The 72,089-nt window shown below is 33.6% G+C and overlaps 6 protein-coding genes across 7 annotated transcripts in view; 3 read left to right on the top strand and 3 right to left on the bottom strand.

Moving 5' to 3' along the window:
- Window positions 1–8,435, bottom strand: part of LOC101891900 (galactosylgalactosylxylosylprotein 3-beta-glucuronosyltransferase P) — a 139,085-nt gene extending 130,650 nt beyond the window's left edge. For both annotated transcript variants that reach the window (XM_059129480.1, XM_059129481.1), the window contains exon 1: window positions 8,220–8,435. The gene's annotated coding sequence lies outside the window, so the exon portion shown is untranslated. The remainder of the gene's footprint in view (window positions 1–8,219) is intronic.
- Window positions 8,436–13,952: 5,517 nt separating this feature from the next.
- On the bottom strand, window positions 13,953–47,371 carry LOC101889267 (procollagen-lysine,2-oxoglutarate 5-dioxygenase). Its single transcript, XM_059129424.1, has 10 exons — window positions 46,934–47,371; window positions 41,506–41,591; window positions 33,950–34,089; window positions 31,024–31,555; window positions 30,709–30,962; window positions 29,260–29,361; window positions 29,068–29,193; window positions 18,189–18,315; window positions 14,735–15,169; window positions 13,953–14,665 (listed from the first exon to the last, which is right to left on the bottom strand). Exons 1-10 carry the CDS (start codon window positions 47,067–47,069, stop codon window positions 14,381–14,383), a joined length of 2,223 nt encoding a protein of 740 aa, XP_058985407.1. The 5' UTR covers window positions 47,070–47,371; the 3' UTR covers window positions 13,953–14,380.
- On the top strand, window positions 18,774–21,444 carry LOC101898522 (immunoglobulin domain-containing protein oig-4). Its single transcript, XM_059129425.1, has 6 exons — window positions 18,774–19,133; window positions 19,216–19,322; window positions 19,426–19,507; window positions 19,609–19,676; window positions 21,107–21,182; window positions 21,252–21,444. Exons 1-6 carry the CDS (start codon window positions 19,049–19,051, stop codon window positions 21,332–21,334), a joined length of 501 nt encoding a protein of 166 aa, XP_058985408.1. The 5' UTR covers window positions 18,774–19,048; the 3' UTR covers window positions 21,335–21,444.
- Window positions 25,741–26,942, top strand: LOC131805796 (immunoglobulin domain-containing protein oig-4). The gene is made up of 3 exons (XM_059129427.1): window positions 25,741–26,149; window positions 26,209–26,358; window positions 26,422–26,942. The coding sequence occupies exons 1-3, from the start codon at window positions 25,976–25,978 to the stop codon at window positions 26,578–26,580; spliced, it is 483 nt and encodes a 160-aa protein (XP_058985410.1). The 5' UTR covers window positions 25,741–25,975; the 3' UTR covers window positions 26,581–26,942.
- A 6,423-nt stretch (window positions 47,372–53,794) lies between the features above and the next one.
- Window positions 53,795–58,923, bottom strand: LOC101896848 (ubiquitin-protein ligase E3A). The gene is made up of 8 exons (XM_059129423.1): window positions 58,556–58,923; window positions 57,096–58,489; window positions 55,961–56,202; window positions 55,559–55,898; window positions 55,278–55,492; window positions 55,030–55,211; window positions 54,477–54,969; window positions 53,795–54,415 (listed from the first exon to the last, which is right to left on the bottom strand). The coding sequence occupies exons 1-8, from the start codon at window positions 58,687–58,689 to the stop codon at window positions 54,077–54,079; spliced, it is 3,339 nt and encodes a 1,112-aa protein (XP_058985406.1). The 5' UTR covers window positions 58,690–58,923; the 3' UTR covers window positions 53,795–54,076.
- A 2,135-nt stretch (window positions 58,924–61,058) lies between these two features.
- LOC101894233 (protein FAM91A1) lies at window positions 61,059–64,958 on the top strand. Its single transcript, XM_005190169.4, has 2 exons — window positions 61,059–63,097; window positions 63,164–64,958. The coding sequence occupies exons 1-2, from the start codon at window positions 61,279–61,281 to the stop codon at window positions 64,270–64,272; spliced, it is 2,928 nt and encodes a 975-aa protein (XP_005190226.2). The 5' UTR covers window positions 61,059–61,278; the 3' UTR covers window positions 64,273–64,958.
- Window positions 64,959–72,089: the final 7,131 nt, after the last annotated feature.

Raw genomic sequence — 72,089 nt, 5'->3', positions numbered from 1 at the left:
TCGTGTTATGAATTTTACCTCTTTGACAGCCTCAACTCTACCATTTCCATTTGCAGTAACAGAAATAAAAAAAAATAAATTATAATAAAAAAACACCTTTCTGCCTGCACCAAAAAGCATTTTTATGCTCCACTAAAATTCTATGTGAAAAGCGAAAAAAAAATTTGGCAAAATTCGCAAAAAAAGTATGCCTTTTATATATAAAAAATAAACACAAAACATTGAATTGTTGTTTACAAACATATGGGTGTGCACAAACACACGCATTCACATTCACACACCAGCTAAATTCCCCACCCAACACCCAACCACCACACGCGAGCAACATTAAATGCCTTACCTCCCATTGCCACCCAACGAAACTCAACTCCCTCCCACCACACACACACACATTTGTTGATATGCATAACAGAGTATTTTTGGGAGAAATTAACGTAAAGAGAAAGCCCAAACACCATTTGGGAGGGAAAAAGAGAAAGAGTGAAAGCCAAGGAAAGAGTATGATGGCTGGCCAATGCAAGAGTGTTGATAGTAATCATGTTATGCTTATTTCCTCCAAAAATAATAACGGCCATATTCACTCTCTCTCTCGCTCTCCCCCTCTATATTGCTCTTCCTTCTTGCATATGGTGCAGTGTTGCCGTTTAAAATTTTTATTTCAGCCCAAATTTTTTCTAAAAACCGCCCAAAATTGACCATATCCGCCCAAACTGTAAAAAGTTGAATAAATTATATGTAGTTTGTATTCAAGTAAATTTTATTGAACATTTTACATTATACATAAAAAAGGTACTCAGGTTTTATTACATTCAATGTATTAAATACCTCAGAGAAAATAAAAATTTTATGTTATTTTATTTCAAGTTTTTTTATATATATATTATATATATATTTGAACACGTAACATAGTACAAGAATTCGATGTATTAAATACATTAAAGTCATTATTATTATTCAGGTTTTTATACCTACAACACTATGTGTTGGGGGTATTATAACTTTGATTGGGCCAAAAATTATGTAACACCACGAAATATTGGTTTCCCACATAGGAAAGTATATATGGATCTTCCTATCTCGCCGAGCTGAGTCGATCTAGCTATCTAGCAGTTACTCTACAGGTCACAATTATAGACCAATCGAAGCGAAATTAAGCATGGGGCTAGATTTTGGACTGGACAGAAGCCTTCCAATTTTGATGGTCATCGGGTAATGTTTAGTGGTTTAGTAGACCATAGCATTTGCGATAAATAAAAGTCAAATTTTCCATTAATCCGCGAATATTTTTACTGCCGGTGAAATCACAAATACATGAACAGGTCAATTCTGACCGTTACGTAGATGCCGATAGTAAAAATATCGGATATATATAGAGAAATATATACAATGTATGTATACAAAGGAAGGGGATGTCAGCTGGAATGCTTATATCTTCAGAATGGCTGGAGCGATTTTGACAAATTTTGTCAATTTAGAATGCCCTTGTGGCATTAAAGTATAAATACTAAAAAATCGCATAAAAAGATACCAATAATGATGTTCATATAGATTTTGTAGTATTTTGTGACATTTTTTTTTATTTTTTCATATTTTTTATCGCATGCGATTTTTTTAAATTAATTTATAATATTGAAGTATTTGTTTTGTAATATTTTTCACTTTACAACACAGGTTAGGGTTATTATTTATATACAGATTGCAATTATCGTTCGATCCTCACGAAATTTTTAACAAAGGTAGGGTTTGGCTCAGAAGGGCTTAGCCTATTGTTTTCAAAGATGTCCACAATATATTTAGGGGTTGAAATTAACCAGCAACTCAAAATGTTCCTGATTTTGCAGCCGTTATAAAGGTCCTAAATATAAACCTAAGGACACGAAATCTCGCATGAAGTTAGAGCTTAGGACAGCGGGTAGAATGGACCACTACTTTTGTGTAAAAAAATACCAACATTACTTACAGGCGATATCCGAAATACACAATAGGCGAACTTCTGGCTTTTTATGCTGATTTGATGATGACCATTGGAATATATTTAGCCGTAAAATGGACCACAAAAACGAACAGCACGACGGAGTGCATAAATATTGGGAAAATGTCCCTGGTCAAAATGCTAAGGGTAATATCTAGGCAGTGCTCCGTGACATAATTTCAAAAGCGAAATCTTCCAAAATGGATTTGGACATGAGGGGGCTTCTAACATATTGTAGTGTTGTAGGGTATCACATATATATTATTAAAAAACTTAACAAAAATCTATAAAATAAATAACGATTCATCTCAATAAAAAAAATATAAAATTCAGTTAGTAATAAAAAAAATTAAATTACGTAAAAATAAACAATTAAAAATAAATTTGTACCCAATATGGAAAAAATCCGCCCAAATTCCGCCCAAACCACAAAATTTATCTTTTTCCGCCCAAATTTGGACGGAAACGCCCAAAACGGCAACACTGATATGGTGAGCCAACAAATGCTCTTACTCTTTATTTTCATCAAGATTCCTGCCGAAAAAGTAGAGTTTAATGGTTTTTTTTTATTTTCTCTTCCCTTTGAAATAACTAAACGGTTATATCGTCTGTAGTAACAACAACTTGTCGGAACAAAATAAAAACAATAACAACAAAGCAGATATATGAGTTTGGTGATTACTCTCACTCCTTGGTAACATTTGGGGGTTTGTTATTTTCTGTTTAGCCGATATGTGTGTGTACGGGTCGTGAGGTGTTGCCCCCACTGTTACCACAGTAATGACGATGATGATGGTGATAAGGAAGCCAAGTTATTTGGAGGGTTACTGATTGTCTGCCTGGCGGGCTCAAGCCGTCTAACAAGGGTGTCTAAATAACAACAGCAGGCACATTTGTAGCCAGACCAAAATATTGTTTAATTACTGTTTTTGTTGTTGTTATTTTGTTGCTGCGGCCAAAATAAAAAAAGACAAACAAGCAAACACAGCAGGTGTTGGTTTGGGGTGTTAAGTGGATGGGAGGTGGGAAAGAGGTGTGTGTACGTTACTACAGTTAGAGGGAGTTTGAAATATTATTTTGGAAGAGGGAGAAAGAGAGAGAAGAGAAATTGATGCTCAATGCATGTTGGTATCAAAAATGATGGGAAAACCCAAATAAAAGATGGATTTTTGAGGAATGTGTTTCAAGAGCCAAACAAAATATTTTCTAAAATTTGAAAAAAAAATATTTTCAGAAATTTAAAAAAAATATTTAAAATTTTTTTAAGAGGGAATTTGAAATATTATTTTGTAAAAGGGAGAGAGATAGAAAAGAGAAATTGATGCTCGATGCAGGTGAGTGATAGGAAAAAACCAAATAAAAGATGGATTTTTGAGGAATGTTTTTCAAGAGCCAAATGAAATATTTTCAGAAATTAAAAAAAAAAAACAATATTTAAAATTGTTTAAGAGGGAATTTGAAATATTATTTTTGAAGAAGGAGGGAGAGAGAGAAGAGAAATTGATGGTCAATGCATCAAAATGATGGGAAAACCAAAAAAATTGGATTTTTCAGGAATGTGAAATATTTTCAGAAATTTAAAAAAATATATATATTTAAAATTTTTTAGGAGGGAATTTGAAATATTATTTTGGAAAAGGGAGAGAGATAAAAAAGAGAAATTGATGCTCAATGCTGGTTGGTTGCAAAAATTATGGGGAAACGCCAAAAAAATTGGATTTTTGAGAAATGTGTTTCAAGAGCCAAATGAAATATTTTCAGAAATTTAAAAAAAAAATATTTAAAATTTTTTAAGAGGGAATTTGAAATATTATTTTGGAAGAGGGATGGAGAGAGAGAAAAGAGAAATTGTTGCTCGATGCTGGTTGGTTGCAAAAGTTATAGTGAAAAGCCAAAAAAATAGATTTTGAGGAATGTTTTTCAAAAGCCAAATTACAAGTTCTCAGAAATGAAAAAAAAATTAAAATTTTTCACGAGGGAGTTTGAAATATTGTTTTGGAGGAGGGAGAGAGATAGAGAAGAGAAATTGATGCTCAATGCAGGTTGGTTTCAAAAATGATAGGAAAAACCCAAATAAAAGATGGATTTTTGAGGAGTGTATTTCAGGAGCCAAATGAAATATATTCAGAGATTTAAAAAAAATATTTAAAATTTTTTTAAAGGGAATTTGAAATATTATTTTGGAAAAGGGAGAGAGATAGAAAAGAGAAATTGATGCTCGATGCAGGTAAGTTTCAAAATGAGGGGGAAACGCCAAAAAAATTGGATTTTTGAGGAATGTTTTTCAAAAGCCAAGTGAAATATTTTCAGAAATTAAAAAAAAAAATATTTAAAATTTTTTAAGAGGGAATTTCAAATATTATTTTGGAAATGGGAGACAGATAGAAAAGAGAAATTGATGGAGATTATTTAAAAAAATGATGGAAGATCCTACGAAAAGATGGATATTTGAGGAATGTTTTTCAAGAGCCAAATGAAATATTTTCAGAAATTAAAAAAAAATATTTAAATTTTTTAAGAGGGAATTTGAAATATTGTTTTGGAAAAGGTAGAGAGATAGAAAAGAGAAATTGATGCTCAATGCTTGTTGGTTGCAAAAATTATGGGGAAACGCCAAAAAATTGGATTTTTGAGGAATATTTTTCAAAAGCCAAATGGAATATTTTCAGAAATTAAAAAAAAAATTTAAATTTTCACGAGGGAATATTGTTTTGGAGGAGGGAGAGCGATAGAGAAGAGAAATTGATGCAGGTGGTTTAAAAAAATGATGGGAGATCCTACAAAAAGATGGAAATTTGAGGAATTTTCTTCAAGAGCCAAATAAAATATTTTCAGAAATTTGAAAAAAAAAATATTAAAAAAATGAAAAATATTTAAAATATTTAAAACATTTTAGAAAAAATCAAGTCTTAAGCCAATTTCATTTTCACATTTGCTCTCTGGCAAAGATATACCAAGTTTGCAAGGAATCACTGACTAGTTTCGCAAGCTATGAGAGATATAAGTACTGAAAATAGTGACCCTTTGTGGGGGAGGTACCAGAAGCTGTGGATCGATATCGACCATTTTCACAACAGATCTTGTGCTAGTGACAATATTGGAATATGTGAAGTTTGGAATGATTTGGGTGTTTATTTCGTATTTTATGAGCGTTTTTATTAAAACCAAATTCTAACCCCTTTGTGGGGGAGGTACCGGAAGGAGTGGACGGATATGTTCCATCTTCACACCATAATTTGTGTTAATAACAATATTGGAATCTGCAAAGTTTGAAAAGAATCGGAAGCTTATTTCGCATTATACGAGCGTTTTGGTTATTCAAAATTTTAACCCCTTTTGTGGGGGAGGTACCAGAAGGAGTTATCCGATATTTACCATCTTTACACCAGATCTTGTATTGATAGAGATATTGGAATGTGCCGAATTTGAAAAGAATCGGATGCTTATTTCGCATTTTATGATCGTTTTAATTATTCAAAATTTCAAACCCTTTGTGGGGGAGGTACCAGAAGGAGTGGACGATTATATCCCATCTTCACAATAGATCTTGTATTAGTGGAAATATAGGAATGTGTGAAGTTTAGAATGAATCGAATACTTATTTCGCATTTTATGATCGTTTTAATTATTTAAAATTTCAACCCCTTTGTGGGGGAAGTACCAGAAGGGGTGGACCGATATCTACCAATTTCAAAACAGATCTTGTATTAATAGAAATATTAAGATGTATGAAATTTGAAAGAAATCTGATGCTTATTTTGAGTTTTATGAGCTTTTTGGTTATTCAAAATGTTTACCCCTTTGTGGGGGAGGTACCAGAAGGGATAATCAGATATATTCCATATTCATACCTAATCTTGTGCTTATAGAAATATTAGAATGTACCGAATTTGAAAGGAATAGGATGCTCATTTCGCATTTAATGGTCGGTTTAATTATTCAAAATTTCAACCCCTTTGTGGGGAAAGTACCAGAAGGGGTGGACCGATATCTACCAATTTCACAACAGATCTTGTATTAATAGAAATATTAAGAAGTATGAAATTTGAAAGAAATCGGATGCTTATTTTTCGTTTTATGAGCTTTTTGGTTATTCAAAATTTTGACCACTTTGTGGGGGAGGTACCAGAAGGGATAGATCGATGGATATCATCTTCACATAAAATCGTGTGTTAATAGAGATATTGGGATATGCGAAGTTTGAAAAGAATCGGATGCTTATTTCGCATTTTATTATAGTTTTAATTATTCAAAATGTTGATCCCTTTGTGGGGGAGGTACCAGAAGGGAAGGTCAGATATATTTCATATTCATACCTAATCTTGTGTTGATAGAAATATTAGAATGTGCCGAGTTTGAAAGGAATCGGATGCTCATTTTGTATTTTATGAGCTTCATGATTATTGTATGAGAGGTACCAAAAGTGTGAGAGGTACCAAAAGGAGTGGTCCGTTCTATCCGTTCTTCATGCCAGATCTTGTCTTGCTAGAAATATTGAGATGTGCAAAATTTGAAGACAAACGGACTCATGTTTCATATTTTATAAGAGATATAATTATTAAAAAAATTAACCCTTTGTGGGGAAGATGCTTGAAGTAGTGAACCGATGTCGTCCATTTTTGCACCTCTCCTACAACTAATAAAAATATTAGAATTTCCAAAGTTTACAGAAAATTGTTTGATCATTTCTCGTTCAATAAGGTTAATTTTTTCTTTGAACATTTTGACCTTTTGTGAGGGAGGTACTCGAAGCAGTGGGCCGATATTGCCCATCTGTGAATTCTGTCTAAGTTGGATAAAAATAATGCGATGTACCAAGTTTGGACCAAATCGAATACTCCATTCGTTACTTATCGTCAATCTAGCTCAACTCCAAATGTCCTGAATTGGAATTTGGTCCTAACAGACCTAGGAATATAAATTGTTATTTCAGTGATTTTTTCGTTTTTTTTTTTCTTTCTAAAAATACTACTTAAAATAAAAATAAAATAGCCTCTCAAAATTCATTTTTTATGTCTATGATTTTTTATGAAATAATTTTTTTATAAAAATAATTTAAAAAAAAAAATCCTAAAATTTCACTGATTATTTGGAGAAATTTAAAATGTTTTGTTTTCTCATCCAAAAATTTTATCATGACTTCTCAAAACCATTCAAACTTCCCTTATCAGCATAGCCTCATTCTGGCAAAAAAAACACTCTCGCCGATACTCTCTGTCGTCTCTCTAACATGACAATAATAAAAATCCAATTGAAAATGTTATTAACGTTTTTTCTGGTTTTCCCCATAAAAAAGGAGTCCGAAAATCCATTTTTGCGGCAATGAAGAGACAGACAATTAAAGGAACACATGTGACGAGGCCAATGCATGTGTTTACATATATTTATGTGTGTGTTGTTAAAAAGGAGAAGCAGAGAGTCTCAGTTGTTTGAGACTTTGAAAGGAAATAAAACAGCAATACCTTAAGGGCAGCAGCAACAGTAAACTACACTCACACCCTGGCACACCAAAAGTTTTGGCAATAACAAACAACAAGAACAATGAATGAAATATACACTTGAAGATGTCTCACAGTTAGTTGGGGGGCGCTCATACACACATCCCTAAGAGAGAGTAAAGAAAGCAAAAAGAAAAAATCATTACTCTTCCTGGTTGTAGTTAGTGCCAGATAAAGATGTGCCGTTATTTTGTTTAGTTCTCCTTTTTCTTATTATTTTCTTATTTTCCCATTACAGTCCTTGTTTTGTTTGATGTGAAGAAATCTCATGGTCTCTCCCCAACTCTGTGTCTCTCTCCCACTCACTGACCGGGGTAATCTCTTTACGGTATTTTTTTTTTTTTTGTTTTTGCATAACACACAGAGTAAGCTTGCATTAGAAAAAAAACAATGAGTTTAAAGGAAGAAGAAAGAAAAATTCCAATTGGAATTTTTATGACAGACATGCTCTGGAGGTTGATTTTGTTTAAAAGAACGGGATTGTTTTTGGAAGAATAACAAATAATTGATTTGGAAAAATAAAAAAAAATTATATTATTTAAATATTTCTCTATGGTGTTAATCTCTTTAGGGTATTTCCCAAAGTTGCATTAGAAAACGTTGATTTCCGAGGATAGAAAAAATAAAATTTAAATTGAAATTTGAGTGACAGACTTCCTGTTTCAAAGACAAATTTTAAATGTTTTTTTTTAACAACAAAATATGTATTTTTAATAAAAGAAAATGCCATTTTGGGAGGGAGGCCTTACTTCTTTGTTGACATTTTATTTCTCTCCGACTGGATAAGCCTAGAATTTGTTTATCAGCATTTTGCTTTTGTTTTTCTTTTGTGGTACTTGATTTTTTGTACACTTTTCTTTTGCACACACGCACGCACTCACAATATTTTATGAATTATTTTTATCAATAAAAATTTTTAATTTTTAATTTTTTTTTTTAATTTTCAAAACTCAGCTTTGAAAAGGCATTATTTAGTTAATTTCTATTTTTTCTTAAAAAATTATTTATTTTTTCCTTTTAAATTCTTTCACTCTTTTTTTTTTGGTTCCCCAATCCGTCAGTCCGTGGTTTATATCTTTGCGCTACAAAAGTCGAAACTGAACTTTAGAATGGTAAACTCATTGCTTTTTATACTCCCTCAACTGCCGCCTGGCTTGCTGACGGGTTGTCAGGCGAAATTCTAGGTTTTGCAAAACTAGCTAGCGCACCGAAAACGACGACACCGAAAACGAAAGCAACTTGACTCGCGGCTCACACGACGACCGATGATGACTGACTGCGGGATTTGTTTGGGCAGCAGTTTGGTGCTATAAGAACTGAGGGCGCTCTCTCGCAGAGGAACCACACACAACAACAAATAAAAACAAAGGAAAAGAGGGCCTGCCAGCCAGCCAGCATATCCAATACAGCAACAATGTTTAAATGATAAAGAAAAACACACGATTGCACTTTCATTTGGTTACCCAGAAATGGGTAGAACCACAACAACAACAAAAACAAAACCTCCTGCTGTGACACCACCACCACAAAATATTGTAAATTTTGTGGTTTTTTCTTTTTTAATTTTAATTTGTTTTTTATCTAATTTTATTTCCTGGTTCGGTTTCACACACAACACATGACAAACTTGGTACAACAGCAGACATCCTTTTGACAGGCAACACAACAGAGAAACCAAGAGAGTTTATATGCCAATGAAAGATAGAGGAGAGAGAGAGAGAGAGAAAGAGCGACAGAAAAGTCATTTGAAAACAAAACCCCCACAAGACATGTTATCTATCACCTGTTTTTCCATCACATGCTACTTGGCGGCTCTTTCTCTCTCTCTCAAACGTTCTCTCCCACTCACATACACACAATAAACAACTAATCAGCTGGGTTTTGTTGTCAATATTTGGCTGAGAATAACAGCAATATTTGGGTATAATGTAGCTGTTAAAAGGGAAGCAATGGAAATGGAACACAGTATTTAAATAGGCAAACAAAATGGCACAAAAATATTGAGGACAAATAAAAATTGGATTTTTTAAAAATTGAAATTTTTTTGGAAATATTTCCTATAAAACGAGAGAATGTGAGTTATTTAAATTTTATTTTTTAAGAAACTTTTTTATAATTCATTTTTTAGACTTTGTTTTTCATTTTTTTTTTTCGTTTCCAAAAATAGAACATTCAAATGTGGATTTTCAGAGTATTTGAAATTCTAAGAATTATTCAAAAACTAGCTTTTTTTAAATAATTTTGTTTTTATAAGAAAGTGGAATATGTATTCAGAATATATATTTTCATTTGTTTTTTTTTACAGTTGTATAACAGTTTAAAAAAAACTGTTATACTGTCAAATTGTACACCAAATTTTAGTGTATACCTATATAAAGGACAATTGAGCATATATAATGGGTTTTTAGACGAGTATAACAGTTTGACATAACTGTTATACAGCTCCAATAACTGTTTACATTTCAAAAAATTAATAGTATGCAAGTTAGAAGATTATATATTTTTTAGTTTTTTTGTTGTTGTATAACAGTTTATGAAAACTGTTATACTGTGAAATTTCACTCCATATCACATTTTATACCCATACAAATGATAACTAAACAATTATAATGCCTTTAGGGACGAGTATAACAGCTTGGCATAACTGTTATACATCACTAAAACCTGTTCTACAACCCATTTCAATTGAAAAAACACTTTTGAAGAATGAATTTCAGCTGTATAACGGTCTGAAATAACTGTTATACCCACAAAATTATAACATTCTTGAACTGTTTCTACCAATAGAGATATAAAATGAGGCGACACATATTTTTATGAATTTTCTGGAAGATAATATATATTTTTGGCGTTTTTTTCGTATTTTTAGTTGTATTAAAACTGTTATACTATGAAATTTCGCTTCAAATCACATTGTATACCGACACAAATGAAAAATAAACATTTATTATGTGTTTTTGGACGAGTATAACAGTTTGGCATATGTGTGTTTTTAGACGTGTATAACAGTTTAGCATAAATGTTATACAACACAAATAACAGTTCTGCATCCCGTTTCAATAAAAAAACATGATTTTTAGTTTTATAATGGCTTTTTTTTATTTTGTTGTTTAATAATATACCAGTTTATGAAAACTGTTATACTCTAAAATTTCACCCCAATTCACATTTTATACCTATATATAGTAAAGGGAAACATTTATAATGATTTTTTGGAATCGTATAACAGTTTGGCATAACTGTTATACAACATCAATGACTGTTCCGCAACTCGAAAAGTTTCTTATTTTTTAATGGACTTCTTTTCTGAAACTCATTCCACTTGTAAATGCTATGTTTGGTGGGGATCGGCTCATAATTGCTCCCTGTAGCGTGGTTCTAAATTAATGTGGAGAGACGGGCACATATATCCAGATCGATTCAGCTTGGTGAGATAAGAAGATTCATATGTAACATCGTGGGTCTAGGACCAATATTTCGAGGGGTTACAAACTTTTTGGCCCAATCAAATTATAATACCCCCAACACATTGTGTTGTTCCAAAAAAGTTTTGGAATGGATATTTTTCCAAACACAAAATATTTATTTCGTTTCTTTTTTTTTTTTTTTTTTGAAACTGTTTTGCATGCTCAAAAGGTATTGAGCAAGTTAAAAACGATGGCAACTCTTTTATGTCATGTTAATAACAGAATAATTACACCTCAAATGTAAAGCATACTTTCAGGCGATTGTGTTTAAAATCTCTTTATAGAAAATAAAGATGACCGTTAGTGTGTGTTTTTCGCTTTTTACTGCTACCAAGAAAAAACTTGAGGACCTGTTTTAAAAGTCTTCCAGGATATTCTTCTAAAGAATAACCTTAAAAAGGAGACTTTTCTTCTCCAAGGTGAAGTGTAATAGATTTTTTTGCCCATTTGCCGAAATTTGCCCAATTCCTACGAACATCGTTTTATACCAATTTAAGATCTGAAATTCTAGGAATTCATGTTTTCTCTTCTTCGATGACCCATAACGAAATTGTATTAGGAATATTTGTTTTCCATTGGCATCACTCACCTGAATTATATGTTGGCGGGACAATTTGAAATAGAAAAAAAATTAATTCGTCTCTATAAACCAATATTGATGCTTAAATTTTCCGGGTAAATATTAAATATACAGAATTTTTTTGTTCGGGAACTCATATTCAAATTTAATGTAGAAAAATTGTTCCATTGACACCAACCACCCAAAGCAAAGTATTGTGGGAAAATTGGCCCAATTGGGGAAATCTGTTCAATTTAACCAAAATGGATTTATACCAAAATTAAAACTTTAAATTCCAGCCACTTCTGCGATATCTACCGATTTCTCTTCTTTAGGAGAATGAAGTGGAATTTTGTTGAGAATCTTTTCTCCATTGACACCATCCAACGAAAATGTAGTTTTGGTGGTCAAATTCGGGAAATTCACAAAATTGTCAAAAAAAGGTTATTTCATTTTAGGCACTCATTTTTACTCAATTTTTTTCCGGTACCACTACTATTTACAGATTTTTTTTGTTCGAGGACTTATATTAAAATTTGATGTAGATCATTTGTTCCATTGACTCCAACCACCTAAAATAAATTTTTGTGGGAAATATGGGTCCAATTTGAGATAAGGTGTTCAATTTGACAAAATGGTTTCATACCAAAAATTAAACCTACAATTCAAGGAATTTCTGTGATATTTACGAATATCTTTTCTTGAGAAGAATGAAGTGGATTTTTGTGAGGAATCATTTCTCCATTGACACCATCCAGCAAAAATGAAGTTTTGTGGGTGAAATTCAGGAAATTCACAAAATTATTAAAAAAATGTTTATTTTATTTTAGACCAAAATTGCTACTCCATTTTTTCCAGTACCAGTATTATTTACAAAATTCTTTTGTTCCGGGACCCATATCAAAAATTGATGTAGAAGATTTGTTCCACTAAAGTCATCCGCCCAAAACGAAGCATTGTGGATAATATGGCACCAATTTGGAAAAAGGTATTCCAAATTCGTCCAACTTGGCTTCAAAGCAAAATTGAATCTTAAATTCAAAGAACTTCTGCTACAGCTACCGAATCCTTGTCTTTGGAGACATGAAGTGTTATTTGATTTGGAATCATTTTTCCATTGACACCATCTGCCTAGAATTCAATTTTGTGGATGAAAAGGGGTCGTTTATAAAATTAATCAAAAATATTGCATTCTTGTTTTTTTTTATACCCAAATAAATAGCTATATTTTCTGAATAAATATTATTTGTATAGAAATCTATGGTTCGAGGACCTATATTAGAATTCGATGTAAAATAATTGTTTCATTAACTTCATCCCCCTAAAGTGAGGCATTGTGGGAAATATGGCACCAATTGAAAAACACTGCATAATTCGGCCGAAATGATGTATATGACCAATTTAGATGCCACATTTTATACAACTTAGGTTAACTCCACAAGCTCCTTGTCTTCGGGGACTCATGTTGAATTTTGACGTAGAAGCATTTCTCCTTTTACACCATCTGTCTAAAATCAGGTTTTGTGGGTCGAAAGAGGACATTTGTAAAATTAATGTGAAAAAAGGATTTTTGATTTTTATTCCCAATTTGATGATTCCATTTTCAGGGTATATATTATGTATATAGAAAACTTTAGTTCTGGAGCCTGTTTTAGAATTTGATAACGAATAATTGTTCCATTAACATCAACCACCTAAAGTGAGGCATTGTGGTAAATACGGAACCAATTGAAAAACACTAATTAATTCGGCCTAAATATTGTATACAGCCATATTAGATGCCACATTTTATACAACTTCGGCTATATCCACAAACACTACGTCTTCAGGGACTCACATTGAATTTTGATGTAGAAAAACTTTCCCATTGACACCATCTACCTAGAACCAAGTTTTGTGGGTCAAAAGAGGACATTTGTAAAATTAATGTGAAAAAAAGGATATTTGATTTTTATTCCCAATTTGATGATTCCATTTTCTGGGTATATATTATATATACAGAAATCTTTAGTTCTGGAGCCTATTTTAGAATTTGATAACGAATAATTATTCCATTAACATCAACCCCCTAAAGTGAGACATTGTGGGAAATATGGCACCAATCGTAAAAGACCATACAATTCGTTCAAAGTGTTTTTTTTTTCATAATTAAATCCAACACTCACCAATTTTCTACTAGATTTGCAGATTTCTTTTCTTCAGAGACCCATAGTGAAATTCGATGCAGAATCTTTTTTCCATTGGTGACTTACACCAAAAATCCAGTTTAGTGGGTCAAAATGGGGCAAAGTAAAAATAGCACATAATTTTCTTTATAAATTCTTTTTTTATTACTATTATTATTGTTGTTTAGTTTATTATATTTTCTATATAAAATATATATGTATATTCGATTTGTTTTTTTGTTCGTTTGTTGTGGTTGTTGTTATTTTACATACAAAAAAGAATGTATAATGATTGCTTTTAAAGACTATTAGGAAACAAATGTATATATTGTATGTAATGTACACAGGGAAAGAACATCTAGTCATTACTAAAAACGTAATTACACATATCGAGAAGAAAGAGGGGAAAAGGGTTAAGTTTTAATGCAGAACTTTGAACTCACAAAATCGTTTGTATGGAGAACAAAAGATCGTACATTAAAACTCGAAGTTACATGACATTTTTTTGGAAAACATAATTTTAAGACTTAAAAACTATTGAACGCTACAACGAACACAGAGAGATTCTCGTTTATATTTTAACACATCTGTTCGGGAATTTTCTTGCGAAACCAAACAGAAGACTAAAAGTTAAAGTATTCTTTGGATAAATTGTGCATAGCCATAATGGCGGCGGCGGCAACGGTGGTAGTGGTGGGGCTGCTTGGGAATTCCTTCATTTATGGATCAATGAAAGAAATCATAATATAGCGAGTGCCATTGGTTACTCTCAAGCCTTCGTGATAGTGGGTCAAGCGGCCAGGATGCATGAGCATCCAACCCTTTTTGGTGGCCGTTACCGAGCAATTGTAACGCAAGAAACGGCAGCCGCCACCCTCATAATCAATGCCGGCACGGTTCAAGGCAATATTAATGGTGTAGGTGGAAGAATCGTGATGGGGCCTCAAGAAGGGCTGTTCATCGGGACGATAACGTACCACAAAGTTCATCAAAGAACGGACAGGCTGGAAAATAAAAGAAAAACGCTTAATATTATAACATATTCCGTAAAATTTAAACCCATTCAAACTCACATTATGATAATAACCCAAAAACACCTTCTCCTGCAATGGCCTTACGAAATCATTCAAAAACTCCAACCACAGTGCATCCAAACCAACTTGTTTCATATGGATATCACGTGTCGGCACTGCCTCATAGCCACCCTCTAGACGTTCATCTTTATTGCTGCCATCCGACCACTTGCCAAATGCCTCCATAATGGCCACCATATCATCGCAGAAAGCATCTGTGGCAATTTTAAACCAAAATACATCGGTACAGGGTTGATTATAGCTATAGTTAGCCTCCAATTGTTTTTCATAATCGGCATGAATATATTTGCGGGTCCAATCGAATTTATTCGTAAATAGGGTATAGAAATCGGGACGGGTAACAGTGATATCGAAATTTTCCGCATTAACCAAATGGCCATAGAAACGATCGTTGATGATGTACATATGAACACCCTGGAAATGTAAGAAAAAATGAAGGGCAATTAATTTCTTTTGTTCAGAAGCTTATGGTGAAATTTTATGGGGAATATTTTTGCCATTGATGCCATGACCCTAAAATAAAGTATTGTGGCGGATTTCGGTCTAATTGGAAAACAATGAAAATTTTACAAAAAAAATAATTAAAAATATCATCAAATACCTCACATTTTATTTACACCTGATGCATTTACAAACTTCTTTCCTTCGAAGACCCCTATTGAAATTTGATGTGGAATATTTTTTCTCTTGACCCCAAACCCATAAAATGTCAAATTGTGGGTCATTTTGTGAAATTCCCAAAATAACCCATAAATTGCATTATTTTTAATAGGTCAAAATGTAATCGGACACTGTCCCGATATCTACAATATATACAGGTTTCTTTTGTTTTGGAACTTGTATTGTAATCTGATGTAGAATATATTTTCCTTTGACATCATTACCCTAAAATGCAGATTTTTAGCCAATTTGCTCCAATCAGGGAGAGAAGCATGAAAAATAACCCAAACACGGTTTTATACCAATAGTAGATGGGACATTTTTGTATTTTCCTCTAAGGTTACAGATTCCATTTCTTCGAGGACCCATAGTGAATTTTGATCTTTTTTCCAATAACAATATTTTCCTGAAATGCAGTTTTCCTTCCCAAATTGGGAAATTTATGTATTTAACCAAAAATTACATTTTTTCTTAAATACCCAAATTAACAGCTTTATTTTCTTGATTAATTTCATTCCAACGAAATTCTTTTTTTAGGAGACTCATGTTGAAATTTGATGTAGAATATTTCTTTCATTGGCGTCATTATCCCAAAAGTGCGTCCCGTGGGAAATTTTGGCCAAATTTGAAAACACTATAAAATTCCCCCCAAAAGTGGAGCTTGTCCCAAACTCAAATATGATATTTAATAACTATACTACATATCTGCACATTCCATCATTTTGGGGACCCATGGGGAATTTTGATAAAGAATATTTTTTCCATTGACACACCTCACCTTAAATGCAGTTTTCCTAATGAAATTTTAAAATTGTTGAAATTAACCAAAAAACTGCATTTTTACTACTTGACCCAAATTAATTCCTACATTTCCCCGGTATGCATCACACCCACAGATTTCCTTTCTTTAGAGACATATATTGAAATTTCATGTAGAAGATTTTTTCCATTAACACCATCTGTCGTGTGGGAAATATTTACCAAATTGGGAAAAAAATTAAATTCTTCAACAATGGGTTTTATATCAAAATCAAATGTGATATTTAAACGATTTCTGCTATATCTACAGACTCCTTCTTTTTGGAAACCTTTAGTGAATTTTGATGAAGAATCCTTTTTCCATTGACACCCCTCACCACAAATGCCGTTTTCCTGATGAAATTGGGAAATTAATGAAATTAACCAAAAAATTTAATTTTTTCTTGTGGACACAAATTAATTCCTACATTTCCCCGGTATGTATCACACCCACAGAATTCCATTCTTTAGAGACCTATATTGAAATTCCCTGTAGAAGATTTTTCCCATTAACACCATCAACTAAAAATGCAGTCTTGCGGGAAATATTGGCCAAATTGGGAGAAGTATAAAATTTGCCAACAATGGGTTTTATATCAAAATCAAATATTAGTAGTTAAGCGACTTCTACGATATCTACAGATTCCTTCTTTTTGGAAACCTTTAGTGAATTTTTATGAAGAACCTTTTTTCCATTAACACACCTTACCTTAAATGCCGTTTTCCTGATGAAATGGGGAAATTCATAAAATTAACCAAAAAAAAAAATTGTTTTCTTGTAGACCCCAGTTGACACCTCAATTTCCCTGTTATAGAGCCCACCTGCAGATTTCTTTTCTTTGGAGACCTATTTTAAAATTCCATGTAGAATATTTCTTACACTGGCGTCTTTATCCAAAAGGATCGTCTTGTGGCAGATTTTGGCCAAATTAAGAAAAAGTATGTAATTCGAACAAATATAGGATTTAACCCGAATAAGATAGGATGTTTTAGTGACATCTACTAAATATATCATTTCATTCTTTTTGAAAACCCACAGTGAATTTCGATATAGAAACTTTTCTCCATTGGCCCCCCTTACCTAAAATTTAGTTTTTCGGGTCAAATTGCAAAATTTGTGATATTATCCAAAAAAAAAACAATGTTTTTTTTGTAGACCCCAATTGATGCCTATATTTCCCTGAAATATAACTCGCTTACATATTTCCTTTCTCCGGAGACCTTTACTAAAATTCTTTGTAGAATATTATGTCCATTGGCATCAATATTCAAAAAGGTCGCCTTGCAGGAGATTTTAGACCAAACGGGCCAAATTTTTTGGATTGCTAGATATAGTAGCTTTAGAAGCCCTTTCCTAAGAGGTTATTTGTTCCGCTGCCGATCTGAAACTGATTCCTATATAATATTATAATGCGACTTAAAAAATCTCCAAATTGTGGCAGAGAATCCCAACATGTCCTTTTGAGAGCTGGCCTTCTAAAGTAGCTTAACAGGCATTTATTGAAGTTTTATCGTCACGTCCATAAGGCTAAGGTTCCTTAAGGTTATCGTTTATAAAATTCCCATACTTTTTAGGAATTCAAATTCACAATTTTCAAATTCAAATTCAAATCGCTTGAAAACTACGGGTTCTATGGCCAATTTTCTCCCATTGCTTTGTAAGGAAAGCTAAGTGACAAAATGTAAAGCATACTTTTAGGCGTTTCAATTGAAATGCCTTGCATCGAAAGGAAATGCATAAAACAATTAAAAATGGCAAAAATTAACTAAAAATTTATCAAATTAACATCTTTTCTTATAACCATAGGCTTTATTACAAAGCATTGCCGGAAATCTCCCCACAATCTGTTATTATTTGACCGCATTTCCTCCTCAAGAAAAATCCCATTTCTTTACAAAAACCTGTGCGGAAATGAATTTGCATAGACGGGCAGCATTCATAACGAACATTGATCCATTCTCTCGTTCCACTTACCGCATTTCTAAGTGATTCACACATGGCCATATCGGGGTCATAATATTGATGATCATAGTTGAGATGTTTAAAGGCAGTGCTTTTGATCAAATAAATGCTGGACACATAAGGCACATTCCACATGCCACTGAAATGAGAGATGGGAACAAAAAAAAAAAGAATTATTTAAAAAACTATGGATAAAAATAAACTTAAAAAAATTCAAAACAAAAAAAAAAACAATAATACAACAAAAACAGAAAATCACAACAGAGACAAGTCAATGAATGTAAATTGAGTCGCCCAACAAAAACAGATAACTTATCAAACGGCATAAAAGTGTAATCAGATTAAAGAACAGAGCAGCAGAGAATCTCAGTTTTTGATAAAAAAAAAAAAACCTGGGGTCACACAACACCATGACTAACCCCTTGCCTGGCGAAAAAAATACAGGGTGTACGTTTGACAACTCATAACGCTCATCCTCTTCTCATCGCACACATCCATCACATGGATGTTTGTGTGTGTGGGCAAGTAAGCTGGGTGGCTGGCTAGCTGGTGGCTATTTAAGCTCACAGTTTGATTTTGCTGACTGGGGGTCACCAGTATAATACAGACACTTGAAGCTCCCACACAACATACCAGCCGCGCAATAGGAGTCCACAATTTCGATTTTCAACAGCATTTTGAGGCTGAATTCAAATTCACGCTGTTTTTCAAATTTGCAAAAAAAATAACAACAACAACAACAAAACACAACGTTTTTGGGTCAAAAACGCCTTTAAAAAAAATAATAGTTAAACGTTTTGAAAATTAAGTGGCCGCCGGTTGTGGTTGGTGGACGAAAACGCATTCTCGTTGGGCGTATTTGAAAACAAAAAATGTGTTGGTCTTCTCAGCATCAACTGAAGTTCTTTATATTCATTGTGATTTTGATAGTGCGGGCCAACAATTTGGAGGCTCAAAGTAAGGGATCTTGGAAAGAGTAAAAATGAAATCCCATTTTCATTTCACGTTTTTCTTTGTGTACTTGTTTTTTCCTCCCCAGGAACCGTTAGTGGCCGTGGGGTATTGCGACGCAATTATACGGGCAAAAAACCGGTGCTGATACAACATCGTACCCAAGATGCTGTCAACTATTATGATCATGAAAATGTGAGTCACCATCAAAAAGTCGGGATTTCAAAAAATTGGCCCGAAAATGTTAATAAAAATGGCTTGCTTGATCATGTTTTGTTTTTTATTTTCCTTTATCCAGGGAGCCAAAATAATCAAGTCTTCACATTTCGAGTTGGATTATACGTTGGGCCGTAAAATCACCTTCTTTTGCATGGCCCAGGGTAAGTTTGAGTTGGGGGGATATTTGAAAAATTCAAAGCTCTAATTCTCTCTCTCCCTCTCTGTCTCTCTCTCTCTCTCTTTGTGTCTCTACTCCCTGTAGGCAATCCTCGTCCAACAATTACCTGGTTCAAGGATGGCTCTGAGCTGTATCAGCATCGTTTCTTTCAGGTGAGTAATACGAAATGTATCTATGTTAGCTGAAGGATAAAGATAATTTATCTACATTATCTAGATAATTTAGAAAATGTATCTAGATTATAAAAATGACGTAGATAGTGTATCTTCAGTAGAAAAAATATGTACATAGTGTATCTACATAAATTAAATATTGTAGATAATGTATCTACGTCATGAAAATGATGTAGATAATGTATCTACGTCATGAAAATAAGGTAGATGATGTATCTACGTAATGAAAACGGGTAGAAAATGATGTAGATAATGTATCTACGTCATTAAATAGAAGTAGATATTGTATCTACATCATGAAAATGAGGTAGATAATGTATCTATGTCATGAACATAAGGTAGATAATGTATCTACGTCATGAAAATGAGGTCGACGATGTATCTTCGCTATTAAAATGGGTAGAAACTGATGTAGATAATGTATGTACATCATGAAAATGATGTAGATAATGTATCTACACCATGAAAATGAGGTAGATGATGTATCTACGTCATGAAAATGAGGTAGATGATGTATCTACATCATGAAAATGAGGTAGATGATGTATCTGCGTCATGAAAATGATGTAGATAATGTGTCTACGTCTTAAAAATGATGTAGATAATGTATCTACATCATGAAAATGAGGTAGGTTATGTATCTACGTCATGAAAATGATGTAGATAATGTAGCTGCATCATTAAAATGATGTAGATAATGTATCTACGCAATGAAAATAGGGAAGAAAAAGTATCTACGCCATAAAAATGAGGTAGATGATGTATCTCCGTCATGAAAATGATGTAGATAATGTATCTACGTCATGAAAATAATGTAGATAATGTGTCTACGTCATAAAAATGTGTTAGATGATGTATCTACGTCATGAAAATGAGGTAGATGATGTATCTACGTCATGGAAATGATGTAGATAATGTATCTTGTCATGAAAATAATGAAGAAAAAGTATCTACTTCATGAAAATGTTGTAGATAATGTGTCTACGTCATGAAAATGATGTAGATAATGTATCTGCGTCATAAAAATGATGTAGATAATGTATCTACGTTATGAAATGAGGTAGATGATGTATCTACGTCATGAAAATGAGGTAGATAATGTATCTACGTCACAAAAATAGGGAGGAAAATGTATCTAAATCATGAAAATGAGGTAGATAATGTATCTATATCATGAAAATGAGGCAGATAAGGTATCTTTGTCATTAAAATGACATAGATAATGCATCTACGTCATGAAAATCCCTTAGATAAAGTATCTATGTTATAAAAATTTCGTAAATAATGTATCTACTTTAGAAAAATAACGTATATGTTTCATTAATGTTCGGCATTTAACATAGATAGCATTTATTTCATTAAAATAACCTCTTTATCGATCTAACGGGAGTATCTATTATAATTTCCAGGTCCACGAGGCCCATATTGACAACAACATCATCAAATCGAAAATGGAAATTGATCCCACAACACAAATGGATGCCGGTAAGTATGATGATGACCATAACCTCAATAAATCCTTAAGGGAATAATCTTCTTTCCTCCAATCAACAGGATACTATGAATGTCAGGCCGACAATATTTATGCTATAGATCGACGCGGCTTTCGAACGGACTATGTGATGGTGAATTTTTGAAAAAAAAAATCTTTTATTATTTTTTTACATTTTGTATACAAAGCAAAAACTTAATAAAATAAAAAATTAAAATGTAGAAAATTCTAAAGAAATCGAATTACAACTATCAAGCCACGTTTTTTTTTCTGATTCATTGAATTAGAATTTATTATTTAAATGTTTTTAGGGAAAGGTGAGAAAATGTATTATTTTCATTGCATTGGGCGCCATTGTGGGGACAAATACCGTATTTTCTGGAATTTCATCAATCAAAAGCTGCTACATGCATGCATGCCCGCCACCCACCATCATTTGGATGAGATTGTGCCTTTTGCAAGTCTCTGTTGTGGTTGTTGTTATTATTATTATTTTGTAACGAAAAGATTACCTCAATTATTTAATTTAAATTTGAGAACTATGAGACAAACAAACAAATAAATACGGCATTCGAAAGAGTGCAAAGACCGAAGAGACAGATAGTTTATGTGTGTGTGGGAAAAAAGTAAGAGTTTAAAAAGCCTAAATGCGACATTTGCAGCAAATACTGCGCAGCAGATATGGACACAACATAGCCCACATCATTTGAATTCATACTGAATAGGGTTTTTCTAAATCAGGTTTTTAATAATGGATTTTTTCCTCTTCGAATTTATTTATTTTTCCAAGGAAAAATTCTAGTATAACAGTTTCATCGTACAGTATAACAGTTTTACAATGCTAACACAATAACTAAGTCCAGAACGCGAAATTTCCCAACATAACATCAAGTATAACAGTTTGTTGTAACAGTATAACAGTTTTGAATAACGTTTTTATATGATTTTTATAGGGCTCTTGTTTATTCTCGAAGAATATTTATACTCATGAGATAGAATCACACATTGGTACCCAACGTCTTTGTAAAAAAATTAGTATAACACTTAAAAACTGCAGTATAACAGTTTTTGGGCACATAGAAATTTATTAAAGCGTTGTGTTATTGTTCTCCGAACTGCAGAAAATCCATTAACAGAAAACAAATTAGTATAACAGTTTGCTAATGTAGTATAACAGTTTTTAAAATGAGCGGAAAATGTGTAGAAACCTTATGTTTTTCAAAAAATTTCAAATATATAAAAAATCTGAAAAAAATAACTTGTATACTACTTTAAATAAATTGTATAACAGTTTGAAAATATGTCAAAAAATGTTTTCGAAATGACATTTTTCTCATAAAAATGTGGAGAGTGCATTTCCTAAGAATTCTAAAAAAGAATAAATTTCTAAAAGAATGCATTTCTGTGTGAATTTTGTTGTATAACAGTTTTATTTTGAAGGAAAAACTTTGCAAAAAATGCTTCGAAAAGTATTATTTGTTGTACGAAGAATTTCAAACAACCTTACGCTCTTAAATTTCACAATTCTGAGTCAATTATGTTGTATAACAGTTTAACTTTCTGTATAGCAGTTAGAAAAACCAACCATAGTGATTTTGCTTTCAACTCTAGGTACTCAGAACAAGTAAAAAAGCTTTGTGTGAATAAAGTTGTATAACAGTTCAGGAATTTTGGATTACTGTTCCAAAAACCGAAAAATATATGAACATTTTTTCAAATTATCAAACTATATTTTATATTTTCTATTTCAAATTTCATTGCATTTGTTTTGTACAACAGTTTCTAATATCAGTATAACAGTCTAAAAATAATTAAGAAAATTTACTATAAAGCTTATATTTTTAATTAAAGAGTGAAACATTACATTTCTGTGTGAATTCTGTGTATAACAGTTTAAAAACGTTTTTATAACAGTTGCAAATAAATATTTATAAATTATGTTTTCTTCATACATTTCCGCAATTTTCTTCTAATAAATCAAAATATAATATTTCATGATAGATTGAATCAAATTTTATCACGTTTAGTGTGTATGAAAGTTTGTTACAATTTTGGAGAAAATTGTCCATAAATATCCATTTAAAAAAGAAAAGAATACATTTCTTAGTTAATCTTGTAGTATAACAGTTGACAATTTTTTGTATAACAGTTATAAAATATTAAAAAAAATGTTTTTTTTTTAATTGTTATTCCTACATAATTAAAGTATTTGCTGCATATAACAGTTTGCTATATATGTATAACAGTTTCAACTTTAAAAAAAAAATGATCTCAACCACTTTTAATTTTCATTTGAAGACTGAAGGAATGCATTTTCATGAGAATTTCGCTGCAAACCTCCTATTTTAACGAATTTTCTGCATATAACAGTTATTTATAACAGTATGACAGTTACATACGAAAAGAAAAATGTCCTAAAATCATGTTATTTGCATTTTAAGACAAAAATAATGCATTTCTAAGTAAATATTGCCGTATAACAGTTTTAAATTTTATGTATAACAGTTGCAGATAAATATATTGAAACATATTTTTTGAATGATTTTTTTTCAGAAGAATTGTTATTCCTTCTTTATTAATATCTAATTTCAACATATTTTTAGCGTATAACAGTATAACAATTTCAAATTTAAGCAAAAAAAATCATTTTCATTTGAAGACTAAAGGAATGCATTTTGATGAGAATTTCGCTGTAAGAAAATGCCTAAAACAACATTTCAACAAATTTGCTGCATATAACAGTTGTTTATAACAGTATGACAGTTACATATTAAAAGAGAAATGCCCTAAAAAATCATATTATTTGCATTTCAAGAAAAAATTTTGCATTTCTAAGTAAATCTTGCCGTATAACAGTTTTAACGTTCATGTATAACAGTTGCAAATGAATAGTTTGAAACATATTTTCCCACTTTTCCACATTATAATAGTCAAATTATTACTTTTCTGCAATTCAAATGCAATTTTAATGCATTTTTTTTGAACCAGTATAACAGATTCAAGTTCGATGAAAATTGACTTAAAACACCTCTGATTTTTATTTAAAGGCTGAAAATGTGCATTTATGATGAAAATGCATGAATATTGTAGTATAACAGTTTAAAAAATTTTGTATAACAGTTTAAAAAAAAATCCAAGAAATTATTTTTAAGTTATATTTCCTTCAAGATCACATGGGGTACACAAACGTTACCATCATAATTTTTTTTTTTTTTTTTTGTAGTATAACACTTTTAATAAATACAATAATGGGCTAAAAGTGTGAAATCAAAGTCCAAATTTTAAACCATTTATGAATTCTGGAAAAATCCCCAAATGAATCCCACACACATTTTGCATAATTTCTCTGTCCCTCTTTCCTCCATGTTAATTCTATGCAAACTGAAATTTTAAGGAATTTTTGTGTGTATAACAGTTTTTTGAACCAGTATAACAGTTTCAAACTTGAAGAAAATAGGCTCAAAACACCACTGATTTTTATTTGAAGACTGAAAATATGCATTTCAGTAAGAATATTGTAGTATAACAGTTTAACATTTTCTGTATAACAGTTTAAAAAATCCAAAAAATTGTTTTTATTTCCATTTCCATCAAATTAACATATGGTACACAAATTTTCCAATAATTTTTTGTAGTATAACGCTTTTAATAAATGCAATAATGGGCTAAATCAGAGTGAAATCAGAGTCCAATCCAATTTAAATCTGTGTGCAACCACTAATGAATTCTGGAAAAAATCCCCTGATATTTTGCATGATTTCTCTTTCATATACAAAACTCAAATTCTTAATTCTATGGAATTTAACTGAAATTTTAAGGTATTTTTGAGTGTATAACAGTTTTTTTTGATCCAGTATAACAGTTTCAAATTTTAAGAAAATTGGCTTAAAACACCTCTATTTGTTATTTGAAGACTGAAAATATGCAATTTGAGAAAAAATATTGTAGAATAACAGTTTAAAATTTTTTGTATAACAGTTAAAAATCCAAAAAATTATTTTTAGTTTTATTTTCTATAATAACTCATAGAGCGCACAAATTTTCCCATAACTTTTTTGTAGTATAACACTTTAAATAAATGCAATTAAGGGGTAAAAATGTGAAATCAAAGTCCAAATTTAAATCTGTGTGCAATCATTTTTGAATTCTGGAAAAATCCCCAAATGAATCCCACACAATTCCTTTTCCCCCCTCTCCATCCACAATGTTCTACAAAATTGTCTGGTGTTCCCCAAGAGAAAAAAAAACTGTCCAGACTAATGGGAGCCACCATACATATGTAGTAGATATTTAATACCGGGTTTTTTATGAGCTAGGGAAAGAGTTAAATTTCTCATGTGAGTTATTTATTATTCCATATTAATCTAAAGAGAGGGATAGAGAGAGAGAAAAAGGAACAATTTGAAATTTAGCTCAACATCACATGCCCCAAAGAGCTTGAGTTAATGCTGCAATGTTGCTCATGACGACTTGGGGTGAGAAACACAATCTGAGTGACAAAACATCGAAACCTCCATGGATGTTTAGCTTTTTCGGGTAGATCATGGGCTAGATTTGCCATCAAATGTTCAGTTGCAAAAAGGAAATCCAACAGTTCAAAACAAGAATAAGTAAAAGTCGGCAAAATCTGAGCAGTTGGCCCTCCATCACCAGAGTGTAGATCACAAAGAGGAACGTGTTGGCACTCAAATTATAAATTTACGAATTTCGCAGCAAAAGAGAAGAAGAAATTTTTAAATAGAAATTGAAAAAAAGTTATAAAAATAATTTGGGGAAAGAAAGAGAAATGTATTTGAAAGTGGTGCTACTGTGTCTGTGCATATTGATCTTGACCAGTCCCATAACGGAGGGACGACGTGGCCGTGGCAGAGGCCGTACCAAATCAAGGGTACAAATTGGTTTACCCATAACGGGAAAATACAGAGATCCTGAATCCGATCAATACTACAATAACAATAATGTAAGTCATGTATCAAGCCACGAAATTTGAGAAAAACAAAAACTAAAGCCTACTTTTAGGGAGCCAAAATTTTGCAGGCCTCTCACTTTGATTATGAATATGTTTTGGGCCACAAAATAGCCTTTCTGTGTGTGGCCAAGGGCAATCCCAGACCTCAGATCACCTGGTACAAGGATGGTACCGAAATATTCCAGCATCTCTACATGCATGTAAGGCGATGAGAGATTTGAGAAAATTTTTTAAAAAATAATTTTCATTTGATTTGTTTTTAGGTCCATGAATGGCGCATTGGCGAGGATCGTGTTAAATCGAAAATTGAAATTGATCCAGCCACCCAAATGGATGCTGGCCTTTATGAGTGTACCGCCGACAACATGTATTCCATTGATCGTCGTAGTTTTAAAACAGATTTTTCAATTGCTTTCGATTAAACCCCGGAATGGCCATATTTTTCGAAGAGAATGTTACATTTTTGTTTTGTTGCCTTTGCTCACAATAACCCCACCAAATAATAAGAGAATGAACGAACCGCAAAATAACCCCCCAGGCCAGGCAATTTTCATATTGAGAGGGAACAGACACAACATCACAGCTTTGAACACTGGCCCCACAATGGGTGTTTGCTTGTGTGTCCGATTTGTTTTTTTTTCTTTTTGTATCATTGAAAAGAGTTAGTTTTAAGCTTTTAATTTATCAAAACATATCACCTTAATTTGTCCAAAGTTTAAATGGTTTTTGTACATGGGAATAAGCTACTATTCTTTTGGGTCTCTTTTTTGTAAAAAAAAAATAAAATAAATAAATTGAAAATTTTCTACAAAAAAAAAAAAAATTGAAAAAAAAAACTGAAGAGAAATTATGCAAACAACCACCATGGAAACGCTTTGAGGGCTCTCAAAATAATTTAAAAATAAACCGCACCGATTAACGAAAGAGGAAATTGCACAAAAGATACCGCATCCAAGCTGTTGATAGTCAAGAAAATGCTTGGAGATAATTTAAGTGATGACATGTGAATGGTTTGGGTTAAGCTGCGAGACCACCTGTCTCAAATTAAAAAATTACAGGTGGAATTATTTAATTAAAATTCGGAGGTGAAAGGGGAGAAATGGGGGAGAGTGGAAATGTCAGAGATAAACACAGGTCGATACGATAATATGTTAGGGTCGGGGATTTTTAAAAGCCTTTTTGTGAAGAGTTATCAGGGACCATAGTCGCGGAGTTTTTAAAAATAATTATTAAAAAAATATTAAAAAAAACTGCAACCTCGTGAGGTTCCTCGCTTCATTTCCAGCGCACAGTGGCCACCAAAAACTCCGGCTACCAATCCGTTGGACTATTGTGTCTGGAGTATTTTGAAAAGCAACGTTGGCACTAAAAAATACCAAAGGGTTAATCACCTTAAGCAAACGCTCCGCCGGGAATGGGCCAAAATACCGTAGAGCAACATTCGGGCAGCGTGTGCGGTTTCATTGGCCGTTTGAAGGCTATAATTCGTGCCAAAGGTGACTAATTGCTATTTCCGACATTTTTTGCTTTCATTCAATAAAATGCAAAAATGCATTGTGGCTTTTGACTTTGTTGCTGTTTTTTTATCTCACCCTGTATATCAGAGTCGTGGCTTTTGAAAAATGATTTTTCAAAAGATATCACAGTCTTGATTTTTTTTTTTCAAAATAATTTTTAGACAGATATTAGAGTTGTGAATTTTTTTTAAATTATTTTTAGAGAGATACCAGAGTCCTGGATTTTTTAAAAATAATTTTAAAAAGATACACCACAGATGTGAATTTTTTAAAAATAATTTTAAAAAGATTCACCGCAGGTGTGGATTTTTAAAAATATTTTTAAAGATACACCACAGTCGTGGATTTTTTAAAAATAATTTTTAAAGAAACACCACATTCGTGGATTTTTTAAAAATAATTTTTAAAGAAACACCACAGTCGTGGATTTTTTAAAAATAATTTTTAAAAATACACCACAGCCGTGGATTTTTAAAAAATAATTTTTAAAGATACACCACAGTCGTGGATTTTTTAAAAATAATTTTAAAAAGATACACCCCAGTCGTGGATTTTTTAAAAATAGTTTAGAAAAGATACACCACAGTTGTGGATTTTTTAAAAATAATTTTAAAAAGATACACCACAGTTGTGGATTTTTTAAAAATAATTTTAAAAAGTTACGCCACAGTCGTGGATTTTTTTAAATATAATTTTAAAGATTTTTTAAAAATAATTTTAAAAAGATACACCACAGTCGTGGATTTTTTAAAAATAATTAAAAAAAAAACATCACAGTCGTGAATTTTTTAAAAATAATTTTGAAAGACTCACCACAGTCGTGGATTTTTTAAAAATAATTAAAAAAAAAACATCACAGTCGTGAATTTTTTAAAAATAATTTTGAAAGACACACCACAGTCGTGGATTTTTTAAAAATAATTAAAAAAAAATCATCACAGTCGTGAATTTTTTAAAAATAATTTTGAAAGACACACCACAGTCGTGGATTTTTTAAAAATATTTTTTAAAGATACACCATAATCGTGGATTTTTTAAAAATATTTTTAAGGAGATATCACAGTCGTGGTTTTTTAAAAATATTTTTAAGGAGATATTAGAGTCGTGGGGTTTTTTAAATTATTTTTTAAAATTATTTTTTTAAATTTAAAAAAAAATTAATTTTTTAAAAAATTTTTTTAAAATTTAAAAAAAATTAATTTTTTTTTAAAAAATTAATTTTTTTTTAAAATTATTGTTTAAAATTTAAAAAAAAATTATTTTTTTTAAAAATTCTTTTTTAAAATTTTTTAAAAAACAAATGATTTTTTTCATATTTTTAAAGATACACCACAGTCGTGAATTTTTTTTATAAAAGACATACAAACAATTTTGAAATTTTTAAATACTCACAGAATATCACCCCTCACAATGTCCACATAATCGGGAGAGCGAGCATAGTAGCCACCTTCGGATAGGGCACCCCAGAAATTACTCCACAGTTCATTGTATTTGGCAACAACGGGTGCAATGAATTGCCTACGAAAAAAAAACATAAATTTAATTAATATTTTACAATAACAAATGACAATTTTAGAAACTCACCGATCATAAGTCATCAATTCCCGCAATAGTTCCTTATCATCGACATGAGTATCGGCATCAATGAAGAAAATATAATCACTTTTCTTTTGTTTGGCTTGTTGCCTGTAATAAAAGAAAATTTTGAAAATTAAAAAAAGAAATTAAAATAGTTTTTTATTGGAAATTTGAGTTTTGGAAAAAAAAACACAAAAAACAAAAACACATCACATATTAATTGTTAACCCACCTATAATCTCCGATCTTTTATAAAATTTTTAAATACTTGAAAAATAATTTATAATTTTTTTGAATTCTTGAAAAATATGGAAATTTAAGGAAAATATTTTTTGATCCCTGTAACATAGCCCTAAGATTAATAGACTCCCTGACCCTATGTAACGCGCCCTTTTTATACCCTCCACCATAGTATGGAGGGTATATCAAGTTTGTCATTCCGTTTGTAACACCTCGAAATATACATTTTAGACCCCACAAAGTGTTTATATTCTTGATCAGCATAAAATGCTTTGTCAATTTAGCGATGTCCGCCCGTCTGTGGAAAATACTCTAGCTATCGAACGAAATGAAGTAGGTTGATAAAATTTTACTAAAATGTATATTATGTCTGCAGGACTTTTGGTATTGAAAATGGGCCATATAGGTCCACGTTTTGACATAGCCCCCATATAATGGTACCTCCCGATATTCGGTATTTTGATGATTTTAGCGACATTATTCGCCAGAAATGTTTCAAATTTGGTATTTGAAGTTCGGAATTGATACTAAAGCATGTTACAGAAAATTGTATGTGAAGGTCCATGTTTTCGTATAGCACCCATATTACGGTACCTCCCGATATTCGGTATTTTAATGATGTTAGCGACATTATTCACCGTAATTGTTTCAAATTTGGTATTTGAAGTTCGCAATGGATAATACAGCCTATAACAAAAAAATATCCTTGTAGGTCCACGCCTTCGTATAGCCCCCATATAATGGTACCTCCCGATATTCGATATTTTGATGATTTGATTTCGACTCTGTAGGTGACCAACTTGCCCATAATAGATTCCATGGCTGCCAGCTTACATGCTGTACACTCTTTGGCCCACAACCTTTTCTACGATAGATTTCATGGTCCAACCGTTTGTCTAAGCTCCCTCATTTTGTCTATGTAGACTTCTTGGAGCTTCAATTTTGTTATATATAGACTCCTTATCCTTAAGCTTCTCTTCGCGTGGATTTCCATTTTAAATGTCCTCTCCCTTTTCTACATAAAACTATCTTTACCCTGGCTCTTCTTCTTGATTATTGTAGACTCTGTTTCCTGTTATTTTTTAGATTCCTTTCTGTTCTCTTATAAATACTCTATTTATAACATTCCCCAAGTCCTTCCAATTTTCTCTTCTATTTTGCCTATAAAGATTTCAGTTCCATTTTTTCTAATTCAAAATAATTCTCAATACTTACACAGCCAATTGACGAGCCCTTCTTTCATCGAACTGATCGGTGGATAGAACAATTTTAGCCGACAAATATTCCTCTTCATATTTCTTCAAATGGGATTTGGCCATGGCATCCAAATACTCCACACCGCTGTAGATGAACAAATGCATGCGATTTTTAGGATAGTGAATATAAGCGGTGTGATTCAGGAACATATCAAAGAAAGGCACGGGTGTGATGCCAATCAAAGCCAAGGTGACAATGGGTAAGTTCTTTTCCTGAAAAAAGAAAATAAAATTATTTTTAAACAGATCTTCCTCAACGTGGAGTACGACTTACATCCAATTTCAAACGATTCTCCTGACATATCAAACACTTGTGATTGTAGGTGTTGGCCAAATAATTGGCAAAGGCATTCAATTCCACTTTGCTAGGACCATTGCCATGTATCACACTGGGTGTGGTAAGGAAATTGATATTCTTCAAGGTACCACGATTGGTATCCAAATCTACATCCAATTTTACATCATCCTTGGCCCCATTTAGATTTTGGAAGATATGAGACTCCACATCCAATTTCATGCCCAACTTCTCCCGCAATTCTTCATTGAGATACGATTTGGTGTAATACAGCTGATCATCTTCTAAGTTTTCAATGCTGGGTTGCAACAATTGCCATATTTCGGGAGCATAACCAATGAAAGCACCAGAATTTAAATATCTTGAGGCTTTGGGTTCGACAGTGGGATATTTTGAGGCCAACTTTACATCAGGCCAGCAAAACTTTTCGGCTGAGAATAAGACTCGGGCACCGGTCTCTTTGAATTTTTTCACAATTTCCGTTAGGCGGGAGGTGAAGACAACATCATAGCTGAAAATAAAAACACAAAAGGGAAATTAATAAAAAAATGGTAAAAGAAAAACAAGTAAAATAGTGTCAGTCGGTTTTGCCGACAGATGTTATGACAGAAATTGTCACTCTGGGCGGGTGAGGTACCAGCAGGTGTTGGCAGATATTGCATTAGCAAAAATATTTGGATGTGTGAAATATAAAGAGAGTTGGAGGGTTTTTTTCGCTTTCTTTGAGCGTTATGTTTTACAAAATCTTGAACCCCGCGTGGGAGAGGTACCAGAAGAAACGGTCCGATCTCTACCATCTTTATAGCAGATCTTGTGTTGATGGAAATATTGAGATGTGCCAAGTCTGAATGGAATCGGACGATATTTTCGCGTTTTACGAGCTTCATAAATATTCAAAATTTTGACCCTTTAATGGGGGAGGTACCAGAAGGAAATTTCCGATCTCTACCATCTTTATAGCAGATCTTGTGTTGATGGAAATATTGAGATGTGCCAAGTTTGAATGGAATCGGATGTTAATTTCGTGTTTTATGAGCTTCATGAATATTCAAAATCTTGAACCCCGTGTAGGAGAGGTACCAGAAGAAAAGGTCCGATCTCTATCATCTTTATCGCAGATCTTGTGTTGATGGAAATATTGAGCTGTACCAAGTTTGAATGGAATCGGATGTTAATTTCGTGTTTTATGAGCTTCATGAATATTCAACATTTTGACCCTTTGTGGGGGAGGTACCAGAAGGAAATTTCCGATCTCTACCATCTTTATAGCAGATCTTGTGTTGATGGAAATATTGAGATGTACCAAGTCTGAATGGAATCGGACATAAATTTCACGTTTTATGAGCTTAATGGATATTCAAAATTTTGACCCTTTGTGGGGGAGGTACCAGAAGAAACGGTCCGATCTCTACCATCTTTATAGCAGATCTTGTGTTGATGGAAATTTGTATATATACCAATTTTGAATGGAATCGGATGTTAATTACATGTTTTATGAGCTTCATGAATATTCAAAATTTTGACCCTTTTGTGTGGGAGGTACCAGAAGGAATGGTCCGATCTCTACCATCTTCACACCAGATATTGGGTTAATAAAAATCTTGTGATGTGTGTCATTTGAAGAGAACCGGTTGCTTATTTCGGATTTTATAATCGTTTGGGTTATTCAGAATCTTGAACCCTATGTGGAGGAGGTACCAGAAGGAATGGTCCAATCTCTACCATCTTTATAACAAATCTTGTGTTGATGGAAATATTGAGATGTGCGAAGGCTGAATGGAATCGGATGTTAATTTCGTGTATTATAAGCTTCATGAATATTCAAAATTTTGACCCTTTGTGGGGGACGTACCAGAAGGAGTGAACCGATACCTTCCATCTTCACACCAGACCTTGGGTTAATAAAAATCTTGTGATTTGTGTTAATTGAAGACAATCGGACTCATACATCACATTTTATAAGAGTTATAATTATTCAAAATTTTGACCGTTTGTGGGGAGGTACTTGATGGAGTGGACCGACATTGTCCATTTCCACACTTGACCTAGCACTGATGCAAATATTAAGTTTCGCAAAGTTGGAGCGAAATCGGATTATCCTTTTTCTTTCTGTGCAGTAAATTATTTTCTTGGAAAATGTTGACATTTTGTGGGGGAGGTACCAGAAGGAGTGGACTGATATAGCCCATCATTTCACCAGAACTTGTATATATAAAAATATTAGGATGTGTGGAATTTGGAGAGATTCGAATGTTTAATTCAATATTTTATGTGCCTCCTGGTTATTCCAAATTTTGACCCCTATGTATGAGGGATACCAGAAGGAGTGGTTCAAGATGTTCCACCTTTACACCAGATCTTGTAACAATAAAAATATTGTGATATGTGAAATTTCAAGAGAGTTGAATGTTTATTTCACATTTTAATGAGCATTTTGATTGGGGGAGGGGGTGGTACTAGAAGGAGTAGACCGATATTGCCCATATCCGCAGTCGATCTAAGTTTGACAATAATATTACGATGTAGCAAGTTTGGGTCGAATCGGATACTCCCTTTGAGAGTTATGGTGTGCATCATCCAGACAGACAGACGGATGGACGGACGGACATCGCTAGATCAACTCCAAATGTCTTGAAACGAATTTGGTCCAAAGAGACCTATTGTCTAAAAGCGTTATTTCGATGAGCCACTTTTTGGCCGTATAAAATGATTGGTCCAATGAGACCTAGGATCTAAAACCGTTATTTTGATGATGCACATTTTGGCCTATCAAATGATATATACCCTCTCTCTAGCCATATGAATGAGGGTATAACTGGCCATATGGCTAAGGGTATAACTAGCCATATGGCTGAGGGTATAACCAGCCATATGGCTGAGGGTATAATGAAAGAGCAGGTCTTACCTATCTGTAAACATAATGAGTGTATCCTTTTCATCTTTCAATGGTTTGACGGCTTCTCTCAATAGATTGACTTTAAAACCGCCACCAACACTTGACATATCACCACCCTTCCATTCCTGATCCAGACCCAAGGCAGTGACCTAAAATAGATAATCGAAAAAAAAAAAACAATTAATAATAAAATTTATTTATCAGTGTTAAATATAATAAAAATAAAACTATATTATTTTTTGGAATTCAAAGATAATGGGAATAGAATTTCCTTATCTCTTAAAACTAACCCCACAGAGAAGGGGGTCACCAATCAGCCAAGCCTTATGAAAAAAGCAAAACTATGAGTTGTCATCTCAACTGATAAACCGGCGTTTTGATTCTGGGTCATTAAGCCCGCTTCGGTCACACAGACATAGACTCATAGAACTATTCATTCACATTTCCATTGTTTTTATCAGTTTCCAATAAGAAACAAATCTCTATTTCCAGGCAGGCTACGTGATTTGAGAAACGCCGCCAGACGCACAGCATTTGAAACACACATAGGCCACATCATTCTTCATATATTCTTGTTTCTTTTTTTTTTTCAATATAAACAAAACGCATTGAAAGAAAAGAAAATGAAAAGAAATTAAGAAAAATCTGGAACATCATCACACTATGACAGACGTGTAAGCAACTGCATCCAACCAACCAACCATAAGAAAACTAAAAGATGATGTGGTTTTAGAGGAGATTTTTTTCATTTCAAAGAGAAAAAAAATTCAAGAACCAGCAATTGTTATGGAAATATATTGAACATGTGTTGGAATTGGAAAAATAATAAAAAAACAAAGTTCCATAGAGGAACATAAACCAGTTGATAGCTGTGCTGTCGTTAAGAACAATAGCATGTAGAAGGCATTCTGATTAGTTTTCACAATAAATTACTAGGGCTACATCATAAACCGAAACCGGATGCAATAGAAAATCTTTGATATTGTTGAGATTTTGGGTCTTTGAACTCAAATATTTACATTTTTTCTTAAAAGAATAAAAAGGCATTAAAATATTAAAATTGAGTTTAAATCTCTTTTCATAAAAATTCAAAATTTTTTTGACAAATCATTTTTTATAGCCTACACCACAAGGTGGTCAGGGTATTATGGCAGACATATAAGACATAATACCCTTAGCAGATAGACCCATAGTTCCTTTCGATGATCTGCATAGAATCACATTCTGAGTCGATTTATGCATGTCCGCCCGTCCGTCTGTCAGTCCATGTATTTTTGTAAAAAAAGTACAGGTCTCATTTATTATCCGCTTGAGATGAAATTTACCAAACAATATTTTTTTTGGCCCAAGGACGAACCCTATTGAAATTGGTGATAATCGGATCAGATTTAGCTCCCATATATCTTCAACCGATTTCGGTTAAATTGTGCAACAAATGGCCAATATTAGTCCAAATAACCTGAATTTCGGCCCAATTCAACCGAATTCAGTCTAGAAGCAAGTACATCAAATTTGGTGAAAATAGGTTCAGTTATAGCTATAGCTCCCGCGTATACTTTCCATCCGATTTTGTGGTTTAAGTCCATCACATTCGTAATATGCAGTGAAAAACAATGATATTTGGTAACAGATGCCAGACACAGCTCAGAAATAAGTCAAGGTCGGTTCAGATTTGAATGTAGCTCCCATATATATCTTCGTCCGCTTTTGCCTTTTATTGTGCACCAAACGTTTAATATTAGCCCAAATGGGATGGAATTTGATATTTACTACCTAATTGGGCATAGGAACAAATATCTCAAATTTGTTGAAAATCGGTTCAGATATAGCTATAGCTCCCACATTGCTATATATTGTTCATCCGATTTTTATAACCTCAGCCATATGGCTAGAGAGGATATATATCATTTGATACGGCCAAAACGTGCCTCATCGAAATAACGGTTTTAGACCCTAGGTCTCTTTATACCAAATCCGTTTCAGGGCATTTGGAATCTAGCGAAAGTCCGTACGTCCGTCTTTATGGATGGTGCGCACAATAACATTGGAAGAGAGTATCCGATTTGATCCAAACTTGGTACATCGTAATAGTATTGTCAAACTCAAGATCGAGTTCATAGATGCGTAATATCGGTCCACTCCTTCTGGTACCTCCCCCACAAAATGTCAACATTTTCAAAGAAATTAATTTACTGCACAGAAAGAGAAAGAATAATCCAATTTTGCTCCAACTTTGCAAATCCTAATATATGCATCAGTGCTAGGTCAGGTGTGAAAATGGAGAATATCCGTCGACTCCATCAAGTCAAAATTTTAAATAATTATAAATCTTATAAAATGTGATGTAGGTATCCAACTCTTCAAATTACACAAATTACATTATTTTTATCAATCAAAGGTCTGGTGTGAAGATGTAACATATCGGTCCACTCCTTCTGGTACCTCCCACACAAAGGGTCAAAATTGTAAATATTCATGAAGCTCATAAAACACGAAATTAATATCCCATTCCACTTAGACTTGGCACCTCTGAATATTTCTGTCAACTTAAGATCTATTTTAAACATGGTAGAGATCCAACCATTTCCTCTGGTACCACCTCCCACAAAAGGTCAAAATTTATAATAATCAAAACGTTCATAAAATCTAAAATAAGCTTCCGGTTTTCTTCAAATTACATATATCACAATATTTTTATTAACCCTAGGTCTGGTGTGAAGATGGGATATATTGGTCCACTCCCTGTGGTACCTCCCCCACAAAGGGTCAAAATATCGGGAGTTACAGTTATATGGGGGCTGCACGAAGACGTGGACCTGCAAACGAAATTTTTGGGTATAGACTGTACTACCCATTATAACCTTCGAATACGAAATTTGAAACAATTCGGGCGAATTAAGTTGCTAAAATCATCAAAATACCGAATAAAGAGAGATACCGTTATATGGGGGGCTATACGAAGACTTGGACCTGCATACAAAATTTTTAGGCATAGGCTGTGAGATCCATTAAGGTCTTCTAATACTAAATTTGAAACAGTTCGCGTGAATAATGTCGCTAAAATCATCAAAATACCGAATATTGGGGGCTGCCTTTATATGGGGGCTATACGAAGACATGCACCCATGGTACAATAAAAAGGTAAGGTAGAGCTAACACCTGAATACATTTTTTTTCTAAGTGTGCCTGACTTCTGCCTATTTTGTGTATGTATTTATTGTTTTGAAAAAAAAAACAGAATATTTTCAAAATCAATGATTGGAAGACGCGTAAATTGCAAGACGAGCTTTAAAGCTATTCGCCAGCATTGCCATGGAATTTAAAGATAGAACTGTTTAGATCATATTTTTGAAAGAAAATCCAGGTATTTCAAATTTGACAGGAAGCGGACATAGCCTCAGGGCTGTATTTCTAAAGTTTTACGAAGCTATTCTACCTCCTTATTGTACTATGCATGGAGGGTAGGGTATAAAAATGGACAATATCGGTCCACTGCTTCTAGAACCTCCCAACCAAGAGGTTAGTTTAATTGTCTTCAAATTTCTTATATCCCAATATTTCTACCAACTCTAGGTCGTGTATAAAGATGCGATAAATCAGAACACTCTTTCTGGTATCTTCTTCCCAAAAAAGGTCAAAAGGAGAAATAATAATCAAACTCTTTGAAAAGCAAACCAATCATCTGAATATTTTTAAACTGGGCTCACCCAAATATCTCAACAAACTCAAGATCTGATGTGAATTTGGAGTATTTTGCCCCACTCCTTCTGATACCTTGCCAACAAGTGGTATAAATTTTTTGAATAAATTGCGAAGCAAGTCAGCGATTTTCCTCAAACTTCTTGTATGTCAATATCTCTATCAACCATGGTGTCCTGGTGTCTTCCTCCCAAAAAGTCAAAATTTTCCAAAAAAAAAAAAAAAACACAACACATCTCATATAAAGTGAAGGAAGTAGTCAATGTAGTCAAAAACTGGAACATTGTATATCAGAGCTGTCAGATGAGAAGAGGAAAATATAGGTCCAATCCTTCAGTATCTCTCCTCTCCAAAAAGGATCAACATTTTGAATAATCATAATAAACAAGTCGAAATATTTATTTTTTTAATAAACCGGCATTGGCTGAGGCTATATATGTGCCGGCAAAACCGACTGATACCTTTTTAACTTGTCTGATCAAAAGTTAAAAACACGCGTTGAAAAGACGACTTGGAAGGAGGGAAGTGTTTGGGCGAGTTGAAGCTATTTTTATGGATAATTTTGACTTGTGGTGGTCATTATCACAGGCCACTGCAAGATGAGGGCAATGACCTCGAAATGGAGCAGCAATGATATTGCAACTGACAAGACGAGGAAGAAATTGAGACGATCGAACATTTGCTCTGCCATTGTCCAGCACTTATTACCGTGAGACACAGATTAGTGCGGAGGGACTTTTCTTCGATCTCTAACACTGACCCTACAGTAATTCTTCAATTAGAAAGAAGACTTAAGTGACTAAAGACGAGACGGCAAAATGTATAGCCGTTGCTTACCCTTATAACTGTAATTCCTATTAATAACTTCTCCACCTTTTTCACCAATCTTTCTTTCTTTCTACTCTCTTCATTTGGGATGAACACAATGGACCAGCAGGTCCAAATGGCTCCAAATGGAGCGATTATCAAATGGCAACCGCACGTCCTTTAACCTAACCTAAACTATGGATAATTTTAAAGGGAATCCTTAAAAACAAACTTATTTGAAATTAATATCTGCGAATTGCATGCATCTATAGACAAACGGAAAACAAGTCATATTGACTTCCTAGCTTACCATTTGGTTATTTTAGAAAAGCTTCGATTATCCATTACCATAAAATCTCTAATCTATAACATTGACATTTCAAAATGACTGGCTATTTTTTTTTTTTTTACTGCCCCCACCAATTTAATGAACGACAATAAATTTGAAAGCAGTTGCTTTTGGAAATTGGCTGGGCTGGCAGAACAGCTTATTTTTTATTGGTTAAATGCATTTGCTGACTCGATTTTTTTTTATTTATAATAATTTGAAATGTATTTGTATTGGAAATAAATATATTGAAATGTAATTGATAAGAGCAAGGCATTAATTTGAGACACACAAAGATGAAAGGAAATCGAAAGAGAAGGGGGTTTGATCTCACTTTACCAGAAATTTAATACATTTCTTTGTAAGTTTTTTTTTTTTTTGAAAACTGTAATGAAAACAATGACCTTTTTATTATCTCAAATTATCAAAGGGGGCATTTTCTTAATTACGATTTAAATTCCCTAATTAAATCTTAAAATTTATAATTTATTCTTTAAACTCTATCAATTTTGAAACTCTGCCATTAAAACCAAAACCCTACACCACTTTGCATCAATTTGCATATTTAGTAGAACATCACATAACAAATAAAAGTTTTCATGAGGAATTTGTGAGAATTAAATCATACGAACCATGATTATAGTTATAATTTAAAGTCAAAAAGAAATAATATATGAGGGGAATATCCTCTTCTAAATCGATTTCTACTAAATTTGCCAAGACATTTGTACCTTTTCAATTCGGGCTTATATTACCCGTTTGATGTACGATAAACTTGAAGTCGGAAAAAGATATATATGGGAGCTATACCCAAATCTGAACCGATCTCGATAAAATTTGGCAAAGGTATTTCTGAGCTGTATTTGATATCTTTCCCCGAATAGCGTTGTAACGGAGTGCATTATACGGCTGTGGAGAACAAATATAACAAATCGGATGAACAATATATATGGGACATATAGCTATATCTGAATCGATTTTCACTAAATTTCACATACTGGTTTCTATGTCCAATTTGGTGGTAAGTGCCAAATTCCACCGCATTCGGGATAATATTACACGTTTGGTACACAATAAAAAGCAAATCGGACGAAAATATATATGGGAGCTATATCCAAATATGAACCGATCTTGATAAAATTTGGCAAAGGTATTTCTGAGCTGTATTTGATATATTTCCTCAAATATCGTTGTTACGGAGTGCATAATACGGCTGTGGAGAACAAATATAACAAATCGGAAGAACAATATATATGGGACCTATAACTATATCTGAATCGATTTTCACTAAATTTGAGATACTGGTTTCTATGACCAATTTGGTGGTAAGTACCGAATTTCATCCCATTTGGGCTAAAATTACATGTTTGGCGCACAATAAAAAGCAAATCGGACGAAAATATATATGAGAGCTATATCCAAATCTGAACCGATCTTGATAAAATTTAGCAAAGGTATATCTGAGCTGTATTTGATATATTTCCTCAAATTTCGTTTTTAAAGAGTGCATATTACGCCTGCGGACGACAAAAATAAAAAAATCGGATGAACAATATATATGAGAGCTATAGCTATATCTGAGCCGATTTTCACCAAATTTGGCATACTTGTTTCTAGACTCAATTTGGTCCTAAGTACCAAATTTCATCCCATTTGGGCTAATATTACATGCTTGGCGCACAATAAAAAGCAAATCGGACGAATATATATATATGGGAGCTATATCTAATTTTTAGTCGATTTTCTCCAATGGTTATAGGATTCGTACTTGGGCCAAATAAACGACTTGTGCAAAATTTCATCTGGATCGGACAATAAATGCGACCTGTTTTTTGTTTACAAAAATACATGGGCAGACAGACGGATGGACATGCATAAATCGACTCAGAATGTGATTCTATGCAGATCATCAAAAGAAACTATGGGTCTAACTTGTTTCCTTTTGCCTGTTACAAACAAAATCACAAATATCACCTTGTGGTGTAGGGTATAAAAACGCATTGAATATTCCAGCAACGTTCACAATTCAAGTTTAATATATTCATGGGTTTCATTATCATGGAGGAGAGTTTTGGCTTTTTTTTTTTGCAACAGCTTATGTTTTTAAATGTCAAATAGCAGATGATTTTGCTTGCCTTTGAAGAAAGACACCAGAAAACAAAATGAAATCTAAAGTTTACACCAGTAGTTACGCATATAACGTAAGAAAACAAAAAAGCTAACATAACACACACTTCCCATAGCAGACTAACAAAAACCGGTAACTTCCCAGCATTTGCTCGATAGGCTTCTCCATACATATTTGCCGGCTACCGCCTGACTCGGCTCGACTAAACTCACGAACATCAATCAATTTGATTAATGTTCAAAATCAACACAAATTTCTATGATTATCAGTTATTAATGCAGCTCAAATCAGAAATCATTTTTTTGTTAGTCAAATGCTTAAACCTGTTTTGTTTTCAAAATATGGTTAATAGCATTCAAAATATTGTTTAAACAATAGAATTGAATACGGTTTGTTGTCTCTATTGTCTTCGAGATTAACACTGTGCTCTAAATGCATTAATATTCACGCTTCACATTCGGTTAAACTAGTTTTAACGGACTTTTCTTCTTATTGTTTGAAGATGAAGAAGAAGAATAGAGGAGAATAGAATGAAAGCCGGCTGGGCTGATTGGAAAGAAAGGTGTTAATAATGTCTAATTAGAATATTTTATGTTGACTTACCTCAATATCATAGACTTGGGCTGAACGCATGTAACGCAAGAAGCCATCGGTTCGCTCCGTGGCCACGGTGAAAACTTTGACATTGACTGGAAATAGAGGGAAAAAGAAAAGGAAATGAATTAGTATTGAAAGGAAAAATAAAAAAATAACATAAAAAGCTAGTTCGTAAAATGTTAGATTAGAACAATGATTAGGTTAGAACAATGATCTGAACAAAGGGCAAAGAAGGCTATATAGACGAGTTGCTTTTTGGCCATTCGTCTATATGGACTTCCTGGTCCTGGTTGTTTAGGTGTAGATAGCTTGTAAACAAGTAATATCTTCTTTATGGAAAAGCTTAACGGATCAGAAGTGTTTAAGATCAGGGAGATTATGTTCAAGCTATATACACCTAAACAACGGACCAGGAAGTCCATATAGATGAATGACCAAAAAGTCTACTGTTGAACGTATGAGGAGGCTTTTCTGTAGACAAGCCTAACAGACCAAAAGTGTTAAAGGCCAGGTAGTCATTATGTAAAGTCAAACTGGGGGTCGGAAAGGATGGAGACGAGCTAAGGGCGTAGGAGTCTATAAAAACGAACAGATAGGGCCAGAGAGCCGATACAGACAACAAAACAGGTGTTTTGAACGTTCATCTATGTAGGCGTGATTGAGGACCAGGGAGTCTAGAGTGATCTAGACCTAAAGAAGGGGCCAGGAAATCAATATGGACGTGTGGCCAAGAAGTCTACTTATAAACGTATTAGATTCTTTAAAAGACAAGCTTATATGATCGGAAGTTTTCAATACCAGGGGGTCATAATGTACAATCTATGGGCCAGGGATGCTAGTACAGTCAAGGTGGGATCAGGGAGTCTATACACAGATGAACCGATTATTCGAAATGGCATTAATTTTGAAGCCTTTAGGGTATTTAGAGACAAGCTTAATGAACCGGAAGGGGTGAAAAGTGAGGTAAGGGGTATATAGAGGCGTGAAGCGGTTACAATAAGCTAAGAGCATAAAAAAATAGAACAACTAGTAAAAATGATGTAAGTTCGGTCGGGCCAAACGAATTTGGCAATATTCAAAAAGAAAATAAAATCCGCTAAAAATTCTGTTAAAATCTTAAAAATACTAAATGTAGCCGTTATATTAGGCTCTATACGACGACGTGGACCTGCATAGACCACTTTTGTTATAAGCCATTATAATACTCAAATGAGAAAATTCGGTGGATAATGTCGTTAAAATCATCAAAATACCGAATATCTGGAGGTACCATTATATGGGGCTATGCGAAAAAATAGAACAACTAGTAAAAATTATGTAAGTTCGGACGGGCCAAACGAATTTGGCAATATTCAAAAAGAAAATAAAATCCGCTAAAAATTCTGTTAAAATCTTAAAAATACTAAATGTAGCCGTTATATTAGGCTCTATACGACGACGTGGACCTGCATAGACCACTTTTGTTATAAGCCATTATAATACTCAAATGAGAAAATTCGGTGGATAATGTCGTTAAAATCATCAAAATACCGAATATCTGGAGGTACCATTATATGGGGCTATGCGAAAAAATAGAACAACTAGTAAAAATTATGTAAGTTCGGACGGGCCAAACGAATTTGGCAATATTCAAAAAGAAAATAAAATCCGCTAAAAATTCTGTTAAAATCTTAAAAATACTAAATGTAGCCGTTATATTAGGCTCTATACGACGACGTGGACCTGCATAGACCACTTTTGTTATAAGCCATTATAATATTCAAATGAGAAAATTCGGTGAATAATGTCGTTAAAATCATCAAAATACCGAACATCGTTAGGTACCATTATATGGGGCTATGCGATGGCGTGGACCTGCACGGACAATTTTCTGTCATAGGCTGTACTATCCATTACGGACATAAAATACCAAATTTGAAACAATTCCGGTGAATAATGTCGTTAAAATCATCAAAATATCGGAGGGAGAAACAGTTATATGGGGCTTTATGAAGACGTGGACCTGCACAGACTATTTTCTGTCATAGGCTGTAGTATCCACGACGAACTTTGGCTGAAGGGCCAAAGACCCCATGCAAAGAGAAGAGGAGCCAAGGAGTCTATAAAATCGAACTTAAAGGCCAAACTAGTCCGTAAAGACAAACTGGGGACTAGAGACGGGTTAAAAAGACAAGAATTGGCACGAAGAGGGGCCACGAAGACTAGACGACTTGAAACTCCAGGAATACTTCCTATATGCTAGGTATGTGTCCAAAGAGAAAGAGAGAGAAAATCCTGAGGGGCCAGTTAGTCCGTAGGGACCAAACTAACTGGCCTCCGCAAAGACAAGCTGGGGTCCAGAGACTATGCACAAACGGACTTAAAGCGCCAAGAATTGACTTAAGACTAGCTTAAAGCCCACGGAGTCCTCAAAGAAGAGTTGAGGGGCCACGGAGACTAGACTAGTTGAAGATCCAGGAATACTCCCTATATACGAGGTATATGTCCAAAGAGAGAGAATCCTGAGGGGCCAGTTAGTCCGTAAAGACAAGCTAGAGAATGACAAGCTGGGGGCCAAAGACTCTGTAAAACGAACTGCGGGACCAGAGTCTCAGCAGATATTAGTTAAGGCGCCAAGAATTGGCTTAAATCTAGCAATAAGTCCAGAATCCACGTTGGCTTAAAAGTATTTAAAAAAATTTAATATATGCATGTAATATTTTTTGGATTTAACTCTAATTTAGTAAAAAATCTTAATTTTTTTTCGAAATTTTTCCCAATGATAGTTATTTTAACCCTGATTCCGGGAAAATATTTTTCTTGGGGGACGGACCGGTATTTTTGACACACAAGTCCGGAATTTTTGACCCAAAAGTGACTACTTGTTGGATAGGCATTTTTCTAAGCTTTCAAACAAAAAAAATAGTATCCTCGAATCAGGAACAAAATATTTACTTCTGGAAAAAATTTTGAAAAAATCGAAGAGTTTTTACTTAACCAGAGTTGTTCCTTTGTTTGCAAGAAATGTTCTATGGAAAATATTGTCCTTTTTCTTCTTATCTACATTCAAAATTTTACATTCCTTCGAAACTTATCACAACATTCTAAAATGCAAATCATAAAATCATTATGAAAAAATAATTATCATTTTTTGCCTTTACCTAAAAAAATGTGTGTATATATGGCTGTGTCCCTGAAACAGAAAAAATCCAACACTTGTTGCTTGCTCATCGTCGTCCTACTTTTTGTTTTGAAACCGGAAAGCAAGTTAGTCTTATCTCGTCATACACACACGTATTTAATTGCATGTCATTTCCAAAGAATACTACATATGCCGAATATTATTATTTCACATCCATGAAATTGTATCATATGCACAATCTCAATACAGTAATATTCCAAAAAAATCTATATAAGTATGTGTCTTTCAAAATACAACGAATGCAGGCCATTTCATAGCCACTAGCACATAAAATGATATCATGTTTTTGGACTGCATCCATATAGGCGCTGCAGTCATTGAATAAAAAAAAACAAAAAGAAATCTTTAAATTCCTTGCTTCATGCCTTCCCCCAACTATCCCCTTTATCATCATAGACAGACATTGAAATTAACCGGCCCACAAGACACATGCATGTAAATGTAATAGATATGCAACCACATCCAGTCAGACCATCCCATGATTTCAATAAAAACTTAAAAAATGACATAAACAAAACAGCAATTGTTAATAGAAACAAATGAAATGAAGGAACAACTCTAGTTTAGTTAAAACTCTTAGATTTTTTCGAAATTTTTTCCAGAGGTAGGTATTTTTACCCTGATCCCGGGAAACTATTTTTTTCTTGGGGGACGGACCCGGGACCCCAGATTTTTGACCCGAAAGTCCGGGATCAAGACCCCGCCTGGACCCGGATCCACTCACCCGATATAGACAATATGGGTATCGATTGAAAGCTTATGGAAATACCTATCCAACAAGTGGTCACATGAAGGGGTATGTTGTCATGGTTCGGAAGTTATAGTCAAATTATAGATTTTTTGGACCCGGATTTTTTATGAAACCCCCAAAAAGTCAAAAAAGGGCCCATTATGGGGGTCAACAAAATTGTTTCCAAATTATAGCTGACACTCTTACCTTTCCAAAATGCTACAATTTGTGCTAATACCTTTTTCGGTTCCAGAGATATGGGTCTTTCCATCCGCATAACTCTATTCTAACCAGTTCATTAAAATGATGTTTTTAATGAAAAAAGTGTTTATTTCGCGTAGCAGTCGTCGGAATAACAAAAGTTTTCTAAATTTGGCACTTTTTGTAAATAGCTGGCCTTCGGCCGGGGCTTGAGATTTTCACCTATGGGTATGTCCGACACCGGCTAACGCGAACAAAAGGTTCATAATTTCGGCACTTTTTGTAAATAGCCGGCCTTCGGCCGGGGCTTGAGATTTTCTCCTCTAGGTATGTCCTACACCGGCTAACGCGAACCAAAGTTTTCTAAATTGGATACCTTTTGTAAGTAGCCGGCCTTCGGCCGGGGCTTGAGATTTTCTCCTCTGGGTATGTCCCACATCGGCTAACGCGAACCAAAGTTTTCTAAATTTGACACTTTTTGTAAATAGCGGGCCTTCGGCCGGGGCTTGAGATTTTCTCCTCTAGGTATGTCCTACACCGGCTAACGCGAACCAAAGTTTTCTAAATTGGATACCTTTTGTAAGTAGCCGGCCTTCGGCCGGGGCTTGAGATTTTCTCCTCTGGGTATGTCCCACACCGGCTAACGCGAACCAAAGTTTTCTAAATTGGATACCTTTTGTAAGTAGCCGGCCTTCGGCCGGGGCTTTAGATTTTCTCCTCTGGGTATGTCCTACACCGGCTAACGCGAACCAAAGATTTCTGAATTTCATTCTTACGCAAAATATACCTTTTTTTATTGAAAACATAGTTTTAATGAACTGGTTAGAATCGGGTTATGCGGATGGAAAGACCCATATCTCTGGACTCAGTAAAGGTATTAGCACAAATTGAACCTTTTTGGAAAGGTAGAAGTGTCAGCTTTAATTTGGCATCAATTTTGTTGTCCCCCATAATGAACCCTTTTTTGACTTTTTGGGGGTTTTATAAAAAATCCGGGTCCAAAAAATCGATAATTTGACTATAACTTCCGAACCGTAACATCTTACCCCATCATGTGACCACTTGTTGGATAGGTATTTCCATAAGCTTTCCAACGATACCCATATTGTCTATATCGGGTAAGTGGATCCGGGTCTAGTCGGGGTCTCAAACCCGGACTTTCGGGTCAAAAATCTGGGGTCCCAGGTCCGTCCCCCAAGAAAAAAATAGTTTCCTGGGATCACGGTTAAAATACCTACCACTGAAAAAATTTTCGAAAAAATTGAAGAGTTTTTACTAAACTAGAGTTAAGCCGAAATGAATTGCAATTTTTGTTTACATACCATCCAGAGGTGTCTCCTCCTCCAACGCCGCTGCCGTTGTTGCCTCTGTCAACACTTCATCTTGGATACAATTTCCAGAGGCAATTATCAGACACACTAGTAGCATAAAGCTACCGAATTTTTTAAATGTAAGCATATTTTTTATATATAAAATATTATTATTTTACACAACTAAAAATAGTTTTAAGTTTCCGAGTTTAGGAATTTTGTTTGCATGGATTCGAGAATTGGGGGTTTTCTTTCCTTTGCCGTATATTATTGTTGTTGTTATTTCTTTTGTCTTGTATTTCACTTTTGCACTTATTAATTAATTTAATGTATTTCGTTTTGTCTTCGCCTTGCAAAGCGTATATTTTTCTTTAATAAATTGTCCCCACGATCTCCATCCGTTCCAGACAAAAGACAAAATTAAAATAAATGAAATATTAAAACATTACTAGAAAATAAATAAATATTAAAATGTGTCGAGAAAAACTCTTCGTTCATTGAAAGAGAGCATTTTGTTGGGAGTGTGAAGTGAGAGAAATAACAAACCAACAAAATATGCACTCTCAGCAGGGATGCCATGTTAGTGGTTTTACCGCTACTTGTGGTGATTTTTTGACGCATGAAAACCGCTGTTTAAAGTTGTAAGTACATAAGAAGCTTGAAGTCATGGCTAGGCATATTTTGTGACATTTCATAAAGGGAGTACAGAGCCGCACTAAAATCCTGCCGTCGTTGTCCATTATAACTTGACATTAATATGCCTAGCCTTGACTTCAAGCTTTTTATGTACTTGCACCCTAAGAGTTGTAGCGATTTTCTTTTTTAAATCGCTACAGTAACGACTTTTTACGCAAAATGTATTACTTTCATCATTTTTAGAGCAAACAAACTAAAAAACGGACCAAGGAAAATAAACGGTTAGAAAAGAATAATTTGACAAGAAACTTATTATACCCTCCACCATAGTATGGAGGACATATTAAGTTTGTCATTCCCTTTGTAACGAAATATAAAGTTTAGACCTCACAAAGTATATATGTATATTCTTGATCAGCATAAAATTCTATGTCGATTTAGCGATGTACGTCCCTCTGTCGAAACCTATCCAACTTCCGAACGATTTGAAGTAGGTTGATGAAATTTTACTCAAATGCATGTCTGCAGGACTTTTGGTATTGAAAGTGGGCCATGTAGGTCCACGCCTTCATACAGCCCCCATATAACGGCACCTCCGGATATTCGGTATTTTGATGATTTAAGCGACAATATTCACAGAAATTGTTTCAAATTTGGTATTTGAAGTTCGTAATAGAAAATGGGGTGTGCAGGCGCTCGTCTTCGTATAGCCCTCATATAACGGTATCTCCCGATATTCGGTATTTTGATGATTTTAGCGACATTATTCACCGGAATTGCTTCAACTTCGATATAAGAACTTCGTAATAGAAAATGGTGTGTGCAGGTGCACGTCTTCGTACAGTCCCTATATAACGGTACCTCCCGTTATTAGGTATTTCGATGATTTTAGCTACATTATTCACCGGAACTGTCTCAAATTCAATATTTGAAGTTCGTAATGGATACTACAGCCTTTATTTGGTATAGCACCCTTATAATGGTACCTCCCTATAGTCGTTATTTTGATGATTTCAGCTACGTTATTCACCGATTTTTTTAAGTTTCGCATTTAAATATTGTAATACTTATGACAAAAGTTGCCTATGCAGGTCCACGTCGTTCTATAGACCCTTATATAACGGCTACATTCGGTATTTTTAAGGGCTAAGTACATAAGAAGCTTGAAGTCATGGCACGGCCTATTTTGTGACATTTCACAAAGGAATTACAGAGCCGCACTAAAATCCTGCCGTCGTTTTTCCTTATAATTTGACATTAATATGCCTAGCCATGACTTCAAGCTTTTTATGTATTTGCAGCCTTAGGATGTTAACAGAATTTTTAACGGATTTTATTTATTTTTTTTGAAAATTGCCAAATTCGTTCCAAATGGTGGAGGATATTGAAAGTTCGGCCCGGACGATCTTACAGCTTTTTTACTTGTTTAACTTTCCTTCTTCTCTCTGCTGTTTTTACTAATTTTCATAGTGTTTTTTGGTCAATAGAGATTTGTGGTGTAGCGATTTTTACGTCGGAGTAGTTGGCATCCCTGACTCTCAGTTAAATTCCAACAACAAAAATCAAAACATTGCACTCTCTCAGTTGCACAGCAAAAAAGACTTCCTAAAAACTCTTGTAGGTACGAAGAGTTTTTCTGGACATTATCTTCTTTATGAAACCGTATATTTTCAATGTTGGCATTGTAAAATATTTAAAAGTGTCCAAAGTAGCATTTTGCATTACAACATTTTGCAAATTTTGTAGAAAAACTTGAAATTATTTAAAATATAAAAATGCCCTACAAATTCTATCATGAGTGTTCAAACAAAATATATGGCTATCTCTTTTCCTCCAATGTCAACACGAAAGACATTCTCTCACTGGCATATGTTGTATTTATGCTGCAAAAGCGGCAGAGAAGCAGTGTTGCCACTAGAAAAACTGCATTAATACACACGGAAAAGTTAATCAGTTCACATATGGGGAAAATGACACATTTTAACATTTTTTTTATTTTTTTTTTTTAATAAAAATTACTATATATCACACAAACTTAAATACCTTTTATACCAAATTTAAAAAATAATTTAAAACATGGTACTATGAAGACAAGGTTGGGCAAAGCAATCACCTGAATACAATTTTTTTCTGTTGGTAGTCTTGTAATGTGATAAGCTGTTGAGAAGGATTATATAAAAAAATATATATCGGATCAATAGGAATATGGGAACCGAGTTTCACCAAATGAAAAAATTCGGTAAAATGTGCTGATATTACATATTTAGTACAAAATAGTCGTGAAATCGGATGCATATAAATATTGAAGATATATACAAACCAGAAACGATCTTGATAAAATTCGGCAGAGGTATTTCGGGGCTGTATCTGATATCTGGTACCAAATATCATTCTTGTGGAGTGCATTGCGAATATGAGGGGCCCAAACACCAAATCGGATAAAACATATATATGGGAGCTATATATGAACCAATTTTCATCTAATTTGGCTCACTTTCTTCCAGGCTGAATTTGATTTGAAATTTGAAATACTCGCTTCTGATCCAAATTTGGTCGCATGTGCCAAATTCCACCCTATTCGGACTAATATTAAACATTTGGTACCATAAAAGGCAAATCGGATGAAGATATATATGGGAGCTATATCCAAATATTTACTGATTATGCCTAATAATGCCAAAGGGTTCATCCTTGGGCCAAACAAATGAACGGTTTAAAATGTTGTCAAAATCGGGTTATAAATTTGACCTGCATTTTGGTCACAAAAATACATGGTCAGACAGACGGACGGACATACATAAATCAACTCAAAAAGTAATTCTATGAAGATTGTAAAATGGAAATATGAATTTATCTCGTTTACTTTTCAATGTTACATAAAAAATGCACAAAAACGTAATACCCTCTAACACAGTGTGGTCGTTACACATGATGTGGCAACAATGCTACAGAGAAGTCAAGTTAAGTGATGTCAATCAATTCAAATAAAAACAGCGTTAAACACACAATGCAAGGATTAGGCGTTTGGCGTCGTTTGATGAAAATGACACACAAATGAAGATATTGACGAAGGACATATAATAAGTGAAATTTATTGCAAATATTGATCTATGCATAAAAATAAAATATAAACAAGTAAAATGTAGATGCTTTCCGAAGGTGGAGCAGTGCATTATTACGCATAAAAATTAAATAGAAAACAAATAAAATGTAATTTTATATTTTTTTAGTCTAAGCATTATTTTTTATTTTTTTTACGATTCCATTCCGATTTTGGAACAGAGCATAACTATGCATAAAAATAAAATATAAACAAATAAAATATAGATTTTATTTTCTTAGTCTCAGTATTTTTTTTCTTTTTTACGATTCCATTTAAATTGAAAAATCAAATCTTTTCTGTCCACAGCAGCATCTTATCCGAGTTTGTTGTTTCCACTTCAAAATAATTCAACCAAATTTTGTTTTGCTTTTTTTTCTAATCAGAAATATGTCAAAGGTCAAACATTGTGACTCAGTCTAATCACTGATTACCCGAAAATGTATTCAATTTGGAATTCAGTTTTGATATTTCTTTGATATTCATAGTGCTCAGGCATCATGGAAATATGGAGATGATTCATGTGATGTTTGGCCAAACAAAACTGATAAGAATATAATAAAAAAAATTATTTTAAATGACCAAGAATTGTCATTAAGTTTTCTATTGAAAATAGTTCCACATTTGTTTTTTTTTTTTTTTTTTTGAAAAACCCGAAATTTCCAACAAATCCATCTTCAAATTTCCTTAAAAAATCCAACCAAAAATTTTTTTCTCAAAAATGCCCAAGCACCATTGAAATATGGAGAAGATTCATGGGATGTTTATTTAAATAAAATTGGTAAGAATTTAAAAACAAATATTAGAAATGCCCAAGGGAAAGAACGAGGAAGTTTTCGAAAAATATATGAAAAGTTCAAAAAAATTTTAAAAATCCATTTTATAATCTTCTTAAAAATCTATTACTTCCCAAAATAAAAAATATATATACAGGGTGAGATGAAAAAACTGCAACCAACTTCAGACTGCTTTTATTTCTAGGCCACTCGTCCAACAGCTGTTAAAAATAAATCCTTTGTGTCTCGTACCATTGCTCGTTACCGTGATACTGTTACTGGTAGCGTAGCCTGACGTCAAGGCAGTGGTCGGAAGAAAACAGCCACATCAGCAGAAATGGTTTGAAAAGTCAAGAAGCCGCTTGATCGAAGCACGCGACGGCCAAAATGTAGTAGTGAAAAATGGCTCGTGAGCTGAACATATCGCAATATCGCATTCGCCAAATATTGAAAAATGAGTTTGGGGTAAAGCCATTGAAATTCCAAAAAGTTCGAGAACTTACACCGCAACAAAGACGAAAATAGACTCAAAAGAGCCAAAGAGTTGTTCCGCTTGGCCGAAAGTGGTAAACTGCCGAATTTGGTTTGGTGGTCTCCGATGAGAAAACATTCGTTGTCCAGCCGAACAATGTAAACAAACAAAATAATTGCGTTTACTTGCCAAAGAGATCAGCTGAAAATGTGCACCAGAACTTCGGTTGGCCACCAGAACGCCGGCCATGGTGTGGGCTGCAATAACAGCCGATGTTTGCCCTCCGCTCGCATTAATCGACCATGGCATTAGAATAAATGCCGAATATAATAGCGAAAATATTCTGGAGGGTGTATTAAAGCCTTGGGCACGCAAACATTTTGGACATTCCAATAGGACTCAGCACGCGCCACCCAAGAATGGTTGCAAAATGAGGTTCCTCGCTTCATTTTCAGCGCACAATGGTTACAAAATGAGGTTCCACGCTTCATTTCCAGCGCACAATGGCGACCAAAAAATCTTCGGATACCAATCCGTTGGACTATTGTGTCTTGGGTATTTTGGAAAGCAAGTTTGGCACTAAAAAATACCAAAGTGTCGATCACCTTAAGCAAGCGCCCTGCCTGGTATGGGCCAAAATACCGCAGAACAAAATTCGGGCAGCGTGTGATGGTTTCATTGGCCATTTGACGGCCATAATTCGTGCCAAAGGTGATTAATTCGAACAAATCTAAACTTATTCTAAAATTTGATGCTATTTCCTACAATTTTTGCTTTCATTCAATAAATTTTTTTTTTTAAAAAATGTAAAAATTATTGCAACAAAGTTTTGTGTCTGGAGTATTTTAGAAAGCAAGGTTGGCAATAAAAAATACTAAAGTGTCGATCAACTCAAGCAAGCGCTTCGCAGGGAATGGGCCAAAATACGGCAGAACAACATTCGGGCAGCGTGTGACGTGTGTTTTATTGGCATTTTGAAGGCCATAATTCATGCCAAAGGTGACCAATTCGAAAAAATCTAAACCTATTCTAAAATTTGATGCTATTCCCGAAATTTGTTGTTTTTATTCAATAAAATTAAAAAAAAATGTAAAAATTTATGGCAACGAAATCAAACGTCATAATTTTTTACATTTTTTTTTTTAAATTTTATTCAATAAAAGCAAAAAATTTCGGAAATATCAAATTTAAGAATAAGTTTAGATTTGTTCGAACTGATTACCTTTGGCACGAATTATGGCCTTCAAACGGCCAATGAAACAGTTTTTTTATCTCACCCTGTATATATATATTTATATTTTTTATTTTTTAAATCCTCGTTCTTAGCTCTCACAGTCTGTTGTAAAAATTTTTTTCCAAAACATCCATTTTTTTATTTTTTCTTTTTATTTCATTTTACCTTTTTTGGCTGCAAAAAAAAAAAGAAAAAATATATTCATATTCTTCTTTTGTAATCTGATAATAATTCTTTGTTAAATTAAAAAGACTTTATTTACATAAAAAGAAAGTTAAGGACATTTAATGATCATCATGAATTGTTTTGTTTGCAAGTTGCGACTTCTTGTTCATATCTTTCATTTTTTCAAGTTTTTTTTTCATGAGGAATTTCTTTTTTTTTTTTTTTGTTTTGGAAGAAGAGTTAATTTTGGCCAAAGTAAAAAAATACAATAAGGGTTTGCCAATTAGTTTTCGATTTTCTTTAGATACGTAGTATGTATAAAAAATGCCAAAAAATATGTTTTCTTTTATATCTATGTAATATGGATAAATATGCAAATAAATTAGGCGATGAGTTAATAACCTATAAAAAAAGATAGGGAAGGGTTTTTTGGGAGACCAAAAATTTTCCTTATAATTTAATAAATGTTGTTTTTTTCGAGTTTTCTTAGCTTTCTTTCTTCCGTTTTTTGCGGGGGAGAGGCTAAGCAATAAAAGGGATTTGCTTTCTTTTCATGATTCTATGATAATTAGCCATTAAGTAAAGTTGGTGGTCATCGTTTTCCAAACAAGGAAACAAAATAAATTTTCATAAAAAGAAATTTTAACTTTTCTTTAAGAGATTTTTTTGTTTTGTTTTCAAAAGGCCTTGGTTGCTTCAGCTGATTACCCGGGGGTTTGGGGGGGGGGTATATTATTGTATTGTATTTTGAATAATTTTCCTTTTCCTTTATCTACAACATGCCAAAACCTTTGGAATAATTAATGGCCTTTAAAAGTCTTTCTTCCAGCTTTTCTTTGCTGCTGTATTCCGGCAATAAGAGCACATTAAAGCAGGTATGTGATGTGGGCAGACGATCACTGTCGGGCCCATGGCGTGTAATCAACAGCTTGAGACGGCTCAAGCCCCCCACTGGTACACGATCTGAGCCTGTGGTAAATTCCAAAAGTTTACGTTTCGATTCCTCGGGCAGACTGTGGACAATGCTCCAGAAATCCTTGATAATTTGAGTATCCTTGGTATAGCCACCTTCGTATTCTGTGGATTTTTCCAATTCCACAAAATCAAATTTCTAAAAACCAAAATAAATTCAATTTCAATTTTCACTCAAAATATTCCTCCATCCAACTTACCCTACTACCACAAACCAGCAGCTCAATTTCTTCGGGCCTAAACAGCAACTGCAGCGGTGATTCATCGGTGACCATGTCGAAGCCCTTCTTGAAGGCCTTGAATTGTTTCTCTATATTGGTGTTGAGCAAAAAATCACTATACAAATCCACAAATTCCTTTTTGTTGTGCTGGCCCACAGCAATATCACCACCGCCAGGTTTCAGCTCATGTTCCACCACTTCATCGAACACATTTTTATAGCTAATCTTAAAGGTTTGCATAAAGACTTCCTCCATGTCGTTTTCCTGATAGTCCAACATGGATTTAAGACTACGATACAGGGTTGGATTCCAATCTTTTAGATCATAAAATGAGCCACGGCCACCCATTAGCTTGCGATAGACCACCATGGGAAAGTTCACAGCCAAAATAATGTTATTGTAAATAGCTAAACCAATGATAATGCCGATCAGGGCAAATTGGGCGCCATTTTCAAAGGGTGAGGGATTGAACCTGAAAACAAAGATATATTTAAAAAAATCCAAGTACAAAAAATCTCTCATATTTTCCTACCACATGGTATTGGTTTCCTCCTGATGGACAAACATGCCAAAATCGGGATTGAAAATCTCCTCCACAATCAATTGAAAGAATTCTTTGGATACACCGCCCTCATCAATGCCCTGTTCGCCCACAAATTCCACCACCAATTGTTTTTTTAGGTCTTTGGGACTACTCATGGCCACAAGTTCCAACTGCAACAAAAAAAAAAGAACAAATAAATTCCCAAACTTTACCCCCAAACCAACCGCCCAACTTACCCCTATTAAAGCATCATTAACAATATTATCACGTCTCACTTTCAGCTTCAAATCTGGACGCAGGACATCATTGCCATCACCCAAATAGTTGAACAATGAATACAACGACGAATTCCTTTCACTGTACATGCGTATGCGACTGTCATAGTACAGGGCAATGACTTTGGTGGCAGGGGTTAAAATAAACGAATACAACATAAAGGAAAAATGATTGCCTGCAGGAGGAAAGAAACAAAAATTTTAAATCAGAAATTCTGGGCAACTCCACCTGCCGCACACACCTTCGCCAGCTAGATCCAATGATAAATTCTTATAAGACAAATAGTCCCGATCCATTTGTATGGCATCACTCAATGGCTCATTGTAGAATTCTTCAAGTGGCACCAATGGGATTCTACAATCCATGCAGGATATACCCAATTCCTTTTCCAAGTCATCTTCACAAAATGAATAGTAGGGAAAATAGACAAACATGCCATCGTCATAGTTGTTTGCAGCACTGCCGCCAGCCGACCCAGAGGCAGCATCGGGATCTTCAGATGATTCCTTGGTGGTGGTATCCCTATTTGATCTACTGTAGGTATCAATCTCCCCAGCCAATAGACTGGCATAAAAGGCTATCTGCAAAGAGGCACAAATAACTATTTGGTTAGAGATTAGCTTAAAAAACACATTCAACCTACCTTTAAAACTTTGGTTACCGCTATGACATCACTGTTCTCCTGCACCGTATCCTCATCCATAATAACTTGCAGGGTAATCAATTGTTGACAACATTGCACGAATGATTGCAGCTGATCCTTGCAGTGTACCGACCAAATGCGTGCTAAACGTGCCTGCGCTTTGAAGGGCATGGTCTGCGCAGCTTGACACAATTTTGGCATACTTCTTTCGAGATATTCCAAATCGGCATAACGGTTTGAGGCTGGAAGAAGCAGAGAATAAAATTAATTAAGGTAAGGGATCAGAGGATGTTTGAAAATATAAGAATGGGTGGAAGGTAAATGGCCTTAGGGAGTACCTAGGTTACTGTAGATGTTTTTAGGGGTAATTACTTTACTACAGGGAGCTTCTAATCTATTGTAGATGTCCCTAAGGGTCGGGTATATCTACATCTACAATGTAGATGTCCCTAAGGGTCATCTAATGTATTGTAGATGTCCGTAAGGGTATTCTACTCTATTGTAGATGTCTATAAGGGTCATATACTTTATTGTAGATGTTCCTAAACGTCATATACTCTATTGTAGATGTTTCTAAGCGTCATCTACTCTATTGTAGGTGTTCCTAAGCGTCATCTACACTATTGCAGATGTCCCTAAGGGTCATCTACTCTATTGTAGATGTCCCTAAGGGTCATCTACTCTATTGTAGATGTCCCTAAGGGTCATCTACTCTATTGTAGATGTCCCTAAGGGTCATCTACTCTATTGTAGATGTCCCTAAGGGTCATTTACCCTATTGTAGACGTGCCTAAGAGCCATCTACTCTATTGTAGATGTTCATAAGGGCCTTGTACTCTATTGTAGATGTCCCTGAGGGTCGTCTACGCTATTGTAGAAATTCATAAGGGTCTTATACACTAGTGTAGATGTCCCTAAGGGTCATATATACTATTTTAGATGTCCCTAAGGGTCATCTACACCATCGTAGATGTCCCTAAGGGTCGTTTACTCTATTGTAGCTGTTCCTCAACGGCATCTACTCTATTGTAGATGTCCCTAAGGGTCATCTACTGCAGATCACCCTAGATGCATCTACACGATTGTAGATGATCCTAAGGACTATTCATACATTGTTCCAAACCTCTTCACTTACTTGTCGTTGCCATATCAAAGCATATAACAAAACAATGCAATATCTTCTCCCAATCATAGAAACGTCCATATTTTATGCTCTCCGCCAAAATAATGATATTATTATTCAATGCTTCGCCCACAGCATTGTTATTCAGTCCATAGAGTTTCTTCTTAACACGGCGCAAACTTTCCAAATCCACCTGAGTATCACAACTTTGTGTCATAACAACAATGTCATCCAGGTCCACAGAGCCATCATCTTCATCCATGGGTTCAATACGATCACCACCACCACCACCAGCACCAGCGCCCTCAGCAGATGTGGCAGCATCTGTATTGTTCGAAGACGTTTGCTCCATACCAATATCCATGGAACTGGAAGAACCCGATTCCGGTCTAATATCATTCATAGATTCTGGATCAGCTGCAGCGCCATGCTCGTCGTCTTCGTCATCGTCGGCATCAATGCATGTACTATCCTCATCCTTGTCGTGTTCACCCTCCAGTGTACGTAGATCTTCTTTTTTCAGTTCTTGTGGTGATTTACCCAATATCTCCTGCAGCTTGGAGGCATTAGCTGTGCTGGAGGCCAATTTCACCAGGGGTGGACGTTTAAAGCTTCTACTGAGTTTCTTGACCGAACAATAGACCTCGTTGATGGCATGTATTAGACGATCATAGGAATTGTATTTTGTACACTCTTCTATCAGTTCATCGAGTATTTGCTCATTTAAATATTCCACATTCTCTAGGGTGGGTGTGGCGGGTGGACTTGCGGACTTGGCTTTGCCGGTTGCCGCTGTATTTGGAGCCTCTACTTCGCCCAGGGCTTCTAAGAGCGGCAGCTCTTCTGTGGCACAGCTGGAAATGTTGGTATTACTACTACCGGTCGAACTGGAGGCCGATGACGATGATGATCCCGATGTTATGGTACTGTTTGAACTGCTACTGCTGCTGCTACCACTGGTGCTGGCTGCGTCTTGGCCACCGGAACAATCCATGTCAACAGCATTGGCAGAACGTGAACTGGAGGGTGAGTCATGTTGGGGACCTGTCCTGGGCACTTTGGGCTGTTGCTGGGCATAGTTATCACATAGAGGTGCATCCTGGGAGAAAAGAGAAATTGCTTTTGCGGCAATTTCATTGGGTGACATGGGAGCCACCTTACCACTGGAGGCACAATTGACATTGGAACATTTGGGATTGCCACAACCCCTTTGCAGCTGATAAAAATAACGTTCAATTAACTCCTTAACCGCTGATCTTTTCATGTCCGGTGGTGTGGGTGAGGTATTTGTTGTCGATGATGCTGCTGATGTTCTGGCTGGAGGTGTTTGCTGTTCGACTTGTTGTTGATTTTGTGTTGTTATTGTGGGTCTTTGTTGTCCTGTCACAGACAAATCTTGTGGCACACTAAAAAATTAATTAAAACAAAATTTAAATTTTCCCCAGTCATTTTATTGGCTTTCAAAAACTCACCTTACAGCTTCCTCGTCATCTGACATTGGATGGTCTTGTTGTTCTATTATCTGACCGTTGTTTTCGTCGTCGCCCACAGTTCCTGCTGCTGCTGCTCTTGGCAACTTTAATTTATTCTCGTCTGCAGGGTTCATATGTTTTCCTTTTTGTTGTTGTTAATTTCTTTGCCTTTTATAGCAAATATCGGTTTTCTTAACTTTGCTCAAATGAATTTTAACTTTTTGACCTTTAGTCCAATGGATTTAGTGGATCTCTATTGGTTTTCTGGCGATATATATGCTGAATTTCTCACAGTAATTTCCTTATTTTGGAAAAAAGGAAGAATGTCAAACTGCCAAGAAAAAAATCAAATCATCCTGTCAAAGAGAGCAAGAGAGTGCATTTGACAGGGGCAATCGACAGTTTGTTTTTTTGTTTCTTATTGGGAACAAAGGCGTCGTAACTGAGAGCGCACACAGCAGAGCGTAAGGCGTATGATTGTGGGGGGAAATGAAGTAATTTAATGATGTTTTTTCATTAAATATTTCGTTTATTCGGGAAAAAATTCCAAATTCTCAAATAATTACTTGGGATTAGCCGATATTGTGCAAACTTGGCCAAGTTGGAATAAAAATAATAGTAAATAGTTAACATTTTCAAAACAAAATAGTTAATTTTTCATGGACAATTTGCAGAAACTTCTGATCAAAATTGTTGTTAATTTTTCATGGACAATTTACAGTAACCCTGATCAACATCTAAAATCGTGGATCTTTTCAGAATTTTTTCAAAGTTTTCCAAATAAGGGATTTTTTAGATGCCGTTTTAGTTTCCTGGCCAAAGCCCATTTCTGTGAAATTTTTGTTTCAACAACAGAGGACTTTGTGGATCTTTTCGGATTTTTTTCAATGTTTTCCAACACAAAATCATTAACTTTTGAATAATATTTTGTAAGAACTTCTCAACAAAAATCAGGGATTTTTTAGAAGCCTTTTTTAGATTTCCTGGCCAAAGCCCATTTCTGTGAAATCTTTGTTTCAATAACAGAGGACTTTGTGTTTCAATGATTTTAATTTTTGTTTCAATGACTAGGGTGTTTTAAAGGAACTTCTGATAAAAATTAATTAATTTTAAGAGTCCTTTTTAGGTTTCCTTGCCAAATTTCTGGATTTTATCTAAATCTCACTGGCAAAAAGGATAGATTTTTGAGAAATATTTTGAATAATTTCGTTGATTGTTATAGGTTTCTTTTGAAGAAAATCCCTACCAACAAATTTGATTTTTTTTTTTGAAGATTTTCAGGCCAAATATTTTGGATTTTTCAAGGATTTCCTTTGAAATTGATGAAATTGATTTTAAATAATTTTTCAAACATTTCTAACATAAAATCGTTGAAAGAATTTTTGACCAAAAATGTTTAATTTTTTGGGAATATGTCGAAGATTTTTGGGACAAATATCTTGGACTTTTAAAGGACTTCTTTTGAAAATTATGATTTTTAATATTTTTTTTTTTAAATGTCTAACATAAAATAGTTGATTTTTCATAAATATTTTGAAGGAATCCCTGATCAAAAATCTGGAAATTTTTGGGCATATTTTGAAGATTTTCGGGCCAATAATCATGGATTTTTCAAAGGCTTCCTGATAAAAAATTATGATTTTCAGAATATTTTCAATGGTCTCAAACTTAAAATAATTCTTTAAGTATATGTTGATTGAACATCTAATCAAAAATCGTCCACTTTTATTTAAAGTTTTTTTTTTGGTAAAACTCGTGGATTTTTTCGAACTTATTAGAGGAAGGTTATTTTAATGGTTTCGATTACAGAATCGTTAACTTTTCTGAATCTTTTGAAGGAATTTTTCCAAGACTTCTTGGTGAAAATAATGATTTTTACAATATTTTCAATTGATAGTTAGTTTAAAAAAATAAGATCGTTGGTTTAAAAAAAATATATATTTCAAGGGAACTTCCATGGTAAATTTAAGAAGTTAAAGTTATTTCAAATAAGAATTCCCATGTTTGCATTTTTTGTAATTTAGCTTGTCAAATTTCTTTAATTTTTTGCTGATAATTGTCAATATTTTGTTAAAGAGATGGCAAATAATTCAAATTATTCTGTTTTTCTTTTATATTTGCATTGGCAACTTGTTATGTTATTTTGTTTACAAACATTTATTTTTTAATTTTTTGTATTTAACTAAAGAAAAACTGTAGATTTTGACGATTTCATAGGCCTACCTTTCAGGTATTGTATCATTACTCACATTTCTGCCACTTGGTCGACGCCATCATTAGAGGTGCCGCTTAAATAAGCAACCAGCTGTTGTCTCCAACAAAATTGCATTTCTAAAACCCTAACAAAGTCTCGTTTCGATTTTTAGAACCCTAACTACCTTACATTCGGTGCTTTTGTTTTGATTTTAAGCTTTATCGCGCAGTCCTCCTCTGTTTTTTGTTTCTTATTTTCACACGGCGACAGGTTTCTAATAAGAACTGTGTAATCTACCTTCTAACGCCGTGAAAACTACGCAGCTCTGTATTCTGACGTTTTACCTTATCAGAAAGAAGGGAAAAAATAAAAAATCGAAAAAATCGTTGTTTCGTTGAACAGAAAAAAAGCAAAAAGAATCTATTCAAAACATTGAATATTTTGCCGTGAAATTGCGTCATATGGAACAAATGATGTGATGGAATAAAGTAAAGCAGAGTGCATAGTGTAGCGATAAACAAACAGCAACATGAGTAACGAAAAGATCGCCGAAGACATTGCCAATTGTGTGCGTAAAGCTATTCCGTGGCATAATCTACCCGTGCATCTGATAAATCGTTTCCACAATAATCAACGTGATTACGAGAAATATGTTTTCAACTATAGCCTGAAGAATCAGTTGCGTTTCCGTGGCAATTTGGTTAGTAAAATCTTTCGCAAGGAGCAACGCTACTATGAGCTGTTGGTACAGAAATCCATTAACACCTTGGGATTGTTTCCCTATCACCTGGCTGATATTGTGACCAAGGGATTGCGGGTGACACCGTTTAATTATTATCTTGATGTTTTGTCACAGTTACTGAGAAATGATAAGAGCTATGATAGCTTGCCGAATTTCACGGCCGCCGATTGTTTGCGGGTCTTGGGTATTGGGCGCAATGAATACCTGTCTTTGATCAGTGAATTGAAGACCCACACAACACGGGCCCTGTTGTTTACGACCAAACCAAATCCCTTGGAATACCTGCCCAGATTTCCACAACGCATACGCATTGAGCCCTGGTGGCGAGTGGAGGTGGGATTTGTATTGGAATCTGATATACGATTTGTGACGGCCTCCGAAAGAAGCCTTATAGATGACTTGATCGATTTTGGCTCCCAGACGGCTGGCAAGTGTGATTATCATGTGGTCCATAGTCTGTATAGAAAGGGATTGATATACCTTGATGTTCCGATTTCGGGTGAGGATAAAATATCCATACCGCCGTTGAGGAATTTTGTTATGAATCGTGTGAGCGGTGATTATTTTGAAAATTTGTTGTACAAAATCTTTGTGAGTGCCGATGAACATATGACCATCTTGGAATTGGCGCAAATGTTGCAGCTGGAATTGGATTTGGTAAAGCAGGCGGTTAGTTTGTTTTGTCGTCTGGGTTTTGCCCAGCTGAAAGAGTCGGCCAGCTCGCTGGAGAGTCCTGTGAATGCGGCCAAATATCATGAATCATGGGATGAGTATAAAAGGGAACAGGCCTTGGCCAAGGAGGCTCCACAAATCACCCCCTTGAATTATAATAATTATGTGAATAATGAGACGGATGGTGGGGCAGTGGAGACGGTCAAGGCCAAGGGGGAACAGGAGGAGAAAAACAAAGATAAGGATTCCAGCTCAATTGGTTATCTGTCGTCCGATGGCAATACCAGTGATTTCAGTTTTGCCAATATGCCCACACCCTCACCCCAGCCATTGGCCAAGAATTCTCCGCGGCAAAATTCCGATGATCCGGATTTATCTTCAGAGATAGATGATCTATCGGAGAATACCACCAAGCCAAGTCTAAGAGAGGCCATAACACCCACAGAAAGTCCTCCCAAGACCGGGAAACGTGTGGCCTTTTTATTTGACTCGACGCTAACGGCTTTCCTAATGATGGGCAATCTTTCACCGGGTCTGAAAAATCATGCCGTCACCATGTTTGAGGTGGGTAAGCTGTGTGAGGAGAGCATGGATTCCCTGCTGGCGGAATTGGAAAAAGTCTCCCTGCTAGATGCCGAGGGTGAGGGAGATGTTTCACGTTATTTTGCCCATGCTGTTATTTTACGTTCCACCATTTGCTCGCTACGCAATTTATTGCCCGGAGGCATGGATCTTTTGAGGCTGGAATGCCTGGAGAGTTTGGATCAAAAGACACGCGATAGGGTTTTGGAAAAGAAATATAAATTTATTATCTCCTCCACGCCACTAACTGCCAGCATGTCACATCTATTTACCATACCATTTTTTGGGCAGTTTTTTAGGTCCTCGGACAACTCTCACATGTGGACGAAGTTGTTCTACAATCACATTACAGGTAAGCAGGGGTTTTGAGGTTCTGAAATTTGAAAATTTTCTAATTTTTTTTATTTTTTCTCTTCAGGCTATGGTCCCCCCTCCTTGTTTCTTTGCCGTGGCACGGTGCTAAAATCTCTGCCAAGAATCTTCTTAGGCTACGGCAAATTGCTGGTGAATATCCTACATTCCGATTCGTATGTCATTAACAGTGAAAATTTCCGCAATTTAAATGATCAATTGAAAAATGGCTGCATACTCCTGCAAGGCTATGGCATAAGGTCTCCTGGCGAGCTGCACTATGAGGCCTTTCCCTTTACCTCCAGTCGGAGGGAAGAAAATAAATGGTCTCGCCACAAGGCAGTTTTAAAACTACAAGAACATCTGGACTTGCAGCATCACTGTGGCTATATAACTTTCGTTAATACCGGAGTGGCTGATATTGGTTGCGAACAATATGAATTGGAGGTCCATTTGAAACATCCACGCAGCAAACTCAAGGCAGTGAGGAAAGATAATCAAAGTCTGGACAAAGAGAACACACAGCAAGATGTGCCAAATGTACTTAAATTAGATGAGGAAAAGATGGAAGCAAAAGATCTACTTTCACCCGATCAAACGGAGTTGTGTAGCTTTGCCAGGGCCACAAGTTCACCGCAACATCAAAATCTCAAGACACCGGATGAGAATTATTTTGCCAGCCAACAAACGAGTCAGGAACCATCAGCCGTTTACACCTCGGCCGATTGCAGTGAACTCTTGGCCACCGAACTGGCCAATTGTAGTGGTAAAATTGAGCTGGTCTCCCAGGGCTCTGTGGAAATTCCCCTAGATCGTGAGGCATTGTTGCAACAAAAACAAACAACTTTACCCGAATCCAATGCCAAAGAAGACGAAGAAGATACCACAGAGGATTGGACATTGCTGGATGTGAACTTTGGTGTACCCCTATTCGATGTGGACACCAACACCAGGATATGTGAGCAAATTGTTCGAAATTTGTCTACCGAAGAAAATCTCAATGAATTGCCGAGAAAATCCGCCGAAATGTCAGAGAAATTTGGAAATTTCATAAAACAATGTCTCTACTTTGAGGACGAACAGGTGGATCAATTGAAATTGGGTAAAAATCTACCCCATCCCCGGATTAATTTGGCCTTTGAAAATGGCAAAGTTTGCTATTGGAACGGTAGATAAATGCAAGGGAGAGAGAGGGGAGGGGGGTAAAGGAAAACCTTAAAAGAAGAAACTGTAAGTTTCCCCCTTGGAGTAAACATTTGCTGGCCGAGAGAGAGATCGAAAGACAAACAGACAAAGAGAGTTTGCATCCAGTTTTCAGTTTCAAATTTTGTTTAGCTTTTTTGTTTTTTGTTGGTAGGATAATCAGGATTTCTTTTTCTGCAAAATATAATGGCAATATAAAATTGAGTGGTTTAAAAGAGTAGAGAAAAAGGGAAAATTTGCAAAATGCAAAACAAAAAAACCCCGTTTTTTCAAAATTATTTTTTATACCCTCCACCATAGTATGGAGGGTATATTAAGTTTGTTATTCCGTTTGTAATACCTCGAAATGTACATTTTAGACCCCACAAAGCATACAATTCTATGTCGATTTAGTGATGTCCGTCTGTAGGTCTGTGGTAATCACTCTAACTTCCGAACGAAATGAAGTAGGTTGATAAAATTTTACTCAAATGTGTATTATGTCTGCAGGACTTTTGGTATTGAAAATGGGCCATGTAGGTCCACGTCTTCGTATAGCTTCCATTTAACGGTACCTCCCTTTTTTCGGTATTTTGGCAATTTAAGCGACATTATTCACAGGAATTGTTCCAAATTTGGTATTTGAAGTTCGTAACGGATGCTGCAGCCTATGACAGAAAATTGTCTGTGCAGGTCCACGTCTTCATAAGCCCCAATATAAAGGTACCTCCCTATATTCGGCATTTTGATGATTTCAGCGACATTATTCACCGTAAATGTTTCAAATTTGGTATTTGAAGTTCGTAATGGATGCTACAGCCTGTGACAGAAAATTGTCTGTGAAGGTCCTCGTATTCGTATAGCCCCCATATAACGCTACCTCCCGATATTCGGTATTTTGATGATTGTAGCGACATTATTCACCGGAAATGTTTCAAATTTGGTATTTAAAGTTCGTAATGGATGCTACAGCCTGTGACAGAAAATTGTCTGTGAAGGTCCTCGTATTCGCACAGCCCCCATATAGCGGTAGCTTCCTTTTTTCGGTATTTTGGCGATTTAAGCGACATTATTCACCGGAATTCTTTCAAATTTGGTATTTGAAGTTCGTAACGGATGCTACAGACTATGACAGAAAATTGCCTGTGCAGGTCCACGTCTTCGTATAGCCCCCATATAACGCTACCTCCCGATATTCGGTATTTTGATGATTTTTGCCACATTTTTTCACGGATTTGTCTGAAAATTGGTATTTGTAAGTGATAATGGGTCCTAGTTCGCGTGGCGAAACATTGTATATATAGGTCCTCGTTTTAGTATAGCTCCAATTAAACGGTACCTCTAGATATTCGGTATTTTGATGATTTTTGCCACATTTTTTCACGGATTTGTCTGAAAATGGTTGTTTGTAGGTGATAATGGGTCCTAGTTCGCGTGGCGAAACATTACATGTATAGGTCCACGATTTGGTATAGCCGATATTCGGTATTTTCGGACATTTTTTTTTCGCAGATTTGTCTGAAAATTGGTATTTGTGGGTCATAATGGGTTCTAATGTTTCCTTTACCCTAAGGTGGAGGGTATTAAGAGTTCGGCCCGGCCAAACTTAATGTTTTCTTTACATGTTCCAATTTTTTTTTTGCTTTGGAATTAACTCAATTTCTTAGAAAAAATATGGATTATTTTTGCATTTTTTTAGGCGAAAAATAAATGTGCGGGGAAAATTTGTGGGAACTCCTAGTATTAATTTAGAAAAATTAAAAATAAAAAGTGCCAAAGATTTCCCACAATTTTTGAACGTTTTGAAAATTTCGAAAAATCTCTACTCCAAACAATCCATGATTTTTATATTGCCATACATTTACAGAGCCAATTATGAATATATTCTAATTTGTTATTGTTTATTTGCTTCCAGTGAAATTTATTTTTTCAATTTGTTTTTTTTTTTATTATTATTCCATTATTAAATGTTTAAAATAATATTTAATTTTTATCTTATCGTTATCATAAGCATTCTACTACGACTTATCAAATATATATGTTATTATATCAAGTAATTTTCGATTTATTATCTATATTTCAAACATTCCATATTTTTGTTTATTTTTTGAAGTATTTGCAATTTTTGTCAATCGCATTTATCTACATGGCTACATAGATATTTTTTTGTAGTTTTTTTTTTTTTTGTTATTATATTCTGCATTCTGTATTCATATTTCTATTATACTTATTTAGTTCTTGTTTCAAAAAAATGCAACTGATTTCCTTCCACTTAGTTTTATATAAAAAAAAATTAAATAAAAATGTAACTAAGAAAACTGTTATAATTCAAAGAAGGTTTAAGAAAATGTTAAGAAAAGTATTTTCAAAATATTTTCACAACATTTTTTTTAAATGAACTGCAAATTTTTAAAAATAAATAATAAATAAAAATACAAAAAAATGTTTTAATAAAGTTTTAAAACGCCATTATATTTTATGACTTTAATAAAATATTTTTTTTTTCAAATTGAAAATGAAACACAAGTTAGACATCTATCAAAAAAAAAAAATAAATAAATAAATAAAAAATAAAAATAAATTAATGAATAAAAAAAATAAATTAAAAAAAAAAACTTAAAAAATACACTATTACCCTAGGATCTATTTATATACAGTCATAAATATACAAACACACACACACACTCAACTATGAAACCTTCCTCTACACACAATTTTAAATGCTTATTGTAAACAGTAATAAAAAATAACAAAATTTATCATTTTATTAAAATTATTTTATCATGAATATTAAAAAAAAAACAATAAACAAATATTTGTAACTAACAACAAAAATATTGTTTTTTAGAAAAATAAGAATCAAACATTCAAAAATATGAAATATTAACATTAATATTAATATTATTGTACTAAAACCAAAACAAAAAAACTAATAAAATAAAAAAAAAAACAAAATCATAAATAAATAAAAAATAAGCAACCCGATATTTTAAAATAATACCAAATCACGATTTTACTTGATGTTTGGGACATTTGAGAATGTGGAGGATATTTCAAAAAAAAAAAAAAATAATAATTAAATGATTTTTGAATTTTTATACCTTCCACCATAGTATATTAAGTTTACCATTCAAAAGCAATTTTTAGAAGATCCCTTTTTTCGAAAATTAGTTTTTTGAAGATAATTGTTTTAAGACAATTTTTTTAGGATTTCCTTTTTTGCATGGGATAATTCTTTTTAAATGTTATATTTTTTTAAGATTTTCGGCGTGGATTTTTTTGAAGACAATTTTGTCAGAAGTTACGTTTTTGAAGACAGTTTCGAAATTTTGAAGACATTTAATAAAAAAAAGTTTGAAAATCTGTTTTTTTTATATTTTTTGAAGGATTTTTTTTTTTTTTTCAAAATTCTTTTTTTATTTTGTTTAAATGATTTTTTTGAAGTCATTATTTTCAGACGTTAGTTGAAGACAATTTATTTTTTGAAATTGAGTTTTTGAAGAAATTTGGTAAAAAATAATAGTTTAAATTTTTAAATTTGTTTATTTTTTTTTTTTTTAATTTTCCGGCGTAGATTTTTTAAGTCAATTTATTCAGAGGTCTATACTTTAAACACAATCTATCTAAAAAAAATAATAGTTTGAAAATTTGTTTCTTTATATTTTTGAAGGTTTTTTTTTAAATGGTATTTCAATGTTATTTTTACATATTACATTTTTTTTTTAAGATTTTTTCCGGAGTGGATTTTTTTGAAGAAAAATTTATTAAAAAAAATAATAGCTTAAAAACGATTTTTAGTAATAATTTTTTTCAACTTTAGTTTTTAAGAAAATGTTTTTTTGAAGAAAATATATTTTTAAAAGTTAATTTTTTAAAGCTAATTTGAGGATTTTTCCGACATGGTTTTTGTAAAAAATACAAGCGTAGATTTTTGGAAGTAAAAGGGCCTTAAACATAGATATTTTGAGACAAAAAATTGGAAACCTCGATTAAAATTATTTTTTTTTGAACAGTGTTATTTTTTTTTTGTTTAAATTTCAATCGAGAAAAAAATTTAAACGTGGTCTAAAAAAATGTAAAAGAAACAAAGCAAAAAAAAAAAAAAAAAACAAAAGAAAGAAATTAAAAAATAAAAAATATATTTTTTATTTTTTTTATTTGGACTTTTTTAGTTTTTAATACAATTTTTTTGCCAACGTAACTTAAGATTTTTTCTCAAAATGATTTTTTTTAAATAATATTTGAAAGACTATTTTTTCAAAAATTACTTTTTCAGACGTGGTTTTTAGTGGAAAAGAATCAAACATGGACTTTCTGAAAATAATAACTTTTGAATAATGGAATAAAAAAGTATTTTTTTTTTCAAATATGGATTTTTTTAGAACATTTTTTTTTTAATTTTTCATAAATTTTTTTTAGCGTTTTATAAAATTATCTCAAATTAATTATTAACACACATTTTTTTCAAATCTGGAGAAAGGGGTTTCTAATTTCTAATAATTATAAAAATTTTCGGAAATTCGGAAGAAATTTTCTTTGTTTTTTTTAAAGAATTTTGTTTTAATCGTTGAGTTGAGTTTTTCTAAAACACGAAAAAAAGCACTTTTTTTTGAGAAAAATTATTTAATTTGTAAATTTAAATTCCTATATAATTTTTTGGAAGAAAACACATTTTAAGCATATTTTTTAGACTGGGATTTTTTGAAAGATTTTTGTTTTAAATTTTAGATAAAAAACTTTTTCAAATGAAGATTTTTTTAAAGTTATTTCAAAATAATTTTTGAAAATATTAATTATTATTAATTTTTTATTATTATTATTTTTTTAAAACTGGAGAAATGTTTTTTCCAAAAGAACATTTAGAAAAAAATTTTGGAGTGGAAATTTAAAAAAAACTTTATTTTGTAAGTCGTTGGGTTGAGTTTTTCTAAAATTTTACTTCGCTTGATTTTTCCAATTTCTGGAGATTTGTTCTTCTTTTCCAAAAAAAGGAATTCACACAGGCTTTTAAAAAAGTTTTCTGAAATATGGGATAAATTTTGTTTAATTTTTTTTTTTGAAATTTTCTTTTAATCCTTGAATTATTTTAATTTTTTTTTGGCTTAATTTTCTAGTTTCTGGCGATTTTTTCTTTATTCCCAAAAAAGGAAAAAACAATGGAAATTTTTAACGTTGAGTTCTACAAATATGTAAAATTTGAAAACTGTCCTCTTAAATTAGGTTATCAAAAAATAGATTTTGGTCCTTACAAATATTTTATAAATATCTCCTTACTCTCTAAAAATTAAGTTCTTAAAAAATATTTAAAAAAGTAGGTGTTTAGAATATATGAAAAAACAAAACAAGGATTGGTGGCTCTTTCCGAAACCTAGGTATTCCTTGCCATACCCCCAGGTAACATTACCATTGTTCTCCACGAATAAACAAACGTTGTTTTTATAAAAACAACAAAAATAAAATCAATAAAAATAAGGTCCTTCGAAAAAAAGTTTCGAAAGAAACCCTTGGGAAAAAATCAGTAACATTAAATTCTCAAAACTCCTGGAAAAAATATATTATTCTATATTATTTTATATAGGATTCTAGGATCGAACAAAAAAATTTATTTTCAAGGATTTTTTAATATTTTTCCATGGACCCGTTGTACAAAATAATTTGATTTTCTAGAGATTTTTCCATTCCATCATTTTAAATGTGAGAAAAAATATTTAAAAATAAACACCTAGGACTTAACAGAAAAATCTTAAATTTTTGCGTTGACTAAAATTTAGTTTTTATACCCTCCACCATAGTATCGTAAGGGATACTACAGCCTATGACAGAAAATTGTCTGTGCAGGTCCACGTCTTCGTATAGCCCTTATATAACGCTACCTCCCGTTTATTTCAAGTTTCGAATTTGAATATGGTAATGACTTATGACAAACAAAGCCTATGTAGGTTCACGTCGTTGAGACTCCAATACAACGGCTATATTTGGGATTTTTAAGATTTTAACAGAATTTTTAACGGATTCTAATTTTTGAAAATTTCCAAATTCGTTCCAAATGGTGGAGGGTATTTAAAGTTCGGCACGGCCGAACTTACTGCTTTTTAACTTGTTTAATCGTGGAGTTATTGTTTTCTGAAATTTTTCTTGGCTTCATTTTTTTTTTATTTTTTAAAGATTATTTTTTTAATTTTTGATAAAAAAAAACTTTTTTCAAACGTGGATTTTTTTACAAAGTTATCTCAAAATAATTTTGAAGAGTTAATTATTGAGCACAATTTTTTCAAACATAGAGAATTTTTGAGAACAAAAGTGGATCTTAAAAAATCCCAAAGAATAAATAAAAAAAATTAAAATTTAAACAAAAAATCGTAAATTTTTTGAGGAAATTATCAATTTTTGGAAATTTTTTTTTCGATTTTCTTTAATTTTTGATAAAAACTTTTATTCAAATATGGATTTTTCAAAAAAATATCTACAAAATAATTTGTATAATGATTTTGTACAAGAGTTACTAAATATACGTTTTTTCAAAAGTAGAGGTTTTGAAAAAAAATCTGAAATGTAGAAGAACATATTTTAAAGATTTTTTTTTTTTAAATTTTTTTAATGGTTAATTTTTTTTAGAAGGATCGAACAAAAATTGTATTTTAAGGTGATTTTTTTCAAATATTTTATCCAAGTCAAAAATAATTTGATTTTTTTGAGATTTTTCTCTGTTCTAAACAAATTTCAAACATGAAAAATAAATAAAATAAATAAATATTTAAAAAAAATCAAGAACTTAACAGGAAAATCTTAAATTTTTAAAATGACAAAAATTTTGTTTTTTTTTTTTTCAAATATTTTTTCCAAAGATCAAGCTTTGAAAATTTCTTGCAAATTTTTCTCCATTCCCAGGAAAATATTTTTTATCTTTTTTATTTTTTTATTTTTTTTTTCATTTTAAGGCTAATTTATCTTCCTGCTAATGCTTGGATTTCAAAACTACCATAACTTTCACTTTATCTGCAAAGTTGAAGTTGGTGGCAGACATGCAGAGAATAGAAGACAGTTTAAAAATTACTTTTCTTTGGTGAGTGGAGAAAAATTGGAAGATTGGACCACGCCTCCACACATTTGACCAAGAGCAGAAACACATATCCACTGACTTGGTTGGCATTTGCATGGGCTAATCTAAGCTAAGTTTCTGACCATCCACTGAAAAACACATATATACATACATACATATGTGTGTATGTATGTTTGTACGGATTCATATCACCAAAGATTTATCCGTGTTTTGTTGTTTTTTTGCACTGAGGAGAAAAATCTAATCTCAGCCAAGATATCATCCATTATAAGTCAGCTATCCAAGAAGTAACCAAAAAATCTTGGCCATCCATCTAAACGTAACAAAAAAACATGCAAAATTGTAATTACACACACACACACTCACATGTGTTTCCAAAGACTCGACACTGGCATATGTGAAGCTTTTGCTATTTCTCTAAGCCAGATTTGTGAGCTGCAAAGTGTTCTCCCGTCCCCATATGGATGGTAATTTTAGCTATGGATGGTATTTCTTTCTTTCCCAAACACCTACCATGACTTGAATCAGAGATAAAATTTAAATGATTTGGGGATTTTTGGCTAATCCAAAGGCTTAGTTGTTTTGCTGTTGTTGGCCATTTATCTTCTGTGAGTGTGTGGCTCTCTTCCCCCACACACTCTCTCTCTCTCTCTCTCTTCCAACACACAAGAGTCGTAAAGCATTACAAATCATTATCTTTTTAAAGGAGTGTTAATTCAACATCAAAACCTTGAAATTATCGTGATACAAA

This window comes from Musca domestica, unplaced genomic scaffold, assembly GCF_030504385.1.
Source record: "Musca domestica strain aabys unplaced genomic scaffold, Musca_domestica.polishedcontigs.V.1.1 61, whole genome shotgun sequence".
Taxonomy (NCBI): domain Eukaryota; kingdom Metazoa; phylum Arthropoda; class Insecta; order Diptera; family Muscidae; genus Musca; species Musca domestica.
This window is presented reverse-complemented; position numbering and strand designations above follow the sequence as displayed.

Excerpts from the sequence above, each read along its gene's own strand:
- LOC101894233 (XM_005190169.4), top strand. The coding sequence starts at position 61,279 with ATGAGTAACGAAAAGATCGCCGAAGACATTGCCAATTGTGTGCGTAAA. Across the intron at positions 63,098-63,163 it reads GTTCTACAATCACATTACAG|GCTATGGTCCCCCCTCCTTG; the intron begins GTAAGCAGGGGT and ends TTTTCTCTTCAG.
- LOC101898522 (XM_059129425.1), top strand. The coding sequence starts at position 19,049 with ATGTGTTGGTCTTCTCAGCATCAACTGAAGTTCTTTATATTCATTGTG. Across the intron at positions 19,323-19,425 it reads ACTATTATGATCATGAAAAT|GGAGCCAAAATAATCAAGTC; the intron begins GTGAGTCACCAT and ends TCCTTTATCCAG. Across the intron at positions 21,183-21,251 it reads CACAACACAAATGGATGCCG|GATACTATGAATGTCAGGCC; the intron begins GTAAGTATGATG and ends TCCAATCAACAG.
- LOC101889267 (XM_059129424.1), bottom strand. The coding sequence starts at position 47,069 with ATGCTTACATTTAAAAAATTCGGTAGCTTTATGCTACTAGTGTGTCTG. Across the intron at positions 18,316-29,067 it reads ATTGTGAGGGGTGATATTCT|TGGCATGTGGAATGTGCCTT; the intron begins GTGAGTATTTAA and ends CTCTCATTTCAG. Across the intron at positions 14,666-14,734 it reads TTTTGGGTTATTATCATAAT|CCTGTCCGTTCTTTGATGAA; the intron begins GTGAGTTTGAAT and ends TTTATTTTCCAG.
- LOC101896848 (XM_059129423.1), bottom strand. The coding sequence starts at position 58,689 with ATGAACCCTGCAGACGAGAATAAATTAAAGTTGCCAAGAGCAGCAGCA. Across the intron at positions 56,203-57,095 it reads CTTTGATATGGCAACGACAA|CCTCAAACCGTTATGCCGAT; the intron begins GTAAGTGAAGAG and ends TGCTTCTTCCAG. Across the intron at positions 55,212-55,277 it reads TTAATGATGCTTTAATAGGG|TTGGAACTTGTGGCCATGAG; the intron begins GTAAGTTGGGCG and ends TTTTTGTTGCAG.
- LOC131805796 (XM_059129427.1), top strand. The coding sequence starts at position 25,976 with ATGTATTTGAAAGTGGTGCTACTGTGTCTGTGCATATTGATCTTGACC. Across the intron at positions 26,150-26,208 it reads AATACTACAATAACAATAAT|GGAGCCAAAATTTTGCAGGC; the intron begins GTAAGTCATGTA and ends GCCTACTTTTAG. Across the intron at positions 26,359-26,421 it reads TCCAGCATCTCTACATGCAT|GTCCATGAATGGCGCATTGG; the intron begins GTAAGGCGATGA and ends ATTTGTTTTTAG.